We start from the raw sequence: 60,948 nt of genomic DNA, 5'->3' as shown, positions 1-60,948 counted from the left end.
ATAAAAAAATAAAATAAAAATAACCTACATTTTTTGCTCAGTTTCCCCAAACTGAATGTCATAAAACAGTAACCAATAAAAGATTATCCCTCTTTCATTTTCAACCACAAACCATTGACACTATGAGAAAAAGCCATTTTTGCGGGGGAAAAAAAAAACTCTAGCAAGCAACAATTGGGTGACATAAGCCCTTTTTCACTATAACCTTGTTTTTGTTCTGGCGAGTGAGAAAATCACCACCAAAAAGACTATTTTTGGCGATAATATATTGATGCAAGTAGAATCATAGGATACCACCTTGAAACATGGGTCTTTGACGGCAATATTTTCGCACTGCTATGTTATATTTGTGGCGAGTTTTAACTGCCACAAAATGTCAAATAAAATCCTACGCAAATTCCTCCTCCTTTCTTTCCCCCATTCTTTCTTTTCCTTGTCCCCCTTTTTTCTTTTCCCCCAGCTCGATACTCCCTCTATATTCTCTGTGAGTTTGCTGCTGCCCTTCCTAAGCCATGTCTACCGCCATGTTGTTGCCACATCATCGAGGAGGTGAGTCTCTCAATCCTCCATCTCTCTCTCTCTCTCTCTCTCTCTCTCTCTCTCTCTCTCTCTCTCTCTCTCGTTGTATGTGGGGGATATCAATTGGAGCGTGGACTAGGGGCTGCTGCTCAATGAATGGGTCTGCGTGTTTCAAAATTTTCCCTCCCCCTTTTAGGTGTGTATTGCAAGTATTTCATCTGAGCATAGTGCTATTGCCTTCATCTATGTTTGTTTTGATTTAGTAGATTTGGAGTTCCTATGTTTTTGGGTAAGTTCACTTTTTTTTGGGATATTCTCCATGATTGATTGTGAATCTGTTACAAATTGCAGTGCTTTATCTACATTAGGGCTTTTAATTTGATGTTGAAGGATGGGTTTGGATAAGTTTTTAGATACTGATTTAAAATTAATTTGGGGTTTTGGGAGCTTTGTCGAATGTTGTTTTTGGTGATATACATTCAAAAGTTGATAAAGTTAGGTTTTATTTGATTTTAGTTAATGTGGGGTTGCTCAACCCCATATTATTATGTTGGATGCCTTTAATATTAACTATCAAAAAGAAATTTTGTTGTGTAAATGCCTTTTGGTTTATGTTAAAAAAATGTTTAATTTGACTAGGAATTCTTGATGGTTGAAATCACACACATGCATGTTTTAACCATGGGAAAAAGAAAATACTAAGAAACTTATATGTTTTGCAAGCTTTTGTAAAAAGAATTATGGTTTTTTGGATGAATGGTTGAAGTCATAGTGCACTTTTCCAATTTGGGTTTGGGTGTGCATGGCGTTTGATCAATTAGCATACGTCCATTGCCTTTGTTGCTTTCTTTTTGGCACAAATATTCACACATAAAAGGTATAGTCAATCATCACTCTAATTTGCTTACTTACCCATTCAACTAGTTACCTATTAAATTAAGCATTGTGAGCAACCTATCATGTGCCCTCTGATAGAATATGCATATAAAAATATTTATCAATGTATATTTATCATGTGCCCTTTGATAGAATATGCGTATAAAAGCATTGTGAGAAAACTATAATCATTGGTGCTAAATAAAAAATTAACATGAGAGTTACTTGGGTTGTGTTGTTTGTGTTATTTTGGGTTGTGTTATTTTAGGGCTTTAAGTTATTTCCTCTTGTGAGTTGTTAGACAAGTGTGATAACTGACTATGGTTTTTTTATTTTCTTTGTCTCCTTAAACCTATTTTTGTTCTCATCAGACCCTATTTGATCATGATTATTAACTTAAGCTCCCCTTCTGGTTTTCTTATTACTCTTCCTCTGTTTTTCTTATTTTTCTCCATGTTATTTGCTTCTTCCCCTTCTTTTCACCTTTTCCCTTTCTATCATTCTCAATTCTAAGTATATTTTGCGTGTGCTTAATGGTTGCTTCTAATGACAAGGTATATTGATACTGCAAAACTATACATTTTTTAAAAATGAATGGCATTTCAGATCTAGACTTGTTTGGCATATATGGATCATTAGAATGATATATGCATATTAGCACCTCAATGTAATCTCTTGAATGTTTGATAATATGTTAGGTCTTGCTTTCTTTGGTTTGCCAACTACTAATTTAATTGGTTTATGTTAGTTTAGCCAGTGCTGGATGTTTAACTGATTTTGGTAAGATTCTTTTCCCATTGGCATCAACCTTGCAGTGTGATGGAGTATGAAGAGCAAGAAAAAGGTCATGTGTGGAGTGTTGATTTTTCGCATACAGAACCATCGATGCTTGTATCCGGTAGTGATGATTATAAAGTACTATTTGGTGCAGTTTTATTGATCTTAATCGAGTTTGTTGGTATGCTTAAGCTATTTGTTAAGTAGAGGGGACAATCAAGGATATGATATGCACTTTTTGCATGAGAAATTTGAAGGTGTTGGTGAATCCCAAATCGGTTGCATTTTTTTTTTTACTTTATTTGGGCTTTTGTACTAGCTGGATTCTCCAATGATAGTTTGTTTATTTTCCTTTTTTGGAATTTTTCTTTTGAGACATTATGTAATGACCCAAGGAAAATCTAAGCCACATTTATACTCATACTCCAAAAGATTAGTTAAGTTATAATTAGAACCTATTGGAAGCATTACAAACAGTAATAATTTCTCATTTCTAAACAATATAGGATCTTATTAATCACTATTCTATACTCCATTCAGGGTGTACAAACTCTCACTTATATCCTTGTTGTCCTTGTTGTCAGGCCATTCTATTATAGATGATAAGGCTCAAGTCTCGCACTTTTGGCTAGATATTAGCTCTGAAATCATTTTTAAAGGCCCAAAGAAAGTACCACATATTCCAAAAGGACTAGTTAATGTTAAAATTAGATTCCCTTAGCAAGAACTTCTCTATACATATTAATATGGGAACCCATTCACTGCCATTCTATTCTCAATTTGCGGTATTACATAATAACTTTGAATCTGATATAAGTTCCCAACATAGTGTTAGATTGGGTGGACATCAATTTATTGTTATCAATTATCCAACGTACCAAGTTAGCACCCTATAGTAAAGCATTATAACTAAATGTAATTTGCTCAAAGTGCATCTATTCTTTGGATTTTATTCATTGTATTTATGTGGATAAGCCTCATTGATAGTCCATACTGTCTAATGCCTAAAAGCTTTTCTTTAATTTGATTCGCATGGAAAATTGTTTGCATGCACATGCATAAACAAGTTCTGTTGTTTGACATCCACTTTGGGTTTGTTTTCTGGAAAAAGCTTATTGTGAAAGGGTAGGCAAAATATTCTGTTCATATTAGGATTGCAGTAGGAAATTGACTTATCACCCCCCCTTCCCTCCCCCCTAGTAGGACAAAGCTTTAGTTGCAGGTTATTTGTTGACAACTATTTTCCAATTTTTTGTCCTGTATTTAAGAAAGCCACTTTCTACTTATTGTTATTTGTGTAACAGCCATAGAGAGCTCTGTGCAATGGCAAGGACATGTTTACCTAATATGTGGTATCTTTTGGAACAATAGAACCTTTCAAGTATGAAACACTTTGCCTAATATGCGGTATGTGGACTCATTACATTCTCTCAGATTTGTTCATCCAATAATCATAAACAAGAGGTTCAACATTTGAAAAGACAATTACTTATTGCCACAGAAGAAAGAAATAAACTGGAGGTTAGTACACATGAGAACTTTGATGTTTTCTTTTTGGTTACTATACAATTTTCAAATGCACCTTTTGGAAGCGAAAATGTTTGCATATTTTAAGTTGTCATGGCTATATGTGAAACCCATATGTGCACATTATAACTTTGATGTTGTTCCTTTTATTGATCCCTTGCATCTGTTTACACAGAAAGCATGCATGTAGAGCAGATACTTTTGAGCCATCAACTAATGGATGAAATAAAATTCAACCGGAAGTGAAACTTATCCAAGATTGCATTTGGTGAATCTATTGCAAACATATTTCTGAGGATGTTTTGTCAATGCATGATACATGTGAAATCCATGTGTCATGTTTGCATCTTCAACTTTTATATGATGTTTACCTTGTAGAGGACTTTATTTTTAGTCTTTTGGTTAATTCTTATTATGATTGGATTTTTATTGATTTTCCTTGAACTTTAAAATTTTTATTTGGCTTGGATTTCTTGAATATGGTTTTATGCTTATATATATATATATATATATATATATATATATATATATATATTTGGATAATTGTTCTTTGCGATGAATCCTAATTCGCCAAAGATATATTCTTTCTAAACGTTTATCATTATTTGCGGCGAATCATACTTGCTGAAAATAATTATTTCTGGAGAACTAATCTTGTAGCAAAACTATTTATACCTCGGTTGAAAACTATTATTTCGGATGTAATTTCTTTGCGGAAAAAAAAAATCTATCCTATGAAATCCAAAGGCCCAAACTTGTTATTCTTGACCAATTTTCCTCAAACAAAATTCGGTTTGGTGAAATATTTTGCAGCGAAAAGGATGCTTTGTGCTGCGAAAGTATCTCATTGTAAAAGGATAGATTTATTGTTGTGGTAGCAACAAAAGTAATTAAAACACAAAAGAGACCCATTCAAAAGAAGGGAAAAAAAAAAACATGTGAACCAAACCCCAATTGACGAAAATCCATGTCTCTTAATAATTCCTGATCATCTAAATTTCTAAAAGCTCCTACATCTCACTCTCTATTCTTTTAAAAAAATATTTCTCTATTTTTTATTATTTTTTAACTCATTTATTTTTACATTTTCTTAACTATTCAGTTATTTATATTTCTCCTTGTATTTTGAAAAATTAATCTCTAATGATTTTTTAAAAAAGATTAATTATTTATCTCTTGAAAAGTGTAATATTTTCAAATTTTATCATTTTTAATAATAATTTTTTTCCCAAGGTTTAATTATTATAAATGATAAAGAAGGGCATGAGAGTGGATGTGAGAGAGAATAGAAATGCAAGAGGAAATCTTCATGTGGGAATAAAAAATCTCCAAGAGGAAATGTCCCTATTTTGATTAGTCGGATGCAGGGCCAAATTTTACAAAGTTAGACAATTTTGACTATATTTTAGTCATGGGTTAGAATTGATCAGCCTAATGCCAATACTCTTTAACATGACAGAAAACTGGTGACAAAAGCGGAGGGCATAATGCTAAAGCAACTTAATGATAACTTTTATCAATATTTGAAAAAAATATCATCTTGATCTTGAAAGTATTCAAATAAGTTATGCAAACAAAAAATAAAATTCCAAATTAAAAATTAAATCATACAAACAAAAAATTATATTCTTTCTTAAGTTCATGCATTGCTTATAGAGTTATATCGATGATATCTATAATAGGTGCTTTTATAGAAACAAATTCCTTCAATAAATCAGCCACATTATTATGAAAATAATATTAACAGATTTGGAATAAATATTAATTAGTAACTTCAAAAATAAATTCTACTTAAAATTCTTTAGTATGTTATGCTTAGTATAGAAATTCATTTTATTACCATATTAAAATTAAAGAAGCATTATTTTATAAAAAAAAAATTATACTCATCATTCCTACACTATACATGAAAGATTTAGAAGATTGAGAAATAAAATGTCTTGAATGAATATCAAGCCTGAGAACCTTTGCTATTTATTATGGATGAAAACCAATCCATTCGGCGCGATTTTTAAGCAAAACCAACGTCGACTGACAAGAGGAAAAACGGTGGTGCAACTGACCATAACCAGTTGATGGGGAGAAGAAAAATCGACAGTATCAACTCTGGCAGTTATTTGGTAGTTCACAATTGGTTCTCGATTCCCCCTAGCGGTGATTGTTGTCTGCGGGATTAGAGAAAGAGAGTTGCAGAGGAGAGATAGAGAGGACACTACAAACAGAAAACAAATCGAGGAAGAAGAAAGGTTGGAGAAGATTATATAAATTGGAAACGACACCATTTGGTTTTAAATCCAGCGGCGTCGTTTCACTTATTTTTTGTTTCATACATAATAGATAAAATTAGGGCTGAGCATAAATCTGAAAATCAGACTCCGGCTCCGCTTTGACTCCGACTTGTCGGAGTCGGAGTTTTTTTCTACTAAAAAGTCGGAGTCGAAGTCGGAGGTGGAGGTGTTCTGACTCTTACTCTGCTCTGATCCAACTCCGACACACCAACTCCGACTCCGATTAATCCTCTGACTCCGACTTCCCATCCGACCTCGACTCCGACTTCCACTCCGACTCCAACTCCGATATTTTGCATATTTTATAAAAATATATGTTTTGAATATATTAACATCTAATAAATGATAATGTATAAATATTATAATGAATAATATAAGTTAATATAGTTACTATAAGTTAATTTACATTACTAATTTATTATAAGTTAATATAGGCTATATAGTTACTATATAGTTATATTATATATAATTATAGATTATATATATACTATATATATTATTTTTACTTATTGTATATAACTATACCTTATATAGTTAATCTACATTACTAATTTACTATAAGTTACTATATAAGTTACTATAACTTATTTTATATTTTACATTACTAATTTACTATAAGTTAATATAGACTATATAGTTACTATATAAGTTACTATAGCTTATTTTATATTTTACCTTACTAGTTTACTATAAGTTAATATATAATATATAGTTATATTATATATAATTATAGATTATATATATACTATATATATTAAGGGCTTATATAATATATAGTTACTATACTATTTATTTTTTATACATTAATCATATATATTTACATATTTTATATAACTATACCTTATATAGTTAATTTACAGTACTAAATTACTATAAGTTACTAAATACTATATAAGTTACTATACCTTATTTTAATATGAAATATCTTATTTTATTTTATATATTATAATATTATATATATAGTATAGTTTATATATATATAATATACTATATAACTATATATATATACTTTATAGTATTAGAGTCATTAGACTATATATATTTATACTTATATAATATATATAGTTATACTTCTATAATATATTGTTATATTATATATAATAGTATAGTTAATATATATAGTATTAAAACAAAATTAATATTTGATTTAGAGTTTATAAAAAAAAAAAAAAAAGGCTGAAAATGACCAAAACAGGGTCCAAACGGCATCGTTGGACTCTGTTTTGGTCACAAAAACAGAGGGTCTAGTTCATTATAGTAAAGCGGCGCCATTTTTCACTTAAACAGCGCCGTTTACTTCAGTCAAGACTCAGCTTTAATTTCCCCCCACCTCCCAACACTGTCCCTCACAGCTCACTCATTCGGCACTCAGCAGATTCACTACAAGGAACCCTAGCTCAACCCCCACGAAACGGCGTCATGATCTCAGCCGCAACCCAACCCTAGCCTTCGACAGCGTCGTTGCTTCTTCGGTATCTCTCTCTCTCTCTCTCTCTCTCTCTCTCTCTCTCTCTCTCTCTCTCTCTCTCTCTAACGGAAATCATGGATATGGGTTTGAAATCGTTCTCCAGCCGCACTTATTCAAGTTATTCTCTTCGTTCTCCGGCGCCACGATATTATTTTTGATCATATTATTTGTTTTAGTTGTTTTGATTTCTCTTTTATCTGTTATGGTTTTGGTTGTTGATTTGTTTGTTGGTTGTTGATTTGTTTTTATTTATTTTTTTTTTTTGAAGCTCTGTTTTAACTTTTCAGGTGCCCCAGTCGGCACTCGGCAGTCCCCGTCGGCCGTCGCCCCAAGTCCCCACCCCCAGCCAGATATATCTGTGATCACAGACCTAGTTTCCAACTTGGCCGAGTCCCTACGCCGTCGCAGCTCTGGGTCATCGCACGGTGCCCACTGCCCTCCCACGGTCTCACCGACTCCGTCTCGACTCTGGTCCGACAAGTCGGAGTCGGAGCCGAAGCGGAGCATATAGCCTTCGGAGCCGGAGCCGAAGTCGGAGTCGGAGTCGGAGTCGGAGGACCCAGATACCGACTCCAATCTGTCGGTGCTTAGCCCTAGATAAAATGACGCAATTTCAGTTATGTTTAAAACACAACTAATGGCATAAAATAGTGCATTCCACTTAAACTTAAGTGGAATTGAGTCATTTCATAAACATAATGTTATAAGGCATTGGCCGGTTCAGCGGTTTGAACCGGTCTCAAACCACGACTGAACCGATGCCAATCGGTTTTGTTAAAATGTTGTCGCCCACCGACATGTTCCTTGCTAGTTTCAGTCGGTTCCAATCTCTAGCGGCCGATGTGTGTTGGTCACGGCCTGTGTGGCGATTTTTTGTACACCCCTACTATTTATACTTGAATGTATCATGTACACGTAATAATGAATTAGTACAAATTAATACAAATATAAAAATTAGTACATAATTTTAACTGGTCTTTTATCTATAACATGATCTTGCATTATGAATTACTGTTGGCTGGATTGCCTTTTATAAAAGATTTGCTCTGTGACTCTTGTGACACTGTAGCTTGAATCTTGGGGAGCTCTGAATGTGATGATTCATGTAAATCTAGTGGCTTGGTAACTGTCTTGACATCGTCGTGCATGCTCATGGGTGTGAAATAGAATCTAAGCTTGTCTCAAAGAATGAGGAAACGGTAGAAGTAAGCCCTTTGGTAAATATATCTGCAAGTTGATCAAGGGTAGGGACATATCTTGTGATAATATTCTTAATAATGACCTTTTCCCTTATGAAATAGTAGTCAACCTCAACCTTGTTTGGTGTGGTCATGAAACACAGGATTAGGGGCCAAGGCTAGAGCTCCAAGGTTGTCACACCAGAGTGTAAAAGGGGTAGCAAGTGGTATGTGGGGCTCTTTAAATAGCATTTAAAGCCAATACAATTTAGCAGTAGCCATAGCCACATGTTGTTTCTTAGCACTCCAACTAATCAGCCATGGACTAAGAAAAACAGCATAGCCAGTGTGGAGCGTCGATCATCAGGATTTCCAGCCCAACCAGAGTCATTAAATGTTGTTAGATTGAGTGTGCCACACCTAAAAAATAAACCATGGTGTAAGGCCTTTAGGTAGCGAAGAACCCTCTTGGCTACAGTCCAGTGCGTGGTGATGGGGTTGTGCATGAATTGACAAAATTGGTTGACAAGAAATGCAATATCTAGACATGTGAGAGTCTAGTATTGCAACGATCCAACCAGTTGACTATAGTTTATGGCATTGGGTAGGGGATCACCATCATTTTGGGAAAACTTAGCACCTGCAGGCAAAGGTGTTTTGGCTGGTTTAACTCCAGCTATCTTGCATTTCTCTAGTATATTTGCAATATATTTTTCTTGAGGCAAATGGTGACCCACTGTAGTGTGAAGGACTTGAATGCGTAAAAAGAAATGGAGAGGCCTGAGATCTTTCATTGTAAAGGTGAGTTTCAAACAATCAATCAAATGAGTAATAGTAATGGAATTGTTTCTTGTTATGATAATATCGTCAACATATATAAGTTAAAACAGAGAAACATGAGATTAATGAAAGATAAACATGGAGTAGACTACTTTGAACTCTTGAAAGCCAAGACCAAGTAGAGTATTGGTGAGTTTGTTGAACTAGGCTTGAGGGTCCTGTTTAAGGCCATAAATGACCTTCTAAAGCTTACAAACATGGTTGGGATATGTTGGATCGACAAATCTAGGAGGCTGCTCCATGAAAATTTCTTCCTCAAGAGATCCATTGAGAAAGTCATTAGATATGTCCAGTTGCCTTATGACCAATTGTAGTGAATTGCAAGGGCTAAAATAGCAAGGATGGTAGAGCATTTAACCACGAGATTGAAAGTTTCATTGTAATCTATCCCATCTTCTTGTTCAAAACCTCAAGCCACAAGCCAAGCCTTAAAGTGATCAAGAGAACCATCTGTCTTTTGTTTAACTTTGAAGACCCATTTGTTGGTGATATCGTTCTTGTTACTGGGTCGTGGATAGGGAAACCATGTCTGGTTGGACTGGAAGGCATGAGCTTCTTCTTGCATGGCTTGGCGCCAATGAGGTGATGTGTTTGCTTGAGCAAACGTGTGTGGAGTGGCAAGGACAGTGGAGTGAAAGGCCATTGGATGCTTCGTAGAATGGTAAAGATGACATTTAGGAAAGGCTTTTACTTTTTTGGTGCCATCTTGGAATCAGGTAGTCATGGAATGAGAGGAGGTAGAGGAATGATCAAGATTTGTGGAGGATGGATGACCAGCGATGGGATCTAAGTTTTGGATTGTTAGTGTTTTCAGAGAGGTGAAGGGGGGAAGATGAGATATGGGGTGAGGTGGTGATGTTTGTGGTGGGAAGGGATTATGTGGACGAAGCTGTAGATGCAAGATTGTTATCAGTTGGAATAAAAGATGATACTTGAGCTGAAGGAGGAACAACTTGTGCACTTTGTAAGGGAGCAATTGCAAGTGGAGCAGAAACTAGTGCAAGTACATTTGGTAGAGATGGAGACCAATCATTTGTTGGAAAGTTGGTTTCATCAAAGAACACATGTCTACTAATGATGAACTTTTTTGAGTGAGGTTCACAACACCTATAGCAGAGCTGTAACCCAAGAAGACACATCTTTTAGACTGATATATTAGTTTGTGATTGTTGTAAGGTTGAAGTAAGGGATAATAGGTACAACCAAAGACACATAGCAAGGTGTAAGCTAGTTGTTTGTTAAAGAGCTTAAAGAATGGTGACTGATTATGTAGAACTGCAGTAGGTAGCCTATTAATAAGATAAACTGATGTGTTAAAGGAGTTTACCTAAAATGAAGAGGGGTAAGTGAGACTGTGCAAGCACGGCTAAACTTATCTCGACTATGTGTTGATATTTTCTTGCAGCCAATCTATTTTGTTGAGGAGTGTGGAGACATGAGATTCTATGAGTAATCACATGGGAGATTAGAAACTGCTTGAAGCAATGAGAAGTGAATTTTCCACCTCCATCTGATTGAAAAGCTTTTATTATGGTAGAAATGAGGTTTTCAGCCAGGCATTTGAATTTTTGAAAGCAATCAAAGGTATTGGACTTGGCATGCAGTGGAAATAACCAAGTAAATCTTGAGAAATTATCAATAAAAATAACATAATACTTGCATCTACTAAGAGAAGGAACATGTGAGCTCCATAGATCTAATTGAATCAGTTCTAAGGGTTGAGATGTTACATTATTTGACTTTGAAAAAGGTAAACATTTTGATTTTGCCAACTGGCAAGACTCACATAAGGAACTATGTTGATTGGATTTGGTTACAGGAAGATTCACAAGGTTCCTGACTTGGTTAAAGACTAGTGAAGTGGGATGTCCTAGTCTTTTATATCAAGTAGCAGAATCTGTCATGGCCCTTATGAAGGTAGTGACTCTCCTTAATTTATTTATTAGCCTTGACAGCATGATAGAATAAAGTCCATCTCTACAGAACCTTTGCAAAAGTGTCTGCCCCATGCGAGTGTCCTTCACAAAATAATGAGAGTCGGTCCAAATGAATCAACAATGATTATCAACATAAAACCTTTGTATGGATAGTAAGTTTGCAATAGCAGCTGGGCAGTGTAAAATGTTTTTCATTTGAAAAGAATTATTAGAATTGAAAAGAGTGCTAGAACCGGTATGAGCTATGGATAGACCATCACCATTACCTATTGCCACTTTTTCATCACCTTTATAAGAGTCTTGTATTGTTAGATTCTCAAACGCACATGGTTGTTGGTGACACTACTAGCATACCATGTTTGTTCGTTTGATGAGTGTTGAGTAGCATTTGTTCTAGCAGTCATTACTACAAGTTACATGGGTGGATGCTTCCTTTGACAGGCAAAGTTCATACGATGGAAGCAATCAAGACCTTGGTGTCCCATCTTTCCATAGATTTGACATGGTGCTTTGGCGACAGTTCTAGTAAAAGATGTGTGGTTTTTGGAGTTGCCCTGGCCATCATTTTGATGTTGTTGATATGAGTTACTGCTAGTTTTGTTGTTTTGTTGGTAGTTTTTGTTATGACTAGAATTCTTTCACATCTGATTATATTGCTTTGGCTTGTGAGAATATAAGGCAAAATTTCCTGATTCACCACTGCTTGCAGTAGATGTAATACTAAGTACCAGAATTTTTCTTAACGTAATACAAGCTGTTTAAAACATACATAAATGAAATATTACAAAAACACAAGTACAGCTTTAAACCCAATATAAAGCATAGCATCAGCAACCCGGCGGAGCCGCATCCTCGGGCTCAGCCTCCTCCTCTTCGTCCTCCAACTCTGCACCAAAAGCTACGGAACCAAAAATGGTACCGCAGGTAAGTAAAACCCAAACACTACTAGATAAAAACACATAGAACTCAAACAATATGCATGAAACATGCCCAATGCACAAAGCCCATAAAACACGATTTTTCCACACACGCCAAAAACCCATTTGGCCCAAAAACACATCCTTTCCGAAAAACACGCCAAAAGTCACATTTGGCCTTATCTGACTCAAACCAGAATCCATTTTATCCATATGCGCCATGACCTTCCCTAGGGGTCATCCGCACACCCTGGCTCCAGTGCCACACCGCAGAGTACCACTACGCATGTGACACCTAACGAGCGATGCCCAGTTCCGCGCCCCGCGCGTTCGTAGCCAAGCATCCTCTAGCCCTCACCAGCGAAGGGCCACGGAGTCGGTGCGTAGAGCGATGCCCGGTTCCGCGCCCGGCGCGTTCGTAGCCAAGCAACCCCTAGCCCCCGCTCCCGTCGTCTAGCGACAACCCAGGGGACATCACTCAGTTTATTCCGCTCCCGAGTGACCAGAGGAGCTCCATCGGGATAATACCTCATCCCGGCTTGGGGTCGTGATACACACACACCCGTAAGACCACTTACGCCAATACACAGGCTTTTCACACTATTTCACAAACACACGTGCATGCACCATGCAATGCCATAACAATGCATAAAAATAATCCAACAACATAAGTCAAATAAACAGGCAACTCCGTCCTCCATCTATCCGACCCCCGAACTCCTCGGACTCAGTCCGGAATCAGCCAACCAACAGATAAAATAAATTGAATGAGCAATATATATTTAAATCTGAAAATAGGGTTTGGAAAATACTTACAGCGCTATATGGCAATTTTAGAAAACACGAGGCGTTGCAAACGGCGGCGAAAAAGCAACGTCACAGTGAAAATTCACTGTGGCCGTGGGTTGTGAAAAACCCACTTTTGAACGAGGACAAACTAGGGCTTGGGATTGATAGGGAATGGTCTAGGGATGATTGTGAAGCTATTGGAAGTGGTGGTTGGCCGTGGGTGGCGGCGAAATCGCCGGAAAGAGGCCGAATTTCCCAAAAAAGAAAGCTAGCTCGTAGGAGCTGTTCCGGTGGTCGTTGGAGGCCGGAAATAGGTGGGTTAAGACGGCAAGGGACCGGTGATAAAGTGGTGAAGAAATGGTGGCCGGAGGTGGAGCGATGGCGGCGGATCGGAGCCAAAGCCGTGCGGGCTTCAAAGGGATTTTCCGGCCAAACGGCCGGCCGGTTGGGGATGAGCTTCGGTGGGGAGGTGCGCCGGAGGGAGACGAACCGAACGGTACCAGCGGTGAGCCGCACGGTGGCCGGACAGCGGTAGATCGGGGAGTTGAAGCTTCCAGCGTGAGGGAGGAGAGAAGAGAGAGAGAGGCCGGGGGGGTGGGTCGAGCGGGAAAAAGAAAGAAAAAAAAGAAAAAAAGAAAGAAAGAAGAAAAAGAGAAAAAGGAAAAAGAAAGGAAAAAGGAAAAGAGATGTAGGGAAAAGACGAGATCTAATCCTCAGTCCGGGAAAAACAACACTAAACCGCCGCGAAGATATTAAAAACTGTAAACAACTAAAAGAAATAAAACACAACATCAATTAAATAAAAAAAATAATTTTAAAACGCAAATAAATAACTAATATATTAATTAAAATAAAAACAACTATTTCAGCGAAAATACACTCAAAAGCGGGTCATCACATGTATTTCCTAGCAAGGTCTTGTAATTAAGTAGTTCAGCCTGAAAGTCTTCAAATGAGAAGGCTATATCACAAGATGCAAACTTGAAAGAGGTGATAAATGTAGTGTATGCTAAATTCAAACCTCCTAAGATGTATGCTGTGAGTTAGTCAGCCCAAGACTTGGCTTGACTAAGATACTTTGAGCAAGAGCGAGAGCCCTACTGTAAAGATTGCAACCTGTGTTTTAGATATGTAACTCGTGATCAAGATTGTGATGCAAATTGGGAAGAGAGTGAGGTTCCACACTTGTCTTGATGTTCCAAGTCCATAAATGAAGAAAAGAACATCATCAGACAATGTGGTTGTAAACCATTCAAGAAGGTATTGATCATTCTTTTGCCTTATAGAATAGCTGGGATTAATCACATCAGTAGTATTTATATTGTCATCAACTAGGAACTTGGGAGGGCATGGTTTGGTGTCATCAACAATACCTATAAGTTCATGACTTATGAGGATGTGAATGAATTGAGAAACCCAATTTAAAAAATTTGTACCATCCAATTTGGTAGAAATCTGGTGAGTGATTGTTGGTAATACAAAGGAGGTTGTAAATGAGGCCATATTGAATGGTAGGATCAATGAGCTATCCATTTGGAGCTTTGATACTATGAAAGATTTAGAAATGGAATGGCTTGAATGAATATCAAGCCAAAGAACCTTTGCTATTTATATTTGAATGTATAATGTACACGTAATAATGAATTAATACAAATATATAAATTAGTACATAATTCCAGCTGACCTTTCATCTAGAACATGACTTGCACTATAAATTACTGCTAGCTGGATTGCTTTTTATAGAAGATTTTCTTTGTGACTCTTGTGATACTGCTTGAATCTCAAGGAGCTGTGAATCTGATGATAGCTATACATCTAGTAGTTTGGCAAGTGTTTTGACACCACACGTTTTTTTCTCCTTATTAAATATTGTAATATATGGATTGTAAGTAAAAGAATCCCTTTAATTTAGTAAAAATAAAATAAAAATAAAAAATTAAGTATAAAGTGTAATAAAATAATGAATAAAAAGCTCCATTTTAAATAGTTGTTGTAGACCACAATTTATAGTGAGCCGCAACAACGGGAAATAAGGATGTCACTTTTCAAAATTGATGAATTAGGTTGCCGAAAAGGAGAGTGGGTGGTTGTGATGTGAGAAGCTACAAAATCAATTCATTTGCCTTTTTAGTAAGCTGATAATTAAGGATATTTGTCTCACTCTTCTATATTGGTCCCGACTTTCCAACCAACCACTTCTATTTGAAAAATGATAAACATACATTACTTTTTATAACATATTTTACAATCATGTTTTAAAATGAAGGGTATTATTATCAAATATCATATATAAGTAACACCATTTTATAAAAATATTCTTATTTTATATCATGAGCTGTAAATAGTATTGTGTGTATATCATTACCGTACTTGAAGGGGTCTTAGCCTTGAGCATTAATTTTTAAACTATATGCGTATATGATCTCCCTTAATTTTTGAAGTAGATGGACCCAAATGTGGAGAAAATTTGTGGGGATGGAGACGGCCTATACTCATGTTTCAAATGTGCCAAAAGTTATAGGTAATGCTTCAAATAGAGTTTTGCTATATACAAGCACAGTTGCGTATTAATCTGTGTACCAATATTGATTCATTCATACTTAAAATTTAAATTAACACTGTTTTCAATAAAATTTACTTTTTAACCAATCACATCATATTGGTGTACAGATTAGTATACAATTATACTTGCAACTATATTTTTCGCTTCAAATGTGCCAAAAGTCACATGGCACTCTCAATGGCTTTTCTATTTTCTAATATTATGTAAAATGACTAACAATATGTCAAAATAAGCCTTCCATTAAATTATGTAAAATCTACATAAAATACATACGAGTTAAAGTGCTTTTCTACATTTAGCATGCACTATGTAAACATTTTTTTTTATTATTTCTTTCTTTTTTCTAATAGTTTTTCATATTTTCACATCTATACTTTTATTTTTAAACATCATGAAGAAGTTACAATATTATTAGAATATTTTATTATAATAAAAATAAAAAAACTCTTGTTGAAAAATTTTGCAAACCATGAAGAAGTCACATTAATATATGATAAATATTGAAAGATATAAGAATATTGAAAATTTAACATATTTAGAAAAATTATTTAAAATGAATAAATAAAAAATAAATAAGTTGATGCGTGCATAGTGTAATATAAAAGTTGTTAACTAAAATAGAAAAATATAAATTTTTATTAATTATGTAAAATAGAAAAAAATAAATGAATTAAGTTTGGATTATAAGGATGGAAATGCTGTTGGACAATTATTTTCAGAGCCTGGGAATTTTTATTTATTTTTTATTTTTTTTTGAAGATAGAGCCTGGGAATTAAAATTTAGGTTGGTGGGGAAAAAGACGGAGATTAATGAAGAAAATACCTCGTAACTAAGGCCTAGGTAGCTGCAGTTTTAATTTTCGTAGCTAGCCTGGAAATCAAGTCTTGAGGTGAAAGCCAAGTGCAGTCTGAAATATTCATGGATACGAAGAAGCTTAGCTACTTTGGAAAGCTAAAAAGTACTTATCTGAATTTCGTAGTTGTCTCTATCTCGATGCGTGTACCGGTAGGAATTTTAAAAAGAATTTAAATTTTTTTTTTTTAAAAATTAAATTGTTTAGATGTTATATATTAAAATATTTTTAATTTTAAATAAATTATATTTTTTTAAATAATATAAAATATACGTAATTCAAATTTTAAAAAAACTATCCATAGAAAAAAATATTTATATAACTTAATTATAATTTTTAAACTTTCTATAATACAATCATAATTTTTAAAAATTCAAATAATAATCATTTCTATCTCAGAAAGTATTTTTTAAATTTGTTTCCAAATAATGTAATATGTTTGAAAATGATTTAAATATATAGTTACCAAACAGTAGTAAATAACTTTTTAATAGTAAAACTTATTACTTAAATGCCTGTTTGGGATTAATTTTAAAAGTTTAAAAAATATTTTTAACTATTTAAAAATTCTTTTAAAGAAAAAATGATACGTTTGGTAAATTTATAAAAAATGTTTTCATCACCTAAAAAAGTTGAAAGTCTATTTTTTTAAAAAGTACAAAATTAAAACTTTTATCGAAAAGTTCATGCAGATAACTATATATTTTTAAAACATTAATGTACATAACTTTAGAAGTACTTTAGACATATTTATCTAAAAGTAAACAACTTTTAAAATATAGAATTTATTATTTAAGCTATAAGCTATATTTCTTACCACAATTCTAAATATATATTTAAATTATATTTTTTATCGCAATCTCCAATACGTAGTAAATATTATAACCATAAATATATGTACAGAAAACTAATATCTTAACCAGGAAGATATCTTATTCCTTATAACACTCTTCATGTATCAAAACGTACGATTTCGTTTATCGAACAACTTTGTTTACTTAAGAGGCTTAGAGCAATAGCATCCGATTGCCCAATCCCATTAGTCATACTTTCATCTTTTACCAATCTTACTCAAAACTTAATCCCACTTCAAATTATCCATCTAAACTTGATCTATTTAATAATAAATTATTATTAATTCCTGAATTTTTAATTATTTTTTATCTAATTTATAATTTTCATCTAAAATTATAGATCTACTGGTCATATTTTAATTTTTAGTCTAATAAAATATATTTACATTAATTCTCATAATTTATAACATGTACTTTTTCGATGATTTTATATTCAATAAATAACGGCAATTAATTCATTCATTCTAATTAAATTATTATTTTTATTTAAGTTTTTAATGGCTCAGTTAGATGAAATAATCATATTTTCAATGGTTGGGTTGGATGGAATTATTAATACCTTACTTAAATTATTTTTGATAAAGAAAAAAAGTATTACTATATATAATTGTAGAATATATAAAATAATTACTATATTAATACAAATATCATTTCTCGTCAATGCCCGCTCTTGAAACAGTAGCTGCTCCTCTCACCTCAAAACATGTACTTTTCAAAACTCTGCCAGCTGGTAAATGCAATAATAAAAGTCAAGATTTTTAAATCCCTATGATCAGAGGGAAAATGCTATTTTTACATAAATTTTTTACCGAATTTTTTTTTAACTTTTTTTTACTTAACTATTAAGTAAGTGTTTTCGAATGAATATATGATTTTTTTTTATTTTTTTAAAATATTTAAATAGTTTAAAAAAATGGTGAAAAAAAATGATAAAAAAAAATTTTGTATTGATCGATAAAAATTTTCGGTAGAAAATCTCTGTGTACATAGCACAGTCCATGATCAAACTATATATAATCTGATCAAGAAGTGACAAACTATATATATATACCTTCATAAATTGTCATGACATATTTTATTCTAAAAATCTTAGAATATTAATCAATTCCAATATTTCAATGCCATAATTACCTTTAAAATAAACCTTATCAAAATATTTTATTTCAATTTACCTAGTAATTTAAAAAACAATAATAATTTTCACAAAAAAATGTAAATTAAATTAGTTTTCTAAACATGTACGTAGGTTTTCAGAAGTTTTCACTACCTTTTAAAACCATGCACAATAAATTAATCATTTTAAATGGGCAGCATTATTGTTACCAACTTACCAGATCTCATGATTTCTTCTTCGAACGCTTTGTTGTGGTCCTCCTCATAATTCTCTTCTTCATGATCGTTGTGGCCTCTATTTTTCTTCCTTGTCTTCTTCGTACGTCTTCTTCTATTCAACAGTCTCTACTTCTTCCTCTTCACCTTATCTTCGTCTACTGTACGTCTCTTCTTCTCAATTGGGGTTTACGCGCGTTTTGTTTTAAATTTATGAGTTCGATTTTCTATTAATTATCTGTTGTTTTGGCTTCAATTTTGATTTTGAAGATGGGTTGTAAATCTTGGTTAATTAGCTATGTTGAAGCATGTCAAGGATTATCATGAAGGATGATACGTAATTAAAATCTTCTCACCAAAGTGTAAAACACGTTTAGTACATGTTTGAGATGCATGGGATAATATAACTTTTAGATTTAAGATTTATAGCTTAGAGCTTAAGTACTAATATGGTTTATTATTAAAAAGATATTTACTATTTGATAACTATGTGTCTAAAGTACTTTTAAATTAATATGTTATATATTTATTTGAAAACAAATTATAAAAAGTGTTTAAAAGCTGTAATTATCTCAAATTTGTATGAATATTTAGGCTAATTGATAATTTTTTTAAAATTGAAATTACGTTTAGTATTATTTGAAAAAGTATGTATGAGGAAAAATATCAAAATAATGATTTTTATCAAATGTAGTTTTTAGTTTTTTTTTAGATTTAAAATTACTTTAATATGTAATATCTAAACAATCAAATTTTATCATTAAAGAGCTTTTAAAACTTTTTAATTAAATAATTTTTAACACTCCTAATACAACTCTAAATAAAAATTTAGAAAAATATCTTTATAGTATAATTTAATTTTGAATATATATTTTAAAATTTAAATCTTTCTAATTAAATTTTATAAGTACTCTTACTGCAGAATAACTTATTCACCAAACATGTTAGATTGATTACTATCAAATTTTTAGCATTTCAGGTAAAAAATAGAAAGCCTCAAGAAATGTCGTTCGTATGTCGGGGCAGATATCAACGCGCGTGGAGATCTAAAGTGACGTTCCCGTTCCCGTTGCGAAGGTCTCTCGACGACAAAAAGGCCACGACTGCGGCCTTGATGTAGCCCTCGTGGCGATGTCTTCCACCACAAACATCTTCATCAATAGTCCCACAGTACTATACAATAAGTACGCCGTTTCTTTCTTTATAAAAATAAATTATTACCTTTACCTAGCTTCCAAGTTGTGCATGGCCGGAACACAAAATGGGAAGAGCTCCATGCTGCGAGAAAGAGGGCCTGAAGAAGGGGAGATGGAGTGCGGAGGAGGATGAGATCCTGATCAAGTATATTCAGGCCAATGGGGAAGGTTCGTGGAGGTCATTGCCGAAGAATGCAGGTAACAAAATGCACGGCGCGCGCATGAGCTGCTTTCTGTATTTACTCGATTCAAATCAACGAGTATTTGGGATTTTTTTATCCATTTATGATCTGTGTTTTTTGAGATTTTATTTGAAGGTTTGCTGCGATGCGGGAAGAGTTGCAGGCTGAGGTGGATCAACTACCTGAAAGACGGCTTGAAGAGGGGAAACATTTCTGCTGAAGAGGATCAAATCATCGTAAAGTTGCATGCTTCTATGGGAAATATGTTAGTGCAGCATGCATTCATATAAATAACTATTTAATTCCCTCTCAAGAATCGAGCAAATGAAACTCGATCCCTCTTCCTAGCTAGCTCTTTCTTAGTTCAGAATTAATTTGATGGCAGTATGACCGTCTTTTGATTACTTTCTTTTTGTCCTCCATAACCTATCTGTCGTCTTCTTGTCTGCCATCCCTTTCTCGATCTGGTCCATTTTCCTTTTATTTCTTGAAAGTTTGAAACACCCTAAAAGAAACTTGAAACTTGAGTTCATGATTCACGTGATTTATATATATTTATATATATATGTAACACGACATAATTTTGTTTTATCTCTTAGTTTTGACTAATTTATAGACACTAGATAATAAACTAATAATGTCTCCGTCATTAATTACCTCTTATTTTCTCTTCCATATCGATATTGTCGGCTAGAAAATAATTAGGAAGGCAAAAGTTCTTTTTGGAACTAAAAAAATATAAAAAATATCAATATACAAAAAGTTACTGAATTTTTTTTTTTTAAAAAAATTAAATATATGTGTGGGACTCAAAACGAGTAAATGAAAGGAGATGGTAGCATTAATAATAAAAACTCCTTCAATATACGTGCAGGTGGTCTCTAATAGCTAGTCACTTGCCTGGAAGAACAGACAACGAAATAAAAAATTACTGGAACGCCCACTTGAGCAGAAAGATTCACTCGTTCACTAGGGTTTCCGGTGGAACGTCGCTACCGATTATCGTGGATGTTCCTGTTAAGCGAAGAGGCGGGAGAACCAGTCGCCGGTGCATGAAGAAGAACAAGAATTATAACTACGTCCAAAAGAATAATGTTGGTCGGATTCCGACGGTAAAACCCATTAAGGATAGTGTTCTTGATCCAACCGATCAAGAAATCCCATCAGTACGGTACTCAACACTAGCGTCGGAAAAAGAGATCATCACCGTGTCCGGTACTGCAATAGACGATGGCGTGGTTTTGGATCCAGATGTTGTCCTTGACAAGGAGAGAGAGAGCGTGGTTTCGGGCGGCTGTCATCATCAGGCAACAGGGAAATATGATCAGAACCAAGTGGCGGTGCCCCCTAGTAGTGGTCAAAAGGAGACTGAAACTTTGGGACCATTTGTTAGTGAGGAGAGCATTAATGATGGTGGGCTGTTGTGGTTTGATTACATTTTGAGCAATACTTTGCTGGATTCAAATGAGTTTTTAACTGCAAGCGAATCAGGGAGCTGTAAACCAGAAGCTGTATTTGAGGACAAAAACAGTAGCAATTCTGAATTCTTGTGTGCAAACAATTGTTCGAATATTGGATATAATGGAGAGTGGTATTCTTGTTCTCCATTGACTACTTCTGGTTTTGATGAATTATATGGGGTTGATAACTGGGAATTATGGGATGGTGTTGGACAGGGGAATAATGAGATATGGAATGATCAGAAAGAAAATGTGTTATCCTCGCTGTGGGAGGGTGATAATTTCTAATTTGGATGGGGATAGTTGTAACTTGGCAGATATAGATCCTGACAAACAGGATGCTTTGGTCGCTTGGCTTCTATCCTAGAAAATGATCACTTTTTTTGGCTGAAAAATGTTAATTGATTGTTTGAGTTGAGAGTTGGGATCGATACGATCTCTGGTTGTTCGGAATTAGTTTTTTTACAAGCATTATGTAAAATTTCTTTCTATCTTTATATATCTAGGGTTGTTATCTGCTCTAAATATATCTCCTCACAGTTGTCTCAAGCGGATGACTCATCACTAAAAAAAAAAAAAAGATTTGGCGGCATTTGATCTATTATCGAATTTTATACAGATGCGTGTAAAAATAAACGTGGATAACATAAGAGTTGTTCCTGTATTAATTCGTAATGAATAAAGATAGGTTTACTACCATCCTAGTCCTACTATCCTTTTACTACTCCTAACATAAGGGTTATTTTGAAAACAAGGAAAATATGTATGATTTTGTAAATTAATATGAATTATGTGGAAAAACATGATTGGCATTCAGAATTTTGTTTCCAACCCACTGCCGTAATTTGCCTATAGTATGCATAAACCCTAATATAATATTATTTAACTGCCTCTCCTTTCATTGTTTCCAACCCATGCTACCATTCGGCCTCCCCTTCCAATATTTGTTTCAGTCTGCCCCTTTCAATATTGTTGCAGCCTGTCACTTTCAAAATTGTTCGGCCAGCGTCGTGCCCCTTTCGATAATAATGTTCCAGCCTGCCCCTTTCATTTTTCCTAGTACATGCATGCTTTCAGATTTTAGCGAACCAAGATCTGTTTTTGATCAGCATGACCAGTATCTTGTGCTGTGGTGCCATGTATGAATGTAGTGATCAATTTCAGGTATGAATTTATTTCAAAACATAAAATCGAAAACTATTTGGTTTGATACAATTAACAAGTCAGAATATAAGTGTCTACTTAGTAAATGCAATTCCATGACTAAAATGTAAGGGCACCCGGCCATAATATATATAGATGAGTATAATTTAAGATAAGTTTTTAAGAAAATATGATTTTTAGTTAAAATTTAAGAAAAAATTTGCTCCAAATGTGGATGCTCTAAGCCTTCTTTTAAAAGAACTTAGAACAAAAGTACCCCAAAAAAAAAAAAATAGTAGATGTATTCATTAAAACACTAGTTTTTTCTTAAAACATAAACTTGGTTTCTGATTATTGGTTTTTCATTCTCATATATATCTCCTTTTATTAATTTTCCTTTCATTTTTTATTTTTTTAGAGTCAAACATAACATGAAGGTATATGAGCCTTCTTGTGTGAGGGAACATTAGACATGTAACTAAACCCCGTTTGGATATTTAACATATTTTAATATATGATCTGTTAATAGTGATTAAATAGTTTTAGTTAAGATGTTTTATTAGGTTTTATAAAGGACATAGAAAATGTTAGATAAAATATTATAAAGTTAAAAAATGTATTAAATATAATTTTTTAATATAATTTTTATTTTAAAATTTGAAAAAATAATATTATTTTTAGGAGTGTAACTGGTCCGATTCGGTTCAGTTTTGGATAAAATATAGGACTGAACCGGTATAAACCAGTTTTGTATTTTCAAAAACCGATTACGCACTGGTTATCCCTCTAAACCGGTACGTCCGGTTTTACCGGTTCCGGTCCAGTTTTTCAGTTTTAATATATTAAATATATTAGTATTATTAATGTATTTATTAAAAGAAATATATTTAGAATTTATTAGACAATAAAATGTATTTAATATATATTTTATATTTAAAACATATAATTATATAAATATTCATGTTTAAGATAAAAATGTTATGTTATAAATTATAATATATTATTTCATACATAGTTATATATAAAATATATTATATATAATATTAAAAATTAATAAAAATATATATATATATATATATAATATGTGAACTGGTCCAATCCAGTTCGGTGTTAGAAAACATAAAATCGATTCCAGACTAGGTTTGATCGATTTTTAAAATGAAAGAACCGAATTCGAACCAAATTGATCGAAAACTGGACCAAACCAACCAGTTCGGTCCGATCCCGGCCGGTTTTCCGATTTTTTGATTTATTCTTACACCCCTAATTATTTTTTGTATTTTATTTAGAAATTTGAAAAAATTGTAATGATAATTGTAAGGGAATTTTTTCTATTGGGCTAAAGACCCAGGGCATGAGCCCAATGCAACAAGAGGCCCAGACCAAACAAGCAACCCATCGGCCCTATCGTCCCTAGAGCAGAGGTCAACCCATGACCTTAATCGCACGGGAAACCTACCATAACGCAAAGGAATGAGGAGCACGCCACCTCGACAGAGCTTAATCCCATGTTGCCTTAAATAGACAGGTTGACACAAATCGCGAGGAGTCATCTATCCTTTGATGGATGGGGAATGAGGAGTCTGACGACATGCATCCACTGGCTAAACGGGGCAGAGAGCCAGATTGCATTTAAATGCGCCACCCCAGAGAGCCACATTGCATTAAAGGGGCTTGACTAAGAAACTGCTAAAGGGACACATCCCCCTGATAGGGCATGGGCATCAGACCCTAGCGATCAAGTATAAAAGACAATCCTCAGGTACTATGAACTCTTTCTAAACTCTTTACATATTTGCATTAAACTTTAAGACGCTACTGACTTAAGCATTGGAGACTTCTGGCCACCACCATGGCCACCATCTCATGGTACTTTCTTTGTATCCACAGGCCAAAGATCGAATACTCAAGTCGTTGCGAACCTGGGCTGAAAGCATGCAAAACACGATGCTAATAATAATTATTAGATAAATAAAATTTGAAATTAAAAATTATTTTATATTTATGTGATGTTTAGAAAATAAATATTTAAAAGAATCTGACAATATTTGAGAATAATTATATTGCCAAGTGTAGCATAAGTCGTCTAACCTTCAGGCCTACTACTTTCTCAACCCACAAAAAAAGGTGGAGTCACAAGGCATTGGTTTAGTAGCAAGCACTCCCAATCGGTACTGTAAAATACAGCTAACTTTAAAAAATCGATGCTGTAAAATACAGCTAACTTTAAAATATAAAGAAATTGGTGCAAAATTGACTTCCAGTGGACCCTTTATTTCATCTTTATTTTATATTTTGCTATAGTAATTCAAACTGTTCATGGCTGTAAACATTTTAAATTAACTTCTTATTTTTTTTTTTTAAATAAACTTGTTAGTTTATTGATCATCAAACAAATTACATCAGCTCACTGAGAACAGTGGATAAGATATAGTTGGGAACTTCTTCCAACTCATACACATCTTCACACACCACAAGTGCATTTCTAGCTAAAATACATGCTGCTTTGTTGGCCTCCTTCTTGGTGAGGTTCGCCTTTCACGACAGACATGAGCTGAGAACATCTTTTGCTTCCTCGATAAGCAGACTCCCCTGACTCCAATCAATTACTACATTTCTAAGGATGTTTGTTGCTTTTAGAGAGTCACCCTCCACAATCACTGTTGAGATTCCACTGTCTTTGCAAAATAAAGATGCTATCAATAAGGCATATGAGTCAGCAGTAAATTGATCAGCTATTAAAGATCTTGTTGCCTGGAGAGTTAATCACCTGGCCGTTAGGATCTCTTATAACTGCTCCAATTCCCACTCGAGCTGTTGCTTTGTCAATTCCCGCACTCCAGTTAAGTTTATATGAGCCCTCTGGAGGCTTCTTCCATGAATTGATTGTTTGGCCAGAGGTGCATCTTGGACTGGATTATGACTTTTCCGTGGCTTCCTTGAAGTTCTTCATTTCCAACTTGGCTGCTCGAATAATTAGACCTGGGGGGGTGAAGGAATTTTCATGGATGAAGGTGTTCCTTCTGAACCAGATCAGCCTGGCTATAGTTGCTGCTTCGGCAAGATCTTCTTCCTTTAGGTTCTTTACCATCTAACTCCAAATCTCCCTGAATGAGGATCTGTTTCCTGCCATCTTCTGAGTTTTGATGCAACCCTTTCCCCATACACACTTACATGAACTCCAGTTTCTGGTTCCTGTTTGCATATAGGGCAGTCCATGTTCTCTACTATTTTCCTCTTGTACAAGTTTGCCATCATGGGAAGGGCATCTTGACAAGCTTTCCAGGTGAACAATTTAACTGAGTTTGGGGCTTTCAGACGCCAAACAGCTTTCCATTCATCCGAGTATTCCCTGCTACTTGAGGATTCACCTTCCTTCTGGTTGATCACCTCCTTATGCAGAAGGTAAGCACTCTTTACATTGAATAAGCCATTCGGTGATGCTGCCCATACTTGCTGATCTGCCCTGCCTCCTAGGCTGATGGGAATGGCTTTTATCTTCTCAATTTCCTCTAGATTAAAGACGGACCTAAGGATGGATTCCTTCCACCGTTTTAGTTCAGGATCAATGAGCTCAGACACCCATTTCAGATTCTTCTCTTCTCCTCTAGTGTCAACCATGTGTGGTGGAGATGATGGGATCCAATGGTCATCCCAAAATTTGGTGCTTTTCCCATTCCCTATTCTCCATATTAGGCCCTCTTTGAGTGGTTGGTTACCTTTCATAATGCTTCTCCAAGCAAAGGAGGGTCTGTTTCCCAGTCTTGCTTCCATTAAATCTGAATGAGGGAAGTATTACTCTTGAAAATTTAGGCTAGTAGGGAATCTGGAAATTTTAAAATGCGCCAGCTTTGCTTTGCTAACATTGCAATATTAAAGCTGTTAAGGTCCCTAAAACCCAGCCCCTCTTGGTCCTTTGCTTTCCCCATGAGGCTCCACTTCACCCACTGAATCTTTGTGTGATCATCATTGTACCCCCACCAGAATTTCTTAAGCAGTATATTGAGTCTTTGAATGATTGACTGAGGGAGGAGGAAAATGCCCATGGAATAGGTTGGGATAGCTTGAAGCACAGCTTTAAGTAGTATCTCCTTACCTACTGTTGATAAATACTTAGTCCTCCAATTAGTAACCCTTGCCCAGGTTCTGTCAATTAATGAGTGGAAAGCTGCCACCTTTTTCCTGCCCACCATGGAGGGGAGACCCAAGTATTTCTCAAAGGATCCCTGGGATTTTACACATGCTAGCTGTAGAATCATCTGCTGGTTTTCTAGAGGGGTGTTTCTACTAAAAGGAGATGGAAGTCTTCTCCTTGTTTAGCACTTGGCCTGATCCTCTCTCATAAGTTTCTAGGATGAAAAGAAGCCTACTCCATTTTAGAGAGTTAGCCTTGCAAAAGAGCAGGCTATCATCAGCAAAGAATAGGTGATTGATAAACATTGGTTGTTTCCCAATTTGCACACTTGTTATACTACCCGATTCTGTTGCCTCATTCAGCATAGAGGATAAAACTTCAGTACAAAGGATAAAAAGGTAGGGGGAGAGGGGGTCCCCCTGCCTTAAACCTCGGGAGGGGGAAAAGGAATTCTGGGGGTGCCCGTTTACAAGTACTGCATAAGTGACAGAGGATACACACTTCATGATTAGAGTGACCCATTTGATATCAAAACCCATTCTCAACATTACTGAAACTCCACTCTACCCTGTCGTACGCCTTGCTCATGTCCAATTTGAGTGCCATGAAGCCCTCTCTGCCCCTACCCCGAGTGTTCATCCCATGGAGTGTTTCATATGCTATGAGGATGTTGTCTGTTATTAACCTTCCAGGGACAAAGGCACTTTGGTTTTGTGAAATCACCATTGGCAGAACAGCTTTGAGCCTATTAGCAAGCACCTTAGCTATGACTTTATAGATGACATTGCACAGGCTTATAGGCCTGTAATCACTCACTTTCTTTGGTTCTTTAACTTTAGGGATCAAAGTGATGAAAGTGTCATTCACTTCCTTCAAAAGGCCTCCTTTGTTCAGAACTTGCAGGGAGAACTCTACCACTTCTTGCTGAATGTGTTCCCAGTTGGATTAATAAAAATGAGCAGGGAAACCATCCGGGCCTGGAGAGCTTAATGGGGTCATTTGGAACACTGCTTCTTTGACTTCTTGAGATGTGAATTCCAGTAGGAGATTTCTGTTCATTTCTTCACTAACTTTTGATGTCATGCCTGAAATACATGTCTTGATTGAAGTATGCTGTGATGAAGTGAACAAAGTGGAAAAGAATTCGGTAAACATTGCTGCAATCTTCCCTTGGTCGACAATATCATTCCCATTGTGGTCTTGCAGGAGTCTAATACTGTTGGTTTTCCTCCTTTGGGATGCATACTTGTGGTAGAAGCTTGTGTTTCGATCCCTCTGTTTAAGCCAATGTTGTTTAGGTCGTTGTTTCCATCTTAATTACTCTTCTGCTAAGAACCACTGAACCTCTTCCTGCTGTTGCTGCATGCTACTAATATGGTCACCTAAACCTGTGTTTTGCATTTCTGAAATCTGTTGTAACTGTTTGCAGATACAATGAGACATTGGTTTTTTATTAATGGTTACCCACTACTGTAGCTTTCTTTGACAGTTTGTTAATCTTTCTCTGAAATGCTTATCCTGGTGGTGCCCATTTGTAGATGTTTGCCATGCTTCAACTATCACTATTTGCCAATCCTCCCTTAGAGTCCATGCTGCTTCATACCTGAAAACATATTTTCTTTTGCTGCAGCTTGGATTTGGGCAATTCAGCCTTAGGTGGAGGGGAGAGTGATCTGAACTTACAGCTGGAAGGACTTGACAGATGTTGTTTGGGAAAGTAGACATCCATACAGGTGTAGCCATGGCTTTATCGAGTCTTTCTTTTGTGAAGTTGGGACCAATTCTGTTGTTTGACCACATAAAAAGAGGACCCTTAGTGACTAGATCATGGAGTGAGCATTGATTAAGAACTTCTCTAAACTTCTCCATTTGCCTGTAAGGCCTAGGTGCAGCACCCCATTTCTCATCTTGACTTTTTATTTCATTAAAGTCTCCTATACAGATCCAGGGAAGAGAAGTTTGGTCCTTGATAGCCTTTAATAATCCCCAGCTACTATCACGTTTTGAGGTTTCGGGGTGACCATAAAAGCCAGTAAAATTCCACTGTTGCTGGTTGTTTTTCTCCTTCACCAATGCACTTATATGCCATCTTGTGAAACTTTGGATCTGCACCTCAAGATCATGACCCCATAGTAATGCAAGTCCCCCACTACTTCCATAACTTTCCACTGTAAAGCATCCTTCTAGCTTCAGTTTCACTCTAATTGCTTCCATTCTCTTGCTTTTACATTTAGTTTCCATTAAGAAAACTAAACCCGGGCACTTATCCTTTACTAACATGTTAAGAACTCCAACTGTCCGAGGGTTCCCAAGCCCTCGGCAGTTCCAGCTTATTAGACTCATTTGGATTAGCAGGGTTGAGCACCAGCCTCTGCCAAATCTGTTATGTCCTCATCTACCAATTCCAAAGAGTGCTTTCCTTTCTTTCTGTTCGATTCCTTGTATTCAGCCTTCCTTTTTGTAGTGTTACCCTGTTGGTTTTCATTAATACAATACTGACCCTCTTCCTTATCCCCAGTTATGAAGTTTTCAATATCCATATGTCCCTCCCTTTGCGACCTTCTCTTCCATGTTCTGGTTTGGTGGGGGGTTGGTAAGTTTGGATCGATCTCCTTAAGGACTAAGGATAGGGGAGTGTTCTGTTTTTGAGTTCCTTTACGTTGTAACCCTTTCATGTTCCCAAGGTTTGAAACCAGACCTTCAGCTATTATATTTCCAGTAACCTTAGTAACAAATGGTGGAATTTGACTTTCTACTTCGGGCTCTATTTGTTTACTAAAAGAAACTGAATCAATTGGGAATTCAACTGCTTGCAGGTCAGGAACCATACCTGTTTGTGGGCCCGAGGTACCTGCTTCTCTGACAATTGGCATTTCCAAAGGCTGTTCTGTTTGGGGTAAGGTTGGACGCAGTTCTTCTACCAACTTGTCAGGATTGTTTAACTTTTTTCCTTGGTGACTACAGTCATTCACCACTTCATCACCTTCTTCCTCATGAGCTGCTGGATATTCAGGAGATTCTTTGGTACCTCCTTTGCCTGCCTTCACTTCCTTTGGAGTTTCCTTCAGGTTTACAACTCGTAACCACACCCCGTATTGTACCTCTTTCTTCCCATGCATCGATCTCTCTGAATTTTGGTGTTGGCACCCATCTGGATTGTGTTTGATGACTCCACAGTTGAAGCAAAAAGAGGGTAATCTCTCGTACTGGAAGGGTAGCCACTTTCTAGTACCGTTAAATGATCCCATGACTCCCCTCATCAGTGGCTTGGTAATATCGATTAAGATTTTGATTCGTAGGTAAGGCCCCCAGCCAACATCTTGCTCATCTACATCCACGTCTAGGACCTCTCCCACCTGTCTTCCAGTTTGTTCTCCTACATTCCTTGTCATACCTCCCAACGGGATATTGTGAACCTGTACCCATAATGGCTCTTTGTCGAAAGCCATGTCCTTAGGGGAAATCAGACCATTGTAATCTTTTAGACAAAGAAGTTGACGATCAAAAGACCACGACCTTCCAAGCTTTACTTTTTGCATATCCATAGCTTCGTTGAACTCAAACAAGAACAGGTTTTTACCTACTACTTTGATTTGTAGATCCCTTCGTAACCTCCATAATCTTCTCATTGAAGTTTTGAAGGCTTCGCTATTAATCACTTTCTCTGTAATGACAAGCCCCAGTAAACTCATGTTGCCTCGTCTGAGAGTAGCCTCTTCCGTGTTTAAATCAAAGAGGGCATCAGCTTTTTCACGCTCGGTCAGCTTGAGTTTTTCCCATGTTTCTATTAGAGCTTCTTCCATCTCTAATCAGCACTGGATTCCCAGGGAAAGCTTCTGGTAAGAGGATTCTAAGAGGGACTCCTTTCTCAATCTAAGCAGGACTAACGTGAGGGAGGAAAATTCCTCACTGAAAAAGGTTGGTAAGCGGGATTGCACACTATACCCCTCGGTTTCAAGAAACCAGGGGACTGTCCTTGCCTTTCGCAAAAGAAAAACTCCTCAGCTCAAGCAGGAGACTCGAGGTGAATCTAACACCTTCAAATAATCTAAATTAACTTCTCTATCCTCACTTGTTGATTTTCTCCATTTCTTTCAAAGTTCATATTTTCATTTTAGGCCCTCTAGCTTTGTCATTCCTATGCTTTCTCTGTGTTTGGTGCTAAAGAAAGAGTTGTGGCTGAAGGCACCATCTTCCTCCGACTTTGCTAGTTAACTCCATCACTGATCAAGGTCATTCTCATGCTCAAGCTCTCCTCTCTACGATTAAGGATTCCTAGAAACCCACAACTAAGGTAAACATTGGGAAAATTTTCTTTGCTCCTCCGATTCAGAGGAATCTATGGGTCAAATGCATTGGCTCTCTTGGAAAGCTCTCTCTCTCTCTCTCTCTCTCTCTCTCTCCAAAAACCATAAAAGCATTGGCTTTAATCTTCTTAGAATATGGGTCTAGGAGTTTGCATGGGTACATGATTGTGGAATTTTACAGCATCTGGAGAGAGTTTGCATCTAGGGATGTTTAGAGTTTAGGGAGATTTTACATCTAGGGAGAGAGTTCGTGGTACAAAATCCATTGTGAATATTTTAGAGTTTGTGAACATTTCAATTTGGTTACATACTATGTAGTCTAGTTGGGTCCAGGTTGAAAGGGTCCCAAGTATTTGAGCAAAACTAATTTCCCCTTGGGTTTTTGATAAAATGTTCATATTTTTCATTTGGGTTTCTCCAATTTAGTTAGGCTAATTTTCTGGTTTTCCTTGAGTTTTTATATTTATAAGATATGTATAGCATTTGATTTATTCTATTAGTTTAAAACATTGTATCTCACGATTCCCAGAACAAATTAAACAACCCAATTAGAACCTGCCCTCAAATTCAAGTTTAGTTTGGATTTGATTTCAATCCTTTTCTTTTGGCCATGTCTATACTACAATTGGACTGAAAGTGTTTGTGAATATATCAACAATTTCCATGCCATGTATGAATGTTGTGGAATTACCTATATTTTAACATGATTGTGGAAGTGCCATATTGTTAATGCTCAAATATGCATATGTGAAGTGTTTCTTCTCCCGGAGAATGATCCACTACTGTGCCCTTTCTCCTCTTTTTTGATAATGGAAGTGGTTGGTTCAACTTTGGCATATGCTACTTTATATACTGATTATAGAACTGGTTCCACTTTGGCATTTCTTTTCTTTTTATTTGGTGGGGACGGGACTCTAAGGTGATCGTGAAGAACTCTCTCTTTTTTAACACAACTAAGCAATTTTTGTGGACAATTCTGCTAAGTACAAGCGGTCTAGTGTACCGATTGTTCACCAAAATGACATGGCAAGAATTTTTTATTTATTAAAAAAGATCAAATAAAAGAACATAAAAGAAGTTGCCCATCTTCCAATTCACGTCTGTAAACTTTTTGGGTTCCTCTGTTCAGCCTTTTGACTCCATCTTCCGATTCACCCCTGTAAACTTCAGCATAGCCTCCCTCACCAATCAAATTCTCTTCATCAAGCAGAAGCGTAAGATGTTTAGTTATCACCAGTTCAATTAAAATGTTATCTTCATAATTAAATCGTAGATTATATTCTGAAGAAGGGAACCACAGACCACGGCTGAAGTTGTTGGTTGCTGCTTGGATCTCTGAGAGTGTGAAAAATCTTCCAGGAAGACTTGAAAAAGCAAATTTCACCATCTATAGGAACTGGAGTTTCCAAAGCATGAACCATCCCTTCTACAATACTTTTGCTTTTCCTCCTAGTAAGCTATGCAACACTTCTTAGTGAAGGGAAGGTCTGAAAGCGCAGTTAGGGTCTTGAATCTTAAAAGCACATGGTAATGGCTACGCTAGTGACACCAGCAACAGGGGAAGTAGCTCGCCCAGTCCACTTCCTTCGCCACCCCGTCACTCCGGACTCTCCCGTTGCCGTCACAAAGTTCACGAGTGTCCTACCCCAAAACAAACCGATTTTCCCTTCCACCTTTTCATCGCCCTTTAAATCTTGTTTCCACCCAAAATCATAATTCATTGCCAAATTAAAACACACCGTTTCAATGGTACAGCTGGGATGGATTGGTGCACAATTGGTCCCCAAATCGCTTTCATTTAGATTTTTCCTTCTGTGGAAAGTATTAATTGTATTTTGCCTACCAAAAAAGAAAAAAACATAGTAAAAGAGCCTATTTGCCCAATTTTCTACAGGGGAGAAGAAACCATACAACATGTTTTGTGGTCTTGCCCAACAGCAAGTGACGTGTGGGCAGAGAATAAAAGTGGACTTCAAAAGTGGAGCAATGTGGAGGTTGCGTTCTTCCAGCTATGGGATAGATTGCAAGCATGTTTGCATCAAACAAAGTTAGAAGAGATTGTTGTGATTCTAAGAGGGTTATGGGCTAGAAGGAATAGAGTGGTCTTTGAGGGTAAGTTTGATAGTCCAAGTAAAGTTATACAATTTGCTCTTTCAAATCTCAAAATTTTCCCAGAAGTTAGAGATGTGGTTGAGCAAAAAAGGAAATTTAATATCCAGAGGAGGAAAGAAGCTAAATAGTGCCACCAAGTGTAGGAGTTACAAAGCTTAACTTTGATGCAACTATAGACAACAAAGAATAGAATGGGTATGGGTATAGTTGCAAGAAACTACAAGAGGGAACTCCTATTTTCATTGTGTGGCTCAAAGGATTTTATTGGAACCTCTGTATTAGCTGAAGCTACTGTTTTATGGAGGGCTATGGAACTAGTGGTAGAATTGGATGCCAAGAATGATTAAAGAGATATATGACAAGGAAACTCCATGTGCATGGATGGAGCTGCTAGTTGAAGACATAAGATATAGAGTATCTCATAGACCAGACTGGACAACGGGATTTATCTATAGAGAATGAAACTGTGTGGCTTATGAGCTTGCAAAAAGGGCCTTGAGGATGGAAGGTGAATGTTGTTGGATTGGAAAGGGACCTGCAGATGTTTATCCTATTATCAGTAGAGAAATACTTTGTAATATCCCAGAATTATAGTTTGATGGGTGTACTGATGTATTGTATTTTTGAATGAATGAGAAGCAGATGTTGATGATTAAAAAAGAAGTTATAAATAATTATGTTTACATTTGCTACTGTGCCCTTTTTACTCTTTTATGATTAATGGAAATGGTTGGTTCAACTTTGGCATATCTCCATATATTGATTAGAACTGGTTCCACTTTGGTATTTCTTTTCTTATCTGGTGGGGATGCGACTCTAAGGTGATCATGAAGAACTCTCTTTTTTCACAAACTTTTTTATTATGAAATGAATAGAATGTATATATATAAAAGCAAGCATATTTGAATGTTTTTTGCTATGCTATGGGCTGTTGTGTTGGCTGGGGCGACTCCAATGGGTCCAATCGGTTTATACATATATAAGCAAGTACATGACTCCAATTGGTTTGTATATACTTGTAAACGTGCAAGATGCCAAGAACTCCATTGTGTATACTTTGAGAATATTTTTATTATATAATCTCTTCTTTTTATTTTTTGAATTAATTTATATTTTGGTTTAGCTTATAAATTTAGATTAATTTAAAATAGGACATAATTATATGATATTGTATATGGAGAGATATTATAAATATCAAAAGATATAAAGATATCATTAGTAATTAGATACCATATTTGAAATGAATAAAAAACACTAAAAAGTATAATATTTAAATGATATAAAGAAAAAATAGATAAATTAATGAATGATATATTGTAAAAATCAGTATATAAAAATATAATGAAAAACTCATTGATAATACGCCCTTTAGAGATTTAGAGATTAGGAGTGTAAAAAGACGATGAAAAAGATATCTCCCCCTAAATGCTAATCATCTCTTGCATGTCGAGGACATGAGCTGGTTATGTTTCTCAATCATTTTTCTCTTGTCTGTTCAATCGAGTTAGATAGTTCCGTTTCTCAATCTTTCCTGTTGAACAAACAACACCCAAATATACATGTATTCTCTGTCTTTTTCAAATTACACCCACAAGTTCTATGTTCGTGATTATTTGGGCCTGAGCAACTTAACAGTTTCAACAAGAAATTGGGCCTTGTTCATTAAAAATAAAAGAAAACATTGGGCCTTGCCCAGTTTGGAAAGTACGGCCGGACAATATCAATTTTTTTTATTCCCTCAAAATCAATCTCGTCCGTTCATTTACGCACTCCTTAAAAGTTTCGTCATTCGATTCCCATTCCACACACTCGCCCAGTTTTCGCAGGGGGACAAAAACTCTCCCCAAACTGCCAAAGCGCACACGCACAGAATCCCATTTCGCAAGGATCTGAAATCAAAGCCCTAAACCTGCTCGCTTTCCGGAGTGATCCGACTCTCTCCCCGGGCTCTTGAAGTCTGCGATGGCGCATCGAAGAGTGAAGCTCTCGTTCCTCCTTTTCGCTCTGTGCCACGCTCTCACCACCATTGCAGGGTTGTTAACATCCTCTCTCTCTCTCTCTCTCTCTCTCTCTCGTTGTCCCATTCGGTAAGTATGATGAATTACATTGTTTCGGTGCTTAAATTTGTTGTTTTCTGGTCAGGAAGAGCTACTACGATCTACTGCAAGTGACACGTGGTGCGTCGGATGACCAGATCAAGAGGGCGTATAGAAAGCTCGCGTTGAAGTACCATCCTGATAAGAACCAGGGAAATGAGGAGGCGAATAAGCGATTCGCAGAAATTAGCAACGGTATTAACTAAAAAGTTGATGCTGTTTGTATACCTCCTGTGTAATTGCCAATTGGGCTATACCTATTTACTTCTGTTAATAAAATGTTATTTTACTTTAAAAAAAAAAAAATCAATCCTATTTTGCATTCTTTGATTGCTTAAGAAGTAGATTCTTATAATCGCTGGTTTAATTATGAAATATTTGTTATAGCGTACGAGGTGTTGTCGGATAGCGAGAAGAGGAATATATACGACAGGTATGGGGAAGAGGGGCTGAAACAACATGCAGCTAGTGGCGGAGGCAGAGGTGGCGGAATGGGAATGAACATCCAAGACATTTTTGGCCAGTGAGAATTTTTTTTTTTTTTTTTGAACTCTTTTGCTTGTTGAAATTTTAAACTGCTTGGATATAAAGTTGAATATTATTGGAAGTTTAATCTAGGAATACTTAAATTGAATATTTGCATTACAGTATTGTAGGTCTTCTAACCCCCCGGGGCTCAAGTGGTAAGAGTCTTGGTCTTGGTGGTATACTCCCTCGAGGTCTGAGATTCAAACCCAAGACAAAAAAATTTCTAGGGGTCATCGGACTAGGATAAATCCTCCTTTAAATACGTGATTTGTATTTGTAGGAATCTCCTTGCCGAGCTACTATTCAGCCTCAGGGATTAGTTAGGATTTTGTTTCGGAGATCCTCTGCCAATAAAACAGAAGTTATTGTGGTGCTCCAAGTTATGGGACATTTAATCTCAAATCATAGTAGCATTGGAATTTGGACTACTATGGCTCTTTCAGATTGAAACTCCCAAGATTTGCTAAAAGCAGGCATTCAAAATTGAAACTTCCCATAAGAGAAAATTATTTGGAAGTACAATTTTCACACAAGAAAAACATTGGCATTGATGAAGGTGTGGATAAGGATTGAGGTTTATCTATTGTTTATATTTTTCCTTGTGATTGACACTGTTGTGAGCTGAAGCCTAAAACTAATTTGTTGCATCTCAATGGTCATTGTTGGCAGGAATTTGATAGGAATATAAATGAAAGAACGGCGCTTGAATTTTTCTCTGCTTTTCCATTACATGATTCATTAGGTCCATCAATGTAATTGTACGTTGACTATTGTTTTCATTAATTTAAACTTTGAAGTAATAATTTCCCATGTGAGAATGGTTTTTGTGGTCATGCAGTTATCTGTAGGAGTGTAGTGAGCAATCAGAATTGAGTTGGCAGACTGCTTTTCTTTGTTAATGTGCCTACAGCCTGCCTCTTTATGACTGACATGATATTGTCTTCTAGTTTTTTTGGTGGGGGCCAAATGGATGAGGAAGAGAGAGTTGTTAAAGGCGATGATGTGATTGTTGATTTGGATGCAAGTTTGGAAGATTTATACATGGGAGGATCATTGAAGGTATTCTCATCTCAGATATGTAATCTTAGAACATGTTCTTCTTAAGCACTAGGCAACACCCGCATACCAATCTTGACGAATTCAAAACGAACTAGTAACCAGTATTGATGACTGCCCGATCTGAGAAATTTAAAAAGGGAAGAATTGAACTCCATATTTTAATTTTATGTTGTTCTGTTTAGTATTTGTATTCCTTTGCCCTATTTCATATCTGCCAGCAGATGGGAGAAAAGACCATTTATAAATTAACTTTAACTTCATATTTTGAGCTCCTTGTGTTCTGATTAATCTTCTAGGAGCCGAATAAATTATTAATGATTTCTAATTGAACTTGCTGTAAGCATGTGTAATGCGCAGGAATAGTATAGCTTAATTAATTTTCTAAGTTTTATTTTAAATTTAGCTTAATTTATTAATAGTAATTTTATTTGCTAATGAGATTATCAAATTAGTTGGATATAATATTTTTTCAGTTTGTAATTTTAACTTATTTACATTTAATAATAACAAAAATGAGGCAAGGATGATGTGGCTTTATAGAACTAATTTTCATTAAATAATAGTATAGTTGGAATTTTGGATAGTTGATGAGGTGGCTTCATGTATGCTTTGAAAATTTTATAGTATGCAAAATAAGTGGTGCTTTCTTCTTTTATGTGAGCTTTTATGTGGGATTCATCAGGTTTGGAGGGAGAAAAACATTTTAAAGCCGGCCCCAGGCAAGAGACGCTGTAATTGTAGAGATGAGGTATATCACAGGCAAATTGGTCCAGGGATGTTTCAACAGATGACAGAGCAGGTATACAATTCTGCGAATAAATTCTAGTGAAGTATTTCTTCCTTTTTTTTTTCCTTGTGTCTAGTTAGCAGGCAATACTATTTATTTTTGGCCACAGTGGATGCCTTGGTTTGGCTCCATATTATTTTTCTGTATGCTGCAGCCGCATCCTCAGTTGGGCAATTTTATGCTATCTCTATCTCTTTGTTGGCACTAGCTCTTAGATGCTATTTTTTACATTGTTACCTATTTCATATTCTCTCTCAGGTCTGCGAACAATGCCCAAATGTCAAATATGAACGGGAGGGATATTTCGTCACTGTTGATATCGAGAAAGGGATGCAGGATGGGCAAGTAAGCTTTTAGATTTTCATTTAATTATTAAGAAGCTATATATCATTAAATGGGTATTTGTACTTCTCGTGCATGTCATTAGTAATATTAGCCTCTTGTTTTATTGTATATTCCTGTATCTTGCAAAAAATTGAATGTAATGTAATGACATAAAAATCAGTGAATAGCAGCGTCCTTAGCCCTTAACCACATGAAGTTTCAGTAATCGTGTGATGAGAGAGAGAGAGAGAGAGAGAGAGAGAGAGAGAGAGAGAGAACACCCTTGTTCTCCATATTTGGGGACGCCTACGCTCTCTAAAATCATGGTTTTGTTAGAAGTGAACTTGAAGTAGAAAGCAGCAACTGGATGAACTTGCTTTTAATTGGTAGTTTTGTAATACGATTTTTCTTGAGTTTCTGAATAACTATTATATGCTTTTCACAGGAGGTTGTTTTCTATGAAGATGGCGAGCCTATAATAGATGGAGAATCTGGAGATTTAAGGGTAAGTTTCTTAACATTGTTCTAGTGCCTGGCCTTGTGCACTACTGTCTACTAACAATATATACAACTTTTTGGGCAGTTTCGTATCTGCACAGCATCCCATGATCGCTTCAGAAGAGAAGGCAATGACTTGCACACATCAGTCAGCATAACACTGGTAAGTACCACTGATTCTAGTTCTGTGCATATCAATAGCTGTGGTTACAAGTTCACGCTGCACCAGATGTGCGTAATGAAAATTAGGTCTACATCTTCAGGTTCTAGTGTTAGAATATAGGTGTCTATTACGGATTAAGATCCTCTAGATTTTTTATGTTAATTTACTCTCTCTCCTAATCCAAAATTAACGGTAAGTTTTTTTTGTGGAGACTATAGATGAGAGTAAGGATAATATTTTGAGTTCTGAAAATGATTAGTAGTAGAACAAAAGAGATGTGTTGCAAAAGAAACCCTATGATTTTCAAGATAGCTGACAAAGGTAAAATATCACGTATCATCTATCAAAAAAGATGTGTTACTCATACTAAGCCGAAAGAAAACCCAATGGAGATGAATAGATTTTCAAGATAGCTGACAAAGTTAAAATATCATTCATCATCTAAAGAAAAAAATGTGTGTTAGGATTATTTTTTGTTTTCATGCTGAGTTAATTTTCTGAACCCTCAGGTTCAAGCCCTAGTTGGTTTTGAGAAGACAGTCAAACATCTCGATGACCATTTGGTGGACATTGGCACGAAGGTAAGAAATATCATATCATCTAGCTTCCTGTTATATCACTAAGATTGGTGGCTGGGTTGGTGGAAGATACTACAGTTAGTATCTTGCCTGACATGCTGTCTTAACTACTCAGGGAATTACTAAGCCCAAGGAAGTGAGAAAGTTAAAAGGGGAGGGGATGCCATTGCATTTTAGCACAAAGAAAGGGGATCTCTATGTCACGTTTGAGGTTTTATTCCCAACCTCTCTAACAGAGGACCAGAAGACGAAGATTGAGGCAGTTCTTGGTTAGGATATAGGTCAAATGTTTTTGTTTGGGTTCGAAGATGTAATCAATTGTAACATGAAGAGGGTATTATAGAAAATTCAGCGGACCCTGAGGTTTTTTCTTTTTCTATTAAGTCCTTTTTCTCTTCGTTATTTAGTTGTTTTCTAAGATGTTTTTTACTGTAATCATTGAAGTTATTGAGGCATACTATTTTTCAGCATAGTTCTCCTTTGTTAGAACTCTGATAGAAATCAGAAAGATCTCTAAATTTACTGAAGGGGGGTGAGTTGCTGTTAATCTCTTATTCATTTTACTGATGATAGTGCTGACAAATTTGAACACAAGTTATCTCAGAAATAGTGGATGGATGAAAATTTCCAAAAATCTGGTTTCAGATTAGCTTATTCTCATCAAAATTGACTTTCAGGAATGAGGCTTCAGGTTATTCTTCAGTTTTGCCGAACTGAAAAATGCATTATACAACATAAGCATTTCAAAACTACACCAAAAGCATTTCCAGAAACAGCATAAGAAATGGCTTCTTATTTAATTATCCACATTTGTCTCTGGCTATGGCAGGGCAATTTCTGACCAGCGTAGGTGCCTCAAGCTGTACCTAACCCCACAGGTTACCCCGTGGAACGAGGATGACTTGATGTTTCTGGAGGAAGATGATGGTTTTCCGGTGCTTGAGAACTGGTTTGGAATGACTGTGTGATAGGATTCATATAGGGTAAGCCAAGACCCCATTTTGGAGAGGTAAAATTTCTCAATTTGCTTGGTCTATTTGTACCACATCTGAATCTTTCCTTTTAACTTACATTTCTATTGAAAATTTGAAATACTAGCCACTGGAAAACCTCTCTAAGGTTAGCACATTGCTTACAATACAAATAGTCTCTCTTACAATTTGGGCGAATAAATCAGCAAAATCTATACTATCTTCTAAGGTAGAAAAATATTGAAGTCTCTGTAGCTGACATTCTTGTTAGATCTTTTTTGAAGGATTTGAACCATGATCTCTGATTCTCCAGTTGTTGTGCAGCTTGCAAGTACTTGAGAAGAAAAGGCCCTTCATATTGCATTTTCTCTTCCCATTTCCCTCCCAATGGTCCCCAAAGATTGGCTTGCGTTTACAAAATCTATAGTGCTAGCAATGTTGCAAAGATGCTCCAGCTACCACTTGAATATTATTTATTATGTATTTACCCCTTTTTTCTTCCCCGGTGCTTCCCCAGCCATAGTACTCTAATTTATGCTGCAATGCTCTTCTCGGGCTCGAAGGTGTTGCACCACATTACGGTGTTATGCATTTAGCATTTCAGTTCTGCTTTGGAGCAGTCATGACCATTTTAGGCCTTAGAGCAGCAGCCAATAACAACACACTGACATCTCGGCAGTGTACAAAATAAAACCATGAGCATCACTACATCAGATTATTACCTAAAATACCCTAACGTATTTTCCTTCCCTTCTCTTTGTTGCTACCCGTGCCCCTTTTGAAAACTCATCCAGTCGCCGCCCAGCCATTCCGACAACACCAACCAGTCGGACGGCAGGCAGCCCAATGCAGCTACCTAATCCATCTGTCATAGAAACCATCCAGTCCTAAGCTCATCATGGAAACCATTCTTTTTCTGTCATAGAAACCATTCTTCTCTGTATTGTAATTAACCAAGAGATATTAAGCCATCACTAGAATTATCACATGTATATCACTAGAATGAACTCACATGTATTGTAATTATCACATGTATATTACTTGAATTAACAAGAAAATAACAATTAGAGCCGATGGCCGGTTAAAAAAAAAAATGGTTAGAGCACAACAATTGGTACAGAACCAAAGAGAGATTTGACCTTTGGAGCTGGTAGATCTTTGGCGTTCGTGGTTCTGGGGTCACGGGTTCGTGGGTGGGTCTTCGGTGTTCATGGTTCTGGGAGTGTGGGTCTTCGGCAAAATGTCCCTGGTTCGTCGATGTCAAGTGGCTTTCGGTTAGGGAAGTTTGTAGGCTCTGGGCAAGCCCATGGGGCTAGAAGAGAAACGGGTGTTCGTGGGGTTGGAAGAGGGTGGGTCTGTGCATTCGTGGTCGTCGGCGTTCGGTGAGGGAAGAAAGCTGGCTTTGGGAAAATCTGTGGGGTTGGAAGAGAAAGCGGGATGTTCGTGGGGTTGGAAGAGGGTGGGTCTGGGTAGCATCCTATGTTTTGTGGTTCAAGATAAGTTTCCTAGGAGTTCTATGTGGCAATATTTTATTAGTGGCTGGTTTTTAGACGTCATCGGAATGGCCTGTTAGAAGATTAACTCTCTAGCATTTATAGGCGTGGATTGCTTACTATTAAAATTCCCAGCTGTTTACACCAATTCAACAACTCTCATCTCCATCTCTGACCTCATGCAGGGGATACATTTGTAGTTCGAATTTTCGAGACAAAATGTCGAATTCAAGATGCCGTTTAGAGGTGTGCTGGGATTCTCCCGCTTTTATTTCAACAAATACACGGTGCAGAAAGCCAGTTAGCCAAAACCAAGTTGAGATTGCCTTATTCAGTTCTAAAGCACGTGAAGGACGAGTTCAGGAACTTGAAGCCAATTCCAACTTCAGCAATTTGTTACCGGGAGAAGCCACTACTGCTGTCCTGTATGATCAAGGTCATCCCATTCAAAATTCCTGTTTATGAAAAAAAGCAAATTACTGTACAGTTAGTGCTGACCAGCCCATGGTGAATAATATTATATCCTCGTAGTAGAATGATGGTGAGATGACACTGTAAATATATAGTATATTATTCTTTCTATTAAAAATCACCATGCAAGCAGTAGGCTATATGTATACCCTACACCGTGTATAAAAGTAGAATATTATCATATTACATATTACAGTTAAAAAAATTATAATTTTATTATAGTATTTATGGACAACATTTTTTCCAAGTTAATAATCTTTTTTATTTTATCTGTAATTGTACACAAAGGAAAATTGCCATTAAACAGGTGGCGTCACATATATGGATGCAATGTATTATGGTAATATAATTATATAAGTTCTCAGACAGAATTGGCAAAATAATTTACGATAGTATTGAGGAATGATATAATGAAATATGGTTAGCGCATTTCAGATTCTCTTTCTGTAAAGACCAACTAGAAATATGGATTTTATCAAAAAAAAAGAAAAAAAGAAATAAGGATGACTATTCTATTGGGAAAAAAAATACTATTAAGTAGAATGGTTATTTTGCGTACTGATTGTGCAATTTTCATGGTCAAAAGGTGCAAACCTAAAAGATAGTTTAAATTAGGTTAGATTCAGATGTTAAGTTGAGTTAAGAAGAGTTAAGTTTTTTTTGAATAATAGGAAGTTGAGATATTAGAGTGAGTTATGTAGGATCTATCTAAGATGAGTTAATATGTATTTGGATGTTAAAATAAGTTTAGATGTCTTTTTGAGAAGTTGAAAAAAGTAATTGAGCCTCGCGTGTAAAGAAATGTTGAATTAAAAAAGGTTATAGGTTTTACGTATAAAGAAATCTTGAGTTGAGTGATGTTTAATAATTTGAAAGTTGTGTTTAAATATTAGATTAGGCTTAAATTTGAACTCAACTAAGATGAATTGAGATGAGTTTATGTTCCAAACTAAGCCGAAGTCTCTTAATTTTACTCAACACCTGGAATGTAGTAGAATAAGCAAAACAAACACGAGCTATGGCTGTTTTCCATGGTGGCCAATTTTCCCTGTTACGCAATTTGCATTCACGCCTTTATAATTAAATGACAAGATTTTCTCAAAATATGTTGCTTGCACCCATAGTTATAAGCCAAAATACTACCGTCCAAATGAGTGAAACTCCCACGTCTAGAGAAAGTTAACATGTGGGTTTTAATTGAATAAAATACCCACGTGTTACACATTCGACGCTAGCTTTCTTGAGCTGCCTTGAATACCTTCCTCAGCTTCTCCTCGTCTGCCTCAAAAACCTTCCTGGCTTGTTTTAGCTTCTCATTCATAGAAGAAAAAAACTACACAACTTCTTACTATTTATATAATCTTTACACACATTTTTTTAAAAATTTTTATTATTTTTTTCTTTTATCAAATATTTAATATATGAATAATGAATAAAAGAATTCAATTAATTTAAGAAAAAAAATTCAAAAAAAAAAAATTAACAATGTGGTAGTCCTGCCAATAAGGCTTAAGTTCCTCTTGTATATGTTCTGTGTACTTCGACTATGCCTCGTTATCGTTAATAAAATTCTTATTTATTGATTAAAAAAAAAAACATTATGATGGTCCGCTATGAGAATCATACGTGATAGGTATTTATTTTTTCCATTTCTTTTCCTTTGGATTAAAACGTATGCCAACACAACCCCTTGTTTTTGTGGTAAATATTATTGCTTCGAATCTTAAATTGCACCGAGGAAAGTGGGGCCTAGTTTCTTTTAAACGCAAAAGAGAAATGATATTTGCAGTCGTGGTCGTGCAAGCGGCGTGAAATCATTTTGAAAAAAATGAATTAATACGGGACCCACGTGAAAAAAACTAACTTTTTAATTGTGAACCCCACTCTTTTTCAAAGCGATTGCGTGGCGTTTGCAATTCCACAACTGTATGTAGCATTGCTCTAAATGTGTTGGTAAGTTTGTGCTATATATTTTTTTTTCTATCTGTATTATTGTTTGGTCTTTGATGCCATGGCCATCAGGAACTGGATCTTTTGGTTAGAGGGGAAGAACAGTGAGAAATGCCTGGATAACTTTAGGAAGATGTCTCCTTATGTAACCTATTTCTCTTCACAAATTTCACAATTATCCCTTCTAGTGTTTTCTTTGAAAAATACTGCACTTGGAGTTCTTTATAAACTTCTCACATCTCATATGCAGGTAAGAGAAAACCACAGTTGATACTTGTAGATCATGGATTGGAAGGTACAACATTGCTTTGCATAAAAAGTGTCTTCCTTTCCTCTAGTATTGTTTCTGTTTTAAGCAATTTGCTTACTTCCTTTTTTATGTTGTTGTTACAGGCATTAATATTTCTGGACAAAATCTTGTTGGAAGCTCAACTCTTTGGAATGAAGATAGCCTTGTGGCTCTTACAACTCAGGAAGGCTCTCTACTTGCAGGCTTTGAGCGCGGATTGACAAGTTGAATTTTTATAGAGGAAAAATAAAGGAAATAAAGATCTTTTTACTTGTGCTCCCGTCTGGAGGTGCAAACATCTGGGGATCAAATATTTCTCCAACGCCATATTGTAACCACATCATATTGTTCAAACGCTACTTCAGGGCCTTTAGTTAATCAATAAATATTGCCCTCTAAAGTGTTTTAAATTAGCATCTTACATTATATTTCATTCATGAATACAAACGTTGGGCACAGATCTCAGGTACTCACGGACAAGGCCCCCCATTGTGATGGAAATTAATCATAAAGAAAGATATGATAACTAATTAGTTGATTTTCTCTTCCTACCAAGAACGGAAGCTCTCTGAAATCTGGGGCCACCCATTCGCCACCTCTTAAAGGCTGTCATTGAGGATTGAGCCGCCTCATACACTAAGAAAAGCATAACAACAAGACTATCAATGTAACTTCATAAAATGTGATCAAAAGGTGCCATTAACATGTAAAAATGAATCTCACAATTGGTTTCTTCTTTTGTCAAGATTGTTAGATGCTTGGAAGCGGCTGAAAATGCTGCAGTGTGTGCCTTGGTGAGGACTTCCTTGTACCTGCTCTTAAACGCGGATAACAGCAAAGGTCCAATGGTTCTAACACCCACGCTGTCCATCAAAAATGCAATAATAAGAACAATATTAAACCATACATTTTATGAAAGCAACAATCTAAATAAAGCTACAAAAAGAACAATCATTATTAAGAGAAGGTAAGCAAGAAAAAGTGAGTCCATCGAGACTTACAGTGGTGCTATCTTGCATCCAAATTCATAGAAGAATGGGCATCGAGATCTCAGATCCACACATGCAGAATCAGCCTGTATTTCCAACTTCGTTCTGTTATAAACAACAGACAAGTAAATTATAGGTGTCACATTTCAACACACAAAATATTCATAAATTAGTCCACGATATAGTGGATGGGTTGGCAACAATAAAATTGGGTTAGTTCCAAGAAAATTCCTACAAAGGCTTAGAAATAGTTACATGATGTGACTATGGTTGTAACTCGGAACAAGCAGATGCTTGTTTATTAGCAATGGATAAACAAAATAATCCACAGAATTAAGGATCTAGCAACGAGATCTCATAGCATAATTTAAAGTTAAATTTCAACAGCCAAAAGCCTGATTTTTACAACAAAGGTCCAATCCCTCACACATTTACCACGATACAGCATGCAATATACTTCTCCTATAGTTTAGTCATTATATAAGCTCTCATATTAAAACTTTATAATGGGACTAGAAATGACACCCAACTTTATTATGATCTTACTTTTGATCAAAACAAGTGGGAACATTCATTGATACTGCTTGTCTCAGATGCAACTCATGTGCAAGCCAAAAAGGCAGCTCTACCTTTGAACCCACTTCAACCTGGAGAAAACGTCAAAGAAAGTATCAGAAACACTATTTGAGTAACCACTCACTCAACTCCAGTTTCTATAGAAATTACACTGTCAGTTTCAGAACTTGGATCGATTCCCACTCCACATGCTGCTTTTTCGAACACAACCGAGACAACCTATGACCAAAAGCAGAACACATAATAATATTAAAAAATTGAAATGGTTGGAAGCAAAACTATCCAGCATGGGATGACACAAGTGTTAACCTCTTCATCCGTAATAATATCATCCATGTCATAGAATTTTGCCATTCTTGAGACCTTTTTTTGTCACTCGTATAGTTCATCTCAGCTCATGAGAGAGAGCTTACTAAGAACCCAATTGCTGTTGTTGAAGCTCATGACCAACAGTCACATTAAAACCTCTTTTTCTGAACCCGTTAAAAACTGCAAAGGCAAATAAAAGAAAATATTACATCTAACAAGATCCAAAATGAAACTCTCCGATAAAATAACACCAGTAAAAAAAAAAAAAAATTATAGGTAATAAGAAACTTTATTCAAGTAAATAGGTAAAGCCACATACACAGGAAGCGTACAAGAGAAATACCTAGATACAAGCTAAAAAAAGATAAAGCTAAAGCAAGACATTACAAGAATTCCCAATCCTTACAAGATTCTGCAACCAAAAACTGAGAGAACTAAAGAAAAAATCCGTAAAATCCCCCAAGGAACGTTCACAATCATCAAAACACCTCCATGCATTAGTATAGCAGAGTTACAGAACATTACGATTCTAAAACAAATTCAATCCATTTCCATTTCTGAAGTTTATTAAAATCTAATAGCCCTTGTAATATTTATTTAAACTTGTTTTTCAGTTAAATTACGAAATGAGCATTGGCCTTGATCTAAAAACACGTGGATTAGGTGTTTTTGGATATAGAAGAAAACCTAATTGCGATGAAATTCACATACACCGAAGGATTTCAAATTTTGACAAACTACCACTATCCGCCCGCCCCCCCCGGGGGAGGGGGGGGGGTGGGTTGGGAATTTCCACAAGCACATTATCAAAGAAAATAGAGTCCTACTATACAACCTCCTACTATTCTCTCAATCTCCACACACCAACCTATGTGGCTTTTCTTTTTTTAAACAAATCGTGTGTTTCATTTCATTAGCCCAGGATCCATTTCGAAATCTTGGGGGTTGGGGGCGGGGGACCTTGTTCTTGCTGCCGATACCCACCGCCCCATTTTCTCTTCGGCATTTTTCTGCCACCACCGTCCAGCACATTGTCTTTAACCTCTCACACATGCCATCGTCTTTAATACCATTACAAGAGAGACGAAAGAGCGAGTGGATAAAGCTCAGGTCCAATAATTCTCTGCAACTAACTCCATGATACAATGGACTCCAGCACCTTTCTCTATGATTATGAAGAGAGAAATGAATTAAAAGGTAAAATACATGATTTCAATAGTGAACCTCTTTTTTCTCTAAAAGCTTTTTTCTCTGAAGGCAGTAGACCATTGTGCAGATGATTGAATGAATGAATACAAGGCTTCCCAAAGAGCCCCAAAATACTAATTCCAAGGCAATACACAGGTATGGCCAGAGTTCCATTCATAAAGCAATAATATGACAGAGAAAGCTTTTATTCAGTAACAGAGACAATATGACTACCATGATCCTTTTTTCTTTTCAGTTGGAAACTCAATGATGGAAATAATGTGGATGCAAGTCTCCAGCCATCATCTTGTTGAGTCAAAATCCACCATCTATATTGAGTGAAAGGAAGCTGATAATGTTATACTTACTACACAAATAAATATCACCAAATAATTTAAAAGAAGTGATTGAAAGTAATATCTAATGCAAGAAGCATCCCTGAATTTTACATATCCAGAGCATGAGCCTAGACAATTAAGTGAAAAAACTGAAGTAAGCAGAAGGTAGTTGGTGCAGTCTTCTTTTAGGGAGTGACAGTCATGTACACTGGGAATGCTCGAGGCTCCAACTTCACTTGGAGTTCAGTTTTGTTCGACTTTTAATTCCAAAAAAAAGGGAAAAAAAAAAAAAAAACTCAGGTCAGATGTTTTTCTTTTAGTTCCAATCGTAAAATGGTCTTTGATGGAAGAGCAAAAGCAGTGATTCAAATGGATGTATCCTCTCTGGTTTCTTCACCAATTTGGTTTGCTTCATTCTAAACTGGAGAGACTATAACATACTAGTGTTCTCTTAAGTGTAAAGCAAATACACAATTTCAGAGAGGTTTAGAGAAAACCCCATCACGACAAAGCTTAAATCATGAAACCACCCACAACTCCTTAAAGCCAAAACGGTAAACGGGAAAGGAAAAAAAAAATCAGAGAGGGAGAGGTCAGTTAGAGGTGAGGAGACTCAGGAAAGGGAGAGGGAGATGGAGATGGAGCGAGAGGAAGGGGGAAACAAAATTTCGAGGGAGAGAGAGAGGGAACGAAATGGAGAGGGAGAGGGAAATAAAACAGTGTGTTTCATTGAGAACAAAAAAAGCAAACATGTGAAAAACGATGTGGGCACGCCTTTAGAACCAGGCACTTGCTTCAGCCTTTATTTTTAAAGGCTAATGAAGGTTGCGAATCCAGAAAATAAAATTAAAAGAATCAATGTTAATTACAAAATCAGGATTTTCAAGATCTTATAATTCAATACCTCAGTTTCAACTTTTGTAAAATTTATACTAACTTTAATATACTTCTCATTTGGATTTTTTTTTTATTTCTATGCAAGCAAGTAAACTTCATTCAAAGCAGAAAAGATGATACATGAGGAGTGGGTGGGGTTTCCCAACAAATGCTCCAAAACAATAACAACAGTGCAAAGTGGTAGAAAAAAATAAAATAAAAACGGGTTTTTTGGACCAATTTCTTGGTCTCCACCCATGTTCTACAAAGATGACGTTGTCTTTAAAAACAAAAACAAGCAGTTCGCAAAAAAAATGCAAACTATGGAACCATCGCTTGAAGAGGTGAAACTGGTGGGTGCACTACAATTTGTTATCTTGAGGTGATTTTTGGAGAAATCCGTAGTCCCTTTTTCAAGATCACCGATTAGGAAAAGCAATAATATAATGGAAAACACGGCATTGGGTGGACTAATCTCCGGCCAATCATCTGCCTTTCCATGAATCTATGATGGCGCGTGGCAACCACACGCCGGTGGAATGGAGACAGGGTAGACCAGATCTGGAAGATCTTGGCGTGGGGAATCTGCTAGTATGGCGTGTGTAGCCGTCAGAGGCGTCGGAGCGTGAAGAGCACGAGCGGAAACAAGCCGCACTTGAGGGCCATGCACCTAGCTTTTTGGCGCGACTCCACATTGTCCCAGTAGATCGGCAGCTGTAGGATGGGGAGTAGTGAGGCGCGTGTCGGGGGATGGTAGCCGGAGAGCAACAGATCTGACCAAAACTGAACCAGTGGAGGGGGAGAAAAAAACACTACCATGAAAGTGTATACACATTGCAAAAATGGAAAGGAGAATGAGAGGAAGGTGAGCTCTCCGGAAACGGCACTTGTAGTGATGGAGTTTTCTAGAGACAAGTGGGAGAATCTCTCTCTAAAAGCTTTCGGGAACGGGCCATTTGGTCCTACGTTCCGTTTGGATGTTGACATGAGATGAGATTAGAAATCTATTAACGGTAATAAAATGATTTAAGTTATGACATTTTATACAGTTTTTGAGAATAAAAGATAAAAAAAAAAAAAATTATAATATATTATTTTTATCTTATCTGCTAAATTTTCCAGGTGACATCACTCAAGGCAATGTCATTGGTGGCATCATTGTAGCCTGTCTTAAATATTTTCAGGTGCACAAAAGGAAATGAAAAACCATTATAGACTCCCATAATCTAACATGGGAACATATAAATTCTGCCATTACTGGTTCCTTCATAATACAAAGGACATATAGAAGTTTAAAATTTCCTTTAATAAACTCAGGTGAGGTTTATTCTGCTCGAAAGAGGGGAAAAGAAAACTAACAATAATTGAGATGTTATTTGCACAGCGTGCAACAGCCACTCTGTTGGTCGAATTGGAGTGGCTAATGGGTTAATCTTGAGCATAATAAATTTATTAGACAAAACATGAAAAAGTTTAGCATTTTAGACATCTAATCACATGTTGTTAAGGAAATCAGAACTTTTTACTTGAGAAAAACCTACACCTTGAATTTGCACACTTTTGAGGATCAAGCTCAACATGACAACAACCAGAGACTACAAGATTATGAAATCCCAAACAAAGTAACCCATCAAGGAGTCTGTTCTATGAAATCTCAGCGATAAATTACACATTTTTGTATTCTTGTAATTTATCAGACCCATCAAGGAGGAGACCCATTTAGCGATAAAATTAAAATTTTTCTGAGAATAGACACATTCTGCTCCTAAAAGTTCCTTCACAATGCCTAAAGAACAAGATGGCCAATATCATACTAGAAAACGTAATCCTTTCTTCGTTGGGTAAAGGGAATTCTTCCAAAACTATAATAAATGTCAAATAAACAGTCAGGGTAAAACCTAGTACTCAATAAAGAGGCTTCGGATCCCAGATGTCAGACTTTAATCTCCAAAATTCTGATGACAGGAAATCAAAAATTTAATGGCCACATTCTGTGTCACGTAACCATCCTCATACCCAAACAACCCAATCAACCTAAAATTATCGCAAAATCACAGAGAGAGAGAGAGAGAGAGAGAGAGAGAAAGAGATACCGAAGGGGAAGAGTTGGTTTCGCTTTCATCTTTCGTTCGCGGGATGGTGGGGAGCAGATGGACTGGGCAGTGGGCACTGCGATTTTTGTCTCCTGTTCGCGGGACGGAGGAGAGTAGATGGAGCAGATGGAGTGTGAAGGGGATGGGGAATGGCTAGCTGTCTCTTTGCGTTGGCATGAAAACGGTGCGTTTTATTTGATCAGTTTGAAATGCCGTCCGTCTCCTCACAATTTCATCTCCCGCTCGCAATGATCCGCACCGTTTTCTTTCTTTAATCTGTGGTATGCCAGGTAGGGGTTGCGCATTGGGAGTGCGCGAAATGGACTAGACTTTTCCGGCACGCATTGGGTGCTCATGATAAAGGAAAAATTTTCTTGCAAATAGAGTAATTGCACCAATTTACATACCGATATTAATATGTAAAGTATATTTTAATGAAATAATATAAATTGAAGATAGAAGATTTTTTTTCTTTTAAAAATTTTTTAATATTTTTTTTAAATAAAAAAAATTATGGGTGTGCGAATTGGTGCATAAACTTGCTTGTACCTAACAAAACTCGCATGATAATAGAATCATTTTTGGAAAAGTCTTGTTGCAAGCGAACAACGGACCAAATCGCACACCACTGTTGATGTGGACTAAATGAAACAACGCGTTTCATCTTAAGCGGGAAGAGATGAAATTTGCTTCAACCATGCATTTTCCTTTCCTTTGGTTTTTCCCTCTTTTTCGTTCTAAACTTCTTTCAGCTGACTCTTCCCCCTATTTGAAACTTCTCATCAAAATCTCCTCCCCCATCAATCTCCCCCCATACTCACTCTCACGAAAGACTGAACCTCAAAAACTCCTCCCCCGTCTGGTAGTTTTTTCTTCATTTTGATTCGAGGACTCCGCAGCATAGATTCGAGGAGTTTAGGAAGCCCTAAATCGTAACAGGTCTCTCTCTCTCTCTCTCTCTCTCTCTCTCTCTCTCTCTCTCTCTCTCTCTCTCTCTCTCTCTCGGTTATTCAATCTATAACATATGATATATATTACAGTTTTGGTTATTCGATCTCTACGTGTTGTTGCAATTTGCATATGGGTTTTTTTTTATTATTGGATTTGATGAATTTTTAGAAGGCCCTAATCTGTACGAAATTTTTTTTAGGGTTTTTGTTAGAAAATTAATTCCTTTTTTTATGGTTAGTCTTTTAATCTTGAGACTCATAATAGTTTTGGTTTTGATGTCCTATTTTAAGCCATGTAATATTACACGACCATGCCAAACTTTAAACTCATTAAATTTATGGGCATTTGAAACATAGAATGAATGATATGGTTGCTTGGTTATTCATAAAACTAAGTAGCCACTTGAGTTCAAATGTAGATTTTTCCATACAACGCTAACTGTCAGGTTAGCATTAGCTCTTTATAAATTTATCTTTAAAAATTAGCAGTTTTCTCTACAAAACTACGTCTAATGTAAAATGGTTTGAGGATTCTCTGAGTAAATAAAGTGACTTCATAGGTATACAATCAGCTCTACTTTTTTGTGATTATACGTACATATATATGTACTAGTAATTGGGCAACGTTCCTTAATATATATGTACATATATATTTATAGTGTATAGAAATATTATTTTTAAGAATTAATATTGTTTTTATTAAGGAAAAAACTTTGATTAATAATGTAATGCTTTTAGGAAAAAAAAATTAATTTCTAACATCGAATAGTAAGATAGAGTTAAATCAGTTTTAAAACATTTAGAATTAAAATCTTATTATTTACTACTGTATGTGCTCCTGGGTAAAGCTGGAAACAACAAATTAAATACGTGAAAAAAAAAAAAAAAGGAACATTGAACTAAAATTGTGCAGCACATGAGACAAACTATTAACAGTAAAGTAACATGTAGAGTACATTTTCTTAGTTTAATAAAGCAATTATTTTTAAAAAGTGATATAATTTTTATAAAAAAATAAAATATTAAGGTTTTTATAAGATATTATTATTTGATTTTAATGTTTCATAATGAATCAATTGATAAATAAATAATATTTTATTCGTAAATATAGTTGGTAAATAGATTTAAATTTAATTATTTTACATTTCTCTTTGTTTATATAAAGAATGAATAGAAATTTTAAATCACATATATAAATTTATATTATATAAAATAGAATATATATATATATATATTATATCTAATATACATCCTAAATAAATTATCATCAATTCATGTATTCCAGGATTGACGCATGTTACATGAATTTTAATAATTATGAATTTATTCATAAGTGATTCGGGAGAGAGATTAAAAGAATAAAAACTTCTAAGAGAGAGAGGGAGGTGGGTCTGTGATTACCAAGATCATGTAGGAAAACAATTAAATTTATTATAATTCATGTAATTAACGGCGTTAATTTTAACGGTAAAACAACAAAGACCGTTACACTAACAAAATTCTATCAGATAGCCATTTTATATATATAAAAATATGTATTCATGTATATTCATGTACAACATGGTGTGGTCCTGCACGTACTTGCATCATGTATATGATGTTACGTTGTTTGGAAGTATACCTTCACCATTATTTGGCAAGTCATATTCACTAGCTAGGTTATGATTCTTATTAAATTACCATATGTCGCAATGTAGACAAAGTTGGAGAGAAAGAAGCTGGTGAAAAGAAGAAGAAACAAACTTAAAGAAGAAGGAAAAAAAAAAAAAAAAAGGATAAGCTAGCTAGCCCTTTTTGTCTGCAACAATAAAGCCAACTTTGCCACCTGAATGCATTAACATGGATCAGCATATATGCATGCATTCATGGCACAACCCTTTTTTTTAATTTTATAATTTGTTTTAATTTTATAATTTGTTTTACACTACAGAAACATATATGACTAACAAAATTGAAGATCTTACCAATAAGAAGAACACACTTTCTAGATAAGTTTGGTATTCTTTTAATTTGGTGGATGCACTACAAGATATTCTTTCCTCACCAATGATGCATTAATCTCGATTTTTCTTGTGCAGTTTTGTCCATTGACAACTATTAATACTACAATTTTGTGCATCGAAAGATATGCCCTACATGAAATTGATTGGCCTGGGCCTATTATTTATGGATAAGAATAAATATTATGTTTCTGTTATTGAAGTTCATGACATAAATTGCTTTTATTGCCCTGACACATATGTAGAAAAGTCCATGTATGATCTTCCTCTTGTAATAGAAGTAGTGGGGTAGGACCAACTTGATTGATTAATTACTCTTATCACCATTGTGTCAACTTGGTTTAATTTCTTGATTTCTCTGTTTTCCACTAATATTCCATTAATCTTAACAAATACTCCACCTCTCTTTTATAAAAAAGTACTTCTAAACCCCAACAGAAAGCAGTGAATGAAAAATACTATTTTTTTTAGCAACAGTATACTTCATCGTAGATTGGGAACATGTTGTCTAAAGAAAAGGTATCATCATTAGTTTCTTCATCTTCTTTTGTTAATCATACTTTGAGAAATAACCCAGTGTGCACTTGTGGGTCACCTGCTTCACTTAGAACATTGAATACGCCAAGAAATTCCGGTTGATTATTCTTTGGATGTTCAAAGTACAATACGAAGATACTAAATTAGCTAGCATTACTTTGACTCGCATTTGGGTTTGACTAAAAATTTTGATATTTTACATTCTCAATCGTTTATTTGTTTATACAAGGGTTACTACACTGCAACTATTTCGAATGGGCAGATAGCGGTCAAGCAAGCAAAAAAGAACTTATGAAAATAGAAATTGAGATGTGTCAAAAGGAGGAAGAGATTCGGAAAACACAGGCAGAGCTTCGAAAAATAGAGGAAGGGGTTCCAAGAAGAGTGGAATAGGTTTGAAAAAAGAGAGGAAGAGATTCGAAATTGAATGGAAGATGTTTGAAAAAGAGAGGGCGAAATTGTCAAGAGGGAGTTGGGAGTCCGACGTGAACGTAGGCATCTTCGTATCTATTGGGCAATTTCTATATTACTTTATCTATATTTGATACGATCACAGTGAATACCCACTGAACGAAAACTTAGTGTATAAATCTGAACATTTGACTAGTAGTTTTGGAAATGCCTATAATATTGTAAGTTCTATATGTGTTGAGTATTTTGGAACACGTGGGACAACACTTTTGAAAAAGTAGGCAATTTGTATAGCTGAATGTGACTCCTGATTCTGTTTTCTCGAAATAATATATTATTTGGGAAGTATGACAGTTGGTCCTAATCTGATAGTCTACTAATTCACTGGCATGCCTTGAAAGCTACAAAAAACTCATAGAGGTTTCTGTATATTTTTAATGTTAGAATTGCATCAAAATCATTAGTAGCAATGGGTTTTAAAGGTGAAGGGATAGGGAAAAGAAAAGATGGTCATTGCTTCTTTTTTTTTTTCTTTCTGGGAAATTCATTTAGGCATGGATCCGAGCCTATTGATTTCTGTGCAACTTGAGCTCCTTTTTCCCTCCACTTTCTTTATTGGCTAATGTTATGTAAGTAAGTTTCATATGTTTGGTCTGGAAGTGGTAAAAAAATCATGCCTATTAGCTAGTCATTCGTTTTGAGAGCAATGCTACTGAACTTTGAATTGTTGATTTTAATCACTTCAATGAAAAATAACCCTCATAATGTAATACAGGAAGCAACTGAATAAATCAGATTCTTTCAAGCTGACATGGGTTGTGTCAAGGTTGTTACTTCTTAAATGTAGCTACAATTAGGTTACACTTCCTGATAATTATGACCCAAAAAACATAGAACAACAAAAAAATTGTCTATAAGCATGCAATCGTACAGAGGCTTCTTTCTTTCTTTCACCTGTCCAATGATTCATTCGAAATATCTCTCAAGAATGACCACCTTACTAATATCATTCATTCATTCACATTAATATGTCAATACATTTTCTTCCCAACTTCGCTGAGAAGCATGGAAGCAATTCAAAAAATAATTGCAACATCTAAAGCAATTTGAAATATCTCTCAAACATGTTCACCTTGCTAATATCATTCATTCGTTCACATTAATATGTCAATACATTTTTTTCCCAGCTTCACTGAGAAGCATGGAATCAATTCAAAAAATAATTACAATATCTAAAGTAATGTATTTTGCTTGTCTGGCTCCACTAATTTTGACATTACATCATCACCCAAGATACTAGACACCGAGCTGCTCGACTCCCCAGCGTTCTTCCCTTTACTCTTCCTATTTTTGTACAAAACTACCATAAATCTACCCATTTTCAAACTGAAATTAGAGCATACCAAATCAACTATATATGCTCAATCGATTGCATAAATTAAGATGAAACTATATTTTAAAGTAAAAAATCTAGCACAAGTTCAAGTACCCAAACCTAAGCTAACTGAAAATCCATAAATAAAACTTCCTTTACAATCACATATATATTAATACTCCACCACACCCAATAGGCCAAAAAATTTACCTTTAGAAATAGCTTGATCATCATGATGCAAAATTCAAAAAAACTAGACTAACATGCATGTACACACCCCATAAAGTGAGATTTTTTTCCCCCATAAGCAAGAAAATTAGAAAAAATATTAGCGAATAAGTATCCCAGATACAAACCCCATAAAGTTTATTTATTGCTAGGGTTGTGTCCCAAGCAAGCAATCCGGTTGGGTTCCATCTACCCCAAGTTAAGGGTGACAATATATTATACGACCCCTTAACTCAACACGAACACGACATGATAATAACAGATTAGGGTTTAATCTTAATGGGTTCGAGTCAAAACGAGTTGACCTGTTAAGATACGATTTCTTAATAGGTTGATAACGGGTCAATCCGTTTTGACCCGTTATGACACGTTAATAAAGTTAAAATTACAATTATACCCTTATACCTAAAAGTAAAATTGTTTTAATTTTAATTTCGATATTTGTATTGTTTAGATTGTAATTTTGGACTTGTAGTTAGTTTTATAATTTTTATAGATATTGTGATTTTAACATTTATATAAAATTATGCTAAATTTAATCAGGTCAAGCGGGTTAATTTCGGACCTATTCAATATATTTACATAAACAATTTGAAACGGTTCGTATTGTGTCGTATTAACCTATTTCGTAATATTTACTAATGGTTCAAAACGAGTTGACACGATACGACCCGTTATGTTAATAGGTAGTATTAGGGTTTGAGATTTTGACATGATAAACTTAACCGGTTGGGTTAGGGTTGACCTATATAGTATAATATACATGTTTTGACATGATACGAACATGACCCATTAATACGATTTGACACCCCTATCCCAAGTTGCATATGTAAACATAATATAACAGTTAAAACTGAACCAAAATAAGAAACAAAACTAATGAACATTTAGAGAGTATGACCAAGTTAAACAAAATGGTTTACACTTTCTTGATTGTCAATCACTGCAAAGTCTAACTCGGTTCTACTAAAGTCCAACATTTCGGTAGTGTTTTGAGGCAGCTAACAATACATAAAAATAATTAGAGCAAAGTAACCCATAGAGCATATAATTTTTCCTATCATTTAAAACACAATATAATTTCTCCTAAAATTAAAAACTCATTTGTAACCTGAACGACAACATGTTGTTGTGTCCAACAACTATTTGGCCAAATAAATTCCTAGAGGTCGCAACAAATTTGCCTTCTCTTCCATGCTACTACAAAGCAAAAAAAAAAAAATATATATATATATATATATATATAAATATATATCAATACTCTTAACAAAAAATTACACAATATGAACCTAAAATAATTACAACAAAGCACTGAATTTACCTGTTTACATTTTTCTTTTTGAGTAGCCTTCTTCGTTGTGGGTTTGACTCTCTCAATCATTGATTTTTTTTTTAGAGATGGCAGTTTGAATTTTCCTCTAACTACAAGGGGACTCAGTACTTTCTTTGAACTCCCAGCTATCGTTGTATCGACAGTTGTAACTGTAATGTTCGAACAAGTTTGATTGGGCAGCTTGTTGGTGCGATAGCCTAAGTTCATTTCATCTAACTTAGTTAGCACATCCTCAGTATGCTCATCACATGAAGCTGCATTTGTGGCTACTTCGTAGCATCTCTTGATGATATGTGAATATCTACTCATTTCAGGGCTCTCATCAACTATGTCATAACTATTTCATATAAGAGTGTATGTCCTTTTTATGTCTTTTCTCAATCAATCTAATATATACTTTTCTAGCACTGAACGGACTTTGTTAACTCTCATAATGCCTAATACATGTCTACACAATATCACTCTCATCTTGAACAAGGCACATGAACACTTCGCCTCGCATTCAGCCTCATTAAAGTACACCGAGTGGGTCACCTCCTTGATGAAATCATCAACTTCTTTCATGAATACCTATGCTCAATACGTACGCTCAGCGTATAAATTCTACAACCAAGCATTCTCCTACAAGTTGTACTTCGTAATTAACACTTCCCAAGACGTCTCAAACTCCTATATTATTTGAGACAAATACACACAATTTAGCAACTGACTTTTCAATCCAGTTTTGTATACATCATGTGAACCTAGTTTCTCAGATAATTTTTTCAATATGTGCCATAAGCAAATTTTGTGTTAACTATTTGGAAAGACGAGCGCAATTGTATTTTTCATGGCTCTATTTTGATTTGTGATAATAGCCTTGTGAGATTCACCATCTATATAGTTCAACCTAGGGGTGTAACTGGTCCGATTCGGTCCTATTCTGGACAAAATTTAAGATCAAACCGGTATGCACCAGTTTTGTATTTTTCAAAACCGATTACGTACCCATTATCCTCCTAAACCGGTACTCCAGTTTTACCAGCTTTCGGTCCGATTTTACTGATTTTAATGTACTATATTATATATAATATAGTATATTATAGTATATAATACTATAATGATAATATATATTATAATTATATTATAGACTATAATGATATATTATAATATATAATGATATAGTATTAGTATAACTATTAATAAGCATTATATAATATTAGTTTAACTATTAATACAATAAACAAAATGATATAAGATTTTAAAATTTAATATTATATTAATTAGTAATTTATCATATAATATAAAACTATTTCATATATAGTTAAATATTATATATAAATATTATATACAATATAAAAAATTAAAATATATATATAAACCGGTCCGGTCTGGTTTTAGAAAAAGAAACATAGGAACCGGATTGATTTTGACCGGTTTTAAAAAAAAAAATTAAAATTGGTACCGAACTGAACCTAATTCGGGACCTGACTGATCCCACTAGTTTATTGGTTTTTTTTTTCACCTCTAGTTCAACCAAGTCTGAAATAACCATTTAAATGTTTCTGTATCCTCACTAAAAATTAATCCTACCCCCAACAGAATTGACTGGCCATAGTGGTTTACACCAATAAACTGTGCAAACGGCATCCCATATCTGTTTGTCAAATATGTCATGTCAAATGTGACGACATCACCAAAATATTTGTAAGCTGCCCTTCTTCATGCATCTGCCCAGAATACATTCCTCAACTGATTGTCATCGTCCATATCCATTAGTGAAAAGAATCTGTCATTCATGTATTGCATTCTAGTAAAATACTCATGGAGGGCTCCAGAGCCACTTTTCCCAAGTTGAAAGTGGCGTGCCTTGTCAATATAATTACGATAGTTCTTTTCATTGAATGGCAAGTTCTCAAACTCACCCACTTTTTGCACAAGAGAGGCAAAACTCTTGTTCATTCTTATCACAGCCTAATCATTTATATCTAACACTCTCTTAATAAACTCGCTCATTTTTCTATTGAATCTCGACTTTTGTGGACTTAAGCCGTGATTATGGAAATTATTAACACTTGACACCTTCAACACCCATTTTTCTAATGTAGCATTTATTATTGCTTTACAGTCAGTATTTAATGTCGGACGTGGCCTCGCAACATTTGACGTACTGTTCCGTGCCTTCCCACACCGAGCACAACCCAATGTAACATATCTAAGGCTCCCATCCTCAAACCTATGGCTCCTTTGTGTAATTATCTCAAAACCGCATTGTTGCCCATATCTTTTATAATAAGAAGGTAACTCATCTTTAGATTTAAACACCATCTCCAACTTTAGCTCCTTAACAATATCGGCCCCCTCAATCTGGGGCATAGTATTTTGTGTCCCTGATTTATCGTCATGTTTGGATTCAACAATATCATGAACAGAAGGCATAGACACACTTTTTTCCAATAGAGTCAATTGTGGCATTTTGGATTTCATCCACATGGCTTAAACCTGTGGAGTGTAAACCAATCGAAGGGTTAAGTGATGAGTGAAATGGGAGCAACGGATTTTTCTGCAGTTTACACCCACAAAATGAATTAAATTGATTACAAACATGGTTAAAAATAAGCGCACTACTTAACGAACGAATTTATCACCTGACTAGTCCATGTAGATGCGCTGGCATCAGAACGCTTCACAAATGGTGATAACCATGCATTTGGCATTGGTGGATGGCAACTATTTATATAGTTTGAGAAATATGGATAAAATGGTAATGATTATGAAACAAAAATGTACTAATAGAGCCTCACGTCATTTGATTGAGTTATTTGTTACAAAATTACATTGATTGAAACACGTGGGAACATTCATTGATACAGCTTGTCTCAGTTGCAACTCGTGTGCAAGCCAGAAAGGTAGCTCTACCTTCGAACCCACTTCAACTTGGAGAAAATGCCAAAAAAAGTATCAAAAACACCATTTGAGTAACCACCACTCAACTCTAGTGTCTATAGAAATTACACTGTCAGTTTCGGAACTTGGACCAATTCCCACTCCACATGTTGCCTTTTTTTAACACAACCGAGACAACATATGAGCAAAAGCGGAACACATAATTATATTAAGGAATTGAAATGGTTGGAAGCAAAACTATCTGGCATGGGATGACACAAGTGTTAACCTTTTCATCCGTAATAATATCATCAATATCATAGAATTTTGCCATTCTTGAAATCTTCTTGTGTCAATTATAGTTTATCTCAACTCATGAGAGACATCTTACTAAGGACCCAATTGCTGTTTTTGAAGTTCAC

At 35.5% G+C, this 60,948-nt stretch overlaps 3 protein-coding genes and 1 long non-coding RNA gene across 7 annotated transcripts; 3 read left to right on the top strand and 1 right to left on the bottom strand.

Annotated features, from left to right (window-relative positions):
* Positions 1 to 329: 329 nt before the first annotated feature.
* On the top strand, positions 330 to 4,105 carry LOC122317852. The gene is made up of 4 exons (XR_006244672.1): positions 330 to 549; positions 2,211 to 2,293; positions 3,477 to 3,693; positions 3,875 to 4,105. It is a non-coding gene; the product is annotated as an uncharacterized LOC122317852 (long non-coding RNA).
* A 15,831-nt stretch (positions 4,106 to 19,936) lies between these two features.
* On the top strand, positions 19,937 to 22,079 carry LOC122318099 (transcription factor MYB4-like). Of its 2 annotated transcripts, none has more exons than XM_043135236.1 (3): positions 19,937 to 20,110; positions 20,230 to 20,359; positions 20,969 to 22,079. In XM_043135236.1, the coding sequence occupies exons 1-3, from the start codon at positions 19,978 to 19,980 to the stop codon at positions 21,840 to 21,842; spliced, it is 1,137 nt and encodes a 378-aa protein (XP_042991170.1). In that variant the 5' UTR covers positions 19,937 to 19,977; the 3' UTR covers positions 21,843 to 22,079. The 2 variants fall into 2 exon arrangements, with proteins under 2 accessions (XP_042991170.1, XP_042991171.1); XM_043135237.1 differs by having other exon boundaries at positions 19,971 to 20,110; positions 20,217 to 20,359.
* A 12,963-nt stretch (positions 22,080 to 35,042) lies between these two features.
* LOC122318787 (dnaJ protein ERDJ3B-like) lies at positions 35,043 to 42,435 on the top strand. 2 transcript variants are annotated; one of them, XR_006244906.1, is made up of 12 exons: positions 35,043 to 35,284; positions 35,394 to 35,542; positions 35,735 to 35,870; positions 36,823 to 36,934; positions 37,617 to 37,733; positions 37,980 to 38,066; positions 38,491 to 38,550; positions 38,629 to 38,706; positions 39,216 to 39,287; positions 39,400 to 39,647; positions 40,114 to 40,293; positions 41,934 to 42,435. XR_006244906.1 is itself a non-coding variant. In XM_043136413.1 (10 exons), the coding sequence occupies exons 1-10, from the start codon at positions 35,214 to 35,216 to the stop codon at positions 39,556 to 39,558; spliced, it is 1,041 nt and encodes a 346-aa protein (XP_042992347.1). In that variant the 5' UTR covers positions 35,043 to 35,213; the 3' UTR covers positions 39,559 to 39,831. The 2 variants fall into 2 exon arrangements, 1 of the variants encoding a protein (XP_042992347.1); XM_043136413.1 differs by lacking the exons at positions 40,114 to 40,293; positions 41,934 to 42,435 and having other exon boundaries at positions 39,400 to 39,831.
* A 2,307-nt stretch (positions 42,436 to 44,742) lies between these two features.
* On the bottom strand, positions 44,743 to 51,043 carry LOC122317930 (DNA replication complex GINS protein PSF3-like). 2 transcript variants are annotated; one of them, XM_043135015.1, is made up of 8 exons: positions 50,828 to 51,043; positions 47,755 to 47,849; positions 46,333 to 46,512; positions 46,174 to 46,242; positions 45,994 to 46,094; positions 45,460 to 45,552; positions 45,182 to 45,321; positions 44,743 to 45,094 (listed from the first exon to the last, which is right to left on the bottom strand). In XM_043135015.1, exons 3-8 carry the CDS (start codon positions 46,375 to 46,377, stop codon positions 44,985 to 44,987), a joined length of 558 nt encoding a protein of 185 aa, XP_042990949.1. In that variant the 5' UTR covers positions 46,378 to 46,512; positions 47,755 to 47,849; positions 50,828 to 51,043; the 3' UTR covers positions 44,743 to 44,984. The 2 variants fall into 2 exon arrangements, with proteins under 2 accessions (XP_042990949.1, XP_042990947.1); XM_043135013.1 differs by lacking the exon at positions 47,755 to 47,849.
* Between the last annotated feature and the right edge of the window lie 9,905 nt (positions 51,044 to 60,948).

This window comes from Carya illinoinensis, chromosome 8, assembly GCF_018687715.1.
Source record: "Carya illinoinensis cultivar Pawnee chromosome 8, C.illinoinensisPawnee_v1, whole genome shotgun sequence".
Classification (NCBI taxonomy): Eukaryota; Viridiplantae; Streptophyta; class Magnoliopsida; order Fagales; family Juglandaceae; genus Carya; species Carya illinoinensis.
The sequence above is the reverse complement of the archived record's forward strand: the minus strand, read 5'-3'. Positions and strand labels throughout refer to the sequence as shown.

Excerpts from the sequence above, each read along its gene's own strand:
- LOC122318099 (XM_043135236.1), top strand. The coding sequence starts at position 19,978 with ATGGGAAGAGCTCCATGCTGCGAGAAAGAGGGCCTGAAGAAGGGGAGA. Across the intron at positions 20,111-20,229 it reads GTCATTGCCGAAGAATGCAG|GTTTGCTGCGATGCGGGAAG; the intron begins GTAACAAAATGC and ends TTTTATTTGAAG. Across the intron at positions 20,360-20,968 it reads CATGCTTCTATGGGAAATAT|GTGGTCTCTAATAGCTAGTC; the intron begins GTTAGTGCAGCA and ends ATATACGTGCAG.
- LOC122318787 (XM_043136413.1), top strand. The coding sequence starts at position 35,214 with ATGGCGCATCGAAGAGTGAAGCTCTCGTTCCTCCTTTTCGCTCTGTGC. Across the intron at positions 35,871-36,822 it reads ATCCAAGACATTTTTGGCCA|TTTTTTTGGTGGGGGCCAAA; the intron begins GTGAGAATTTTT and ends ATTGTCTTCTAG. Across the intron at positions 39,288-39,399 it reads TGGTGGACATTGGCACGAAG|GGAATTACTAAGCCCAAGGA; the intron begins GTAAGAAATATC and ends TTAACTACTCAG.
- LOC122317930 (XM_043135015.1), bottom strand. The coding sequence starts at position 46,377 with ATGGCAAAATTCTATGACATGGATGATATTATTACGGATGAAGAG. Across the intron at positions 46,095-46,173 it reads CAAGTTCTGAAACTGACAGT|GTTGAAGTGGGTTCAAAGGT; the intron begins GTAATTTCTATA and ends CGTTTTCTCCAG. Across the intron at positions 45,553-45,993 it reads CCCACTTGTTTTGATCAAAA|AACGAAGTTGGAAATACAGG; the intron begins GTAAGATCATAA and ends TGTTTATAACAG.